Consider the following 72,089-nt stretch of genomic DNA (forward strand, 5'->3'; position numbering starts at 1 on the left):
AGGCGGAATCACCCTCGATGACCACGACCGAATAGCTACACTACATGGTAACATCAGAAGTGCTGATGAGGTCTCACCACCGGCACTCGATAGTAACCCAGTAGTTGAAGGAAATATGCCCTAGAGGCAATAATAAAGTTATTATTTATTTCCTTATATCATGATAAATGTTTATTATTCATGCTAGAATTGTATTAACCGGAAACATAATACTTGTGTGAATACATAGACAAACAGAGTGTCACTAGTATGCCTCTACTTGACTAGCTCGTTGATCAAAGATGGTTATATTTCCTAGGCATAGACATGAGTTGTCATTTGATTAACGGGATCACATCATTAAGAGAATGATGTGATTGACTTGACCCATTCCGTTATCTTAGCACTCGATCATTTAGTATGTTGCTATTGCTTTCTTCATGACTTATACATGTTCCTATGACTATGAGATTATGCAACTTCCGTTTACCGGAGGAACACTTTGTGTGCTACCAAACGTCACAACGTAACTGGGTGATTATAAAGGTGCTCTACAGGTGTCTCCAAAGGTACTTGTTGGGTTGGCGTATTTCGAGATTAGGATTTGTCACTCCGATTGTCGGAGAGGTATCTCTGGGCCCACTCAGTAATACACATCACTATAAGCCTTGCAAGCATTGTGACTAATGAGTTAGTTGTGGGATGATGTATTACGGAACGAGTAAAGAGACTTGCCGGTAACGAGATTGAACTAGGTATCGAGATACCGATGATCGAATCTCGGGCAAGTAACATACCGATGACAAAAGGAACAACGTATGTTGTTATGCGGTCTGACCGATAAAGATCTTCGTAGAATATGAGGGAACCAATATGAGCATCCAGGTTCCGCTATTGATTATTGACCGGAGAGGTGTCTCGGTCATGTCTACATAATTCTCGAACCCGTAGGGTCCGCACGCTTAACGTTACGATGACAGTTATATTATGAGTTTATATCTTTTGATGTACCGAAGGTTGTTCGGAGTCCCGGATGTGATCACGGACATAACGAGGAGTCTCGAAATGGTCGAGACATAAAGATTGATATATTGGAAGCCTATGTTTGGATATCGGAAGTGTTCCGGGTGAAATCGGGATTTTTCGGAGTACCGGGAGGTCACCGGAACCCCTCGGTAACTTAATGGGCCTTAGTGGGCCTAGGTGGAAGAGAGGAGAGGAGGCCAGGACAGGGCCGCACGCCCCTCCCCCAAGTCCGAATACGACAAGGAGAGGGGGGCGGCGCCCCCCCTTTCCTTCCTCCCCTCCACCTCTTCCCCCTCTCTCTCCTAGTCCAACATGGAAAAGGGGGGAGTCCTACTCCCGGTAGGAGTAGGACTCCTCCGAACCCCCCTTGCTCCTTTATATACGGGGGCAGGGGGGCACCTCTAGACACACAATTGATCATTGATCTCTTAGCCGTGTGCGGTGCCCCCCTCCACCATATTACACCTCGATAATATCGTAGCGGTGCTTAGGCGAAGCCCTGCATCGGTAGAACATCATCATTGTCACCATGCCGTCGTGCTGACGAAACTCTCCCTCAACACTCGGCTGGATCGGAGTTCGAGGGACGTCATCGAGCTGAACGTGTGCTGAACTCGGAGGTGCCGTGTGTTCGGTACTTGATCGGTCGGATCGTGAAGACGTACGACTACATCAACCGCGTTGTGTTAAACGCTTCCGCTTTCGGTCTACGAGGGTACGTGGACAACACTCTCCCCTCTCGTTGCTATGCATCACCATGATCTTGCGTGTGCGTAGGAATTTTTTTGAAATTACTACGTTCCCCAATAGTGGTATCAGAGCCTGGTTTTATGCGTTGATGTAATATGCACGAGTAGAACACTAGTGAGTTGTGGGCGATATAAGTCATACTGCTTACCAGCATGTCATATTTTGGTTTAGCGGTATTGTGAGATGAAGCGGCCCGGACCGACATTACACGTACGCTTACGCGAGACTGGTTTCACCGTTGCGAGCACTCGTTGCTTAAAGGTGACCGGCGGGTGTCTGTCTCTCTCACTTTAGTTGAACCGAGTGTGGCTACGCCCGGTCCTTGCGAAGGTTAAAACAGCACCAACTTGATAAACTATCGTTGTGGTTTTGATGCGTAGGTAAGAACGGTTCTTGCTAAGCCCGTAGCAGCCACGTAAAACTTGCAACAATAAAGTAGAGGACGTCTAACTTGTTTTTGCAGGGAATGTTGTGATGTGATATGGTCAAGACATGATGCTGAATTTTATTGTATGAGATGATCATGTTTTGTAACCGAGTTATCGGCAACTGGCATGAGCCATATGGTTGTCGCTTTATTGTATGCAATGCAATCGCCATGTAATTGTTTTACTCTATCACTAAGCGGTAGCGATAGTCGTAGAAGCAATAGTTGGTGAGACGACAACGATGCTACGATGGAGATCAAGGTGTCGTACCGGTGACGATGGTGATCATGACGGTGCTTCGGAGATGGAGATCACAAGCACAAGATGATGATGGCCATTTCATATCACTTATATTGATTGCATGTGATGTTTATCTTTTATGCATCTTATCTTGCTTTGATTGACGGTAGCATTATAAGATGATCTCTCACTAAATTTCAAGATAAAAGTGTTCTCCCTGAGTATGCACCGCTGCCAAAGTTCGTTGTGCCCAAACACCACGTGATGATCGGGTGTGATAAGCTCTACGTCCATCTACAACGGGTGCAAGCCAGTTTTGCACACGCAGAATACTCAGGTTAAACTTGACGAGCCTAGCATATGCAGATATGGCCTCGGAACACTGAGACCGAAAGGTCGAGCGTGAATCATATAGTAGATATGATCAACATAGTGATGTTCACCATTGAAAACTACTCCATTTCACGTGATGATCGGTTAAGGTTTAGTTGATTTGGATCACGTAATCACTTAGATGATTAGAGGGATGTCTATCTAAGTGGGAGTTCTTAAGTAATATGATTAATAGAACTTAAATTTATCATGAACTTAGTACCTGATAGTATCTTGCTTGTCTATGTTAATTGTAGATAGATGGCCCGTGCTGCTGTTTCGTTGCCTTTTAATGCGTTCCTTGAGAAAGCAAAGTTGAAAGATGATGGTAGCAATTATACGGACTGGGTCCGTAACTTGAGGATTATCCTCATTGCTGCATAGAAGAATTACGTCCTGGAAGCACCGCTGGGTGCCAGGCCTGCTGCAAGAGCAACACCAGAGGTTATGAACGTCTAGCAGAGCAAAGCTGATGACTACTCGATAGTTCAGTGTGCCATGCTTTACGGCTTAGAACCGGGTCTTCAACGATGTTTTGAACGTCATGGAGCATATGAGATGTTCCAGGAGTTGAAGTTAATATTTCAAGCAAATGCCCGGATTGAGAGATATGAAGTCTCCAATAAGTTCTTCAGCTGCAAGATGGAAGAGAATAGTTCTGTCAGTGAGCATATACTCAAAATGTCTGGGTATAACAATCACTTGATTCAACTGGGAGTTAATCTTCCGGATGATAGCGTCATTGACAGAATTCTTCAATCACTGCCACCAAGCTACAAGAGCTTCGTGATGAACTAGGGTAGGGTCCTAGGCCTGACCTACATGACCTACCCAAGGACACTGCATATGAGAATCCAAGATTTACATAGTTAGAAAGGAGGTGTCGACTGGAATGATCACAACATGCAAGTCACTTGACACAAGATCCACTCGGTTACTCCTCCACCACTCGACCGTCCTGATTCACTCGGAGTACCTGGTTTCACTCGAAGAACAGAAGACCTAGAGCCGCTCCAGGATGGCAACGGTCAGGCGATCAGTTCGTCGCTATAAAGATCATTAAGGATAGGCATTTCCAGTAACGCTCGCACCTTGATATGTCCATTTTGCATCATGTTTTCTTACTGTTATTTACAATGTTTTATCCATAATAATGCTTTTGGGAGTAATTCTAATGCCTTTTCTCTCATAATTTGCAAGGAATACACCAAGAGGGAGAATTCTGGCAGCTGGAAATCTGGACCTGGAAAAGCTACGTCAGGCCACATATTCTGCACAACTCCAAATGAGCTGAAACTTAACCTAGATTTTTATGGAATATTTAATAAATACTGGAGCCAACAAACACCAGTGGGGGCCACCAGGTGGGCACAACCCACCTGGGCGCGCCACGCCCCCCAGGCGCGCCCTGGTGGGTTGTGGCCTCCTCGGCCCACCTCCGGTGCCCATCTTCTGTTATATAAGTGATTTTGACCTAGAAAAAATAAAGAGGAGACTTTTAGGACGGAACGCTGCCGTCTGGAGGCGGAACTTGGGCAGGAGCACTTTTGCCCTCCGGCGGAGCGATTCCGCCGGAGGAACTTCCCTCCCGGAGGGGGAAATCATCATCATCATCATCACCAACAACTCTCCCATCTTGGGGAGGGAAATCTCCATCGACATCTTCAATAGCACCATCTCCTCTCAAACCCTAGTTCATCTCTTGTGTTCAATCTTGTTACCGAAACTATAGATTGGTGCTTGTGGGTGACTAGTAGTGTTGATTACATCTTGTAGTTGATCACTATATGGTTTATTTGGTGGAAGATTATATGTTCAGATCCATTTTGCTATTTAATACCCCTCGGATCATGAGCATGTGTATCATTTGTGAGTATTTACTTTCGTTCTTAAGGTCACGAGAGAAATCATGTTGCAAGTAATCATGTGAACTTGATATGTGTTCGATATTTTGATAGTATGTATGTTGTTATTCCCTTAGTGGTGTCATGTGAACATCGACTACATGACACTTCACCATATTTGGGCCTAACACTACTGCAGGATGCTGCTAACGCGACACTACTACGATCAGAGACCCTTCGACGAAACTGTGTGCGATGCAATAATCGCAAACAGTGGTGTAAAAATGTCAAAAAAGGTGCAAAATGTTTGCGATGATGGATGCATCACACACGGTTCAGATTTTAGTTGAGTGTGTGATTCAAGGCATACGGTTCAGTTCAATTAACCGTTTTCGATGATTAGGAACAAAAGAAACGGGCAGCCAGATGAAGGTGTGTGTGATGTACAGCATACGGTTCACTCGAATGAACTGTTTGTGATTAGGCAACACAAAAGAAATGGTCAGCCAGATCAAGGTGTGTGCGATGTACAGCATACCGTTCACTCGGATGAACTGTTTGTGATTAGGCAACACAAAAGAAACGGTCGGCCAGATCAAGGTGTGTGCGATGTACGACATGTGCTTCACCCGGATGAACTGTTTGCGTTGAGACAAGAGAACAGAAACGGTTCAATATAACAAATACCATAAATATTGCAAGGTTCAAATTCAAAGATTACAACACCCAAATTCAAACATTGCAAGCTGCATCATTTCTGAAAAGGGATCAGCCGCTGACAAGTCATGTATGGGTTTGTCACAATAACATTCAATTGCTTTGCCATATGTTCTTCCCATATGAAGTTTGGCATTTTTCGAGGCACTTCCATTCCACAGTACCAGCCGGCTCTGATAATCATACCATTGATCTTTCATTAAATGCGCGTTCAACCTCAGTACACTCAGCACCTTTGCTCTGGCAAGAAAGAACCTGGCGAGTGTAATCTCCGGTGGGGTCCCTCGGTAGGAGTTCAAAGTAATATTTGAGAGATGCAGATCCAGGCATTCGATGTGATTGTCGTTATAAACATCATCCGCCGGGACTAATATGCACTGCAAAAGAAGAGAACGTGTTAGTGCCTACATGCAGTTTTGAACACTGCTACACGCCCATTTGCAGGATTTGTAAAATGCACCAACGTGCCATCTTCGATCTGGTATGATTAACATGGGCATTTGATTACAATCTAGAAACATGTAGCCTTCTTCACAAGAGGTTGGATTGGATGAAAAATTCCCTAAGAAAACTAGTATAGATGAATCCAAAGGAGAAATGCTTATGGACAATTGTAACCATATGAATGAAGCAACCAATATGGGGTGGGGGTGTATGTCCTAAAATCCTCCAAAATTCCTTCAGAAATCATAGTACATTGTCAATGTAAACTTGGGAAAAGGTGCAAAAAATTGAACTCCCTTATGGTTAACATTTAACAGGAAAGGAACATCATCTCGATATACAGCTTCTTTAGGCATGGAAAACATCTCAGGCAACTGAAAACTTGGTCCAGGTTGGGGACGACATATTCTAGTGCCAAGACCTTCACTGTGCCCAGAGTCTGGGGGAAGCTTTGCTGGATGACAGACGAGCATACATCTTCAAAACTAGAAATAACGTTGATATCAAGAAGGACAGGTATATAAGGCGACTGTTGTACCTGAAAGTTGTAGTGTTTGACAGACGAGTAGCCCACCACTTTCAATTTCGGCGCAGAAATGACATTGATTCTTATTGGACCTTGTTGATCAACTACAAGTAATCTCTCAAGTGAAGGTGTGTCCTGGATGACCATATTGTGGTCCACCTTTTGTGATCTCTCGTTGCAGCACCAGCAACACACATAAATAGTCCAGAGAGTCCTGGAGATGATGTGCAAGGTACTCGACCCATTCATCGCCTGAAGACGAAGGAACTCGAGTCTGGTACAGCCACGGAGCAGGCGCTCCATGTCATCCTTTGGGATGCGGACGACGACGAGCTCGAGGTGCTTCAGTCGTGGAAGAAAAAGAGCGGGCGCATCATTAAGGGGGGGGGGAATGGCAGTTCATGAACTTGGTGAGGCGCAGCGTGGGCGCGAAGCGGAGCGTGGACATCGGCAGCAAGCGCATATGCCCATCATTATAACTTAGCTTCTCGAGCTGATCTATGGCGAGGGATCGGAACCACTCGTCAAGCTTGGCTCAGTCCTTGCCATTGGAATGGAACTTGCCTGCGTTAAGGCCTTTGATTGGGCCATCGTGACTGCCGAGGATCTGGGAGAATGCATCCAAGCTTTGGCGATAGCCATGGCAGAGCTTGTGGGCGTCGAGGAGGTCGACAGGGGTGCGGAGCCATAGGGTGCGCCACCGCCGGGAAAGGGTGGCTATCCTCGCCCGATATTTGATTGGGAGGAGGGATATGATGACTATCAACATATCATCGGGGAGGTTGTTGATGAAGTCTAGGCCTGCTGGAGTCGCTTGCGGTTCTTTCTCGACCCGCCTCCGCTTGTTGGCAGCCTCGTTCTCCACCTCGTCGGCGGGGACGGAAATCTCTGTCTCCATATTCACGCCGTGCTCCGGTGCTTCAGCAGCCATGGCGTCGCCACTCCCTCCGATGGGGCGCTTCGGCGGCATCCTTGTACACTGGCGGCTTTGAGGACTCAGAGTGGCGTCGAGGATGCGGGCAGAGAGAGAGGAATTGTGTGTGTGGCGAGGATCGGGGGTGAGGCCGCTCGGCGGCGCCATTAATAGAGACCAGTGGGAGCGTGGCGGGCGGCGGTCCAAGGCTGTCTCGCATCCCGGTGAGAACGACTACTTAATCTCTAGTATGAATTAAATCTATGCTTAATTACTGAATTTTAGTTGCAAAAATAGATAGTGCTATTGATTTTTAGTTGCATATTTTGAAAAATCGCAGTGTCTCTTGGCTTAGCGCCGAAGTCTGGCTTTAATTTGCATACCATAATCTGAACCGTTTTCCTTGAAGAGATGCACATATCCTGCATTGAACAGCATGTACGCTTCCCGGTGAGCCTGCGCACCGGACTGCGCTCGCAGGCCTCTCATTCAGTCAAGCAGCTATCCACACGGCACCTCCTATAGCCATTAAAACCAAGACACGTGGCGTCACATGATACGTCTCCAACGTATCTATAATTTTTTATTGTTCCATGCTATTATATTATCTGTTTTGGATGTTTAATGGGCTTTACTAAGCACTTTTATATTATTTTTGGGACTAACCTACTAACCCAAGGCCCAGTGCAAATTGCAGTTTTTTGCCTATTTCAGTGTTTCGCAGATAAGGAATATCAAACGGAGTCCAAACGAAATGAAACCTTTGGGAGAGTTATTTTTGGAACAAACGCGATCCAGAGGACTTGGAGTGGACGTCAAGAAATAAACGAGGAGGCCACGAGGTAGGGAGGCGCGCCTGCCCCCCTGGGCTCGCCCCCACCCTCATGGGCCCTCGCAGCTCCACCGACGTACTTCTTCCTCCTATATATACACATGTACCCCGAAACCAACCAGGAGCACCATGAAACCCTATTTCCACCGCCGCAATCTTCTGTACCCGTTAGATCCCATCTTGGGGCCTTTTCCGGCGCTCCGCCGGAGGGGGAATCGATCACGGAGGGCCTCTACATCAACACCATAGCCTCTCCGATGCTGTGTGAGTAGTTTACCTCAGACCTTCGGGTCCATAGTTATTAGCTAGATGGCTTCTTCTCTCTCTTTGGATGTCAATACAAAGTTCTCCTCGATCTTCTTGGAGATCTATTCGATGTTACTCTTTTTGCAGTGTGTTTGTCGATGTACGATGAATTGTGGGTTTATGATCAAGATTATCTATGAACAATATTTGAATCTCCTCTGAATTCTTTTATGTATGATTGGTTATCTTTGCAAGTCTCTTCAAATTAACAGTTTGGTTTGGCCTACTAGATTGATCTTTCTTGCAATGGGAGAAGTGCTTAGCTTTGGGTTCAATCATGCGGTGCTCGATCCCAGTGACAGAAGGGGAAACGACACGTATTGTATTTGTTGCCATCGAGGATAAAAAGATGGGGTTTATATCATATTGCTTGAGTTTATCCCTCTACATCATGTCATCTTGCCTAATGCGTTACTCCGTTCTTATGAACTTAATACTCTAGATGCATGCTGGATAGCGCTCGATGTGTGGAGTAATAGTAGTAGATGCAGGCAGGAGTCGGTCTACTTGTTGCGGACGTGATGCCTATATACATGATCATGCATAGATATTCTCATAACTATGCACTTTTCTATCAATTGCTCGACAGTAATTTGTTCACCCACCGTAATACTTATGCTATCTTGAGAGAAGCCACTAGTGAACCTATGGCCCCGGGTCTATTCTCCATCATATAAGTTTCCAATCTATTTTTACTTTGCAATCTTTACTTTCAATCTTTATCATAAAAATACCAAAAATATTATCTTATCGTCTCTATCAGATCTCACTTTTGCAAGTGGCCGTGAAGGGATTGACAACCCCTTTATCACATTGGTTGCAAGGTTCTTATTTGTTTGTGTAGGTATGAGGGACTTGAGTGTGGCCTCCTACTGGATTGATACCTTGGTTCTCAAAAACTGAGGGAAATACTTACGCTACTTTGCTGCATCACCATTTCCTCTTCAAGGGAAAACCAACGCATGCTCAAGAGGTAGCAAGAAGGATTTCTGGCGCCGTTGCCGGGGAGTCTACGCACAAGTCAAGACATACCAAGTACCCATCACAAACTCTTATCCCTCGCATTACATTATTTGCCATTTGCCTCTCGTTTTCCTCTCCCCCACTTCACCCTTGCCGTTTTATTCACCCTTCTCCTATTCGTCTTTTCGTTTGCTTTGATGTCTTACTTGGCTCGTTTGCTCATTTGGTTGGAATAGTTGTTTATTTATTACTCCCTCCGTCCCAAAATATAAGAGCGTTTTTTACACTAGTGTAGTGTCAAAAATGCTCTTATATTATGGGACGGAGGGAGTACTAAACAGAGAACCTAAGATCTATGGATCCTCATCCGCTTGCTAATCTTTTTAAGAGATCCAATTATGATGAACCAATTGCTAGTGAGTTTTGTGCACTAGATTGTCTTTATGAAGTTTTGCTTGAAATTCGTGAATCTGAATATTGTGATGAAGTGCTTTATAAAGTGATTCACGATAGATCTTTGAATAAAAAGCATGATTGCAATGATATTACTATAAATTCTCTTGATGTCAATTGTGCTTATAATATGCAAAACCCTAAGCTTGGGGATGCTAGTTTTGCTATGTCTACTACTTGTTGCAATGATCATGATTGGGGTGATTCTTCTTATGATCTTGAAAATTTATTTAAACCCCATGATTAATATGAGATTGATAATAGTGTTTGCAATAATATTGAAAGTGGGTTTGGAAGAGTGTCAACTTTAGATCCCACATATTTGGAGAATGTTCAATCTTGTGATTTTTTTTTTGATAAAAGTGGGTTTGGAGAGGTCATGACTTTAGTTAATGTTAATCCCACTATTTTGGAAGAGTGTCAACTTTACATGCATGTGGATCATGTTGAGAATATTGTATGTTATAGCTATATTGTTGAATTTGATTATGATCCTACATGTAATTATTATGAGAAAGGAAAATATGGTTGTAGAAATTTTCATGTTACAAAATTACCTCTCATTATGTTGAGATTGCTATTGTTCCTTTCTTCTTCCTTGCATATGCTAGTTTTTGTTCGCCTTGATAATTTGTTTGCTTATAAAATACCTATGCGTAGGAAGTATGTTAGGCTTAAGTGTGTTTGTCACATGTTTTATGATGCTCTCTTCGTGCTTCAATTCTTGTCTTTCATGTGAGCATCATTAAAATTATCAATGCCTCCCTAAAAGGCTTTAAAGAAAAGCGCTTGTTGGGGGACAACCCAATATTTTTCCTTGCTGTTATTCAATAAATCTTTGATCTAGCCTCTGGTTAGATGTGGTTTTATGTTTTAATTAGTATTTGTGCCAAGTAAAACCTATAGGATCTTCTTGGATGATAGTTATTTGATCTTGCTGAAAAAAATCAGAAACTTTCTGCTCACGAAAACAATTGTTAAAAATCACCAGAACGTGATAAAATACTGATTCCAATTGCAGTAGATCAATAAACAAATTATCTAGGTCGTCCTATTTTGGTAGAATTTTTGGAGTTCCAGAAGCATATGTTTGATACAGATTACTACAGACTGTTCTGTTTTTGACAGATTCTGTTTTTCGTGTGTTGTTTGCTTATTTTGATGAATCTATGGCTAGTATCGGAGGTTATGAACCATAGAGAAGTTGGAATACAGTAGTTTTAACACCAATATAAATAAGGAATGCGTTCATTACAGTACCTTGAAGTGGTGTTTTGTTTTCTTTAGCTAACGGAGCTCATGAGATTTTCTGTTAAGTTTTGTGTTGTGAAGTTTTCAAGTTTTGGGTAAAGATTTGATGGATTATGGAACAAGGAGTGGCAAGAGCCTAAGCTTGGGGATGCCCAAGTAACCCCAAGGTAAAATCCAAGGACAACAAAAAATCCTAAGCTTGGGTATGCCCTGGAAGGCATCCCCTCTTTCGTCTTCGTCCATCGGTAACTTTACTTGATGCTATATTTTTATTCACCACATGATATGTGTTTTGCTTGGAGCGTCTTGTATGATTTGAGTCTTTGCTTTTTAGTTCACCACAATCATACTTTCTGTAGACACCTTTTGGGAGAGACACACATTAATCAGAATTTATTAGAATACTCTATATGCTTCACTTATATCTTTTGAGCTAGATAATTTTTGCTCTAGTGCTTCACTTATATCTTTTAGAGCACGGTGGTGGTTTTATTTTATAGAAATTATTGATCTCTCATGATTCACTTATATTATTTTGAGAGTCCTTTAGAACAACATGGTAGTTTGCTTTGGCTATAAAATTAGTCCTAATATGATAGGCATCCAAGATGGATATAATAAAAACTTCATATAAAGTGCATTGAATACTAAGAGAAGTTTGATACTTGATGATTGTTTTGAGATATGAAGATGGTGATATAGAGTCATGCTAGTTGAGTAGTTGTGAATTTGAGAAATACTTGTTCTAAAGTTTGTGATTCCCGTAGCATGCACGTATGGTGAACCGTTATGTGATGAAGTCGGAGCATGATTTATTTATTGATTGTCTTCCTTATGAGTGGCGGTCGGGGACGAGCGATGGTATTTTTCTACCAATCTATCCCCGTAGGAGCATGCGCGTAGTACTTCGTTTCGATAACCAATAGATTTTTGCAATAAGTATGTGAGTTCTTTATGACTAATGTTGAGTCCATGGATTATAGGCACTCTCACCCTTCCACCATTGCCAGCCTATCTAATACCGCGCACCTTTCGCCGGTATCATACACCCACCATATACCTTCCTCAAAACAGCCACCATACCTACCTATTATGGCATTTCCATAGCCATTCCGAGATATATTGCCATGCAACTTACCACTGTTCCGTTTATTATGAGACGCTTCATCATTGTCATATTGCTTTGCATGATCATGTTGTTGACATCGTATTTGTGGCAAAGCCACCTTTATAATTCTTTCATACATGTCACTGTTGATTCATTGCATATCCCGGTACACCGCCGGAGGCATTCACATAGAGTCATATTTTGTTGTAAGTATTGAGTTGTAATCTTTGAGTTGTAAGTAAATAAAAGTATGATGATCATCATTATTAGAGCATTGTCCCAAGTAAGGAAAGGATGATGGAGACTATGATTCCCCCACAAGTCGGTATGAGACTCCGGAGGAAAAGAAAAAAAAAGAGAAAGAAAAGAGGCCATAAAAAAAGAAGGCCCAAATAAAAAAACGAGAGAAAAAAAGAGAAGGGACAATGTTACTATCCTTTTTCCACACTTGTGCTTCAAAGTAGCACCATGATCTTCATGATAGAGAGTGTCCTATGTTGTCACTTTCATATACTAGTGGGAATTTTTCATTATAGAACTTGGCTTGTATATTCCGATGATGGGCTTCCTCGAAATGCCCTAGGTCTGCGTGAGCAAGCGAGTTGGATGCACACCCACTTAGTTTCTTATGTTGAGCTTGCATACACTTATAGCTCTAGTGCATCCGTTGCATGACAATCCCTACTCACTCACATTGATATCTATTGATGGGCATCTCCATAGCCCATTGATACGCCTAGTTGATTTGAGACTATCTTCTCCTTTTTTGTCTTCTCCACAACCACCATTCTATTCCACATACAGTGCTATATCCATGGCTCACGCTCATGTATCGCGTGAAGATTGAAAAAGTTTGAGAACATCAAAAGTATGAAACAATTGCTTGGCTTGCCATCGGGGTTGTGCATGATTAAATACATTGTGTGATGAAGATAGAGCATAGCCAGACTATTTGATTTTGTAGGGATAACTTTCTTTGGCCATGTTATTTTGAGAAGACATGATTGCTTTGTTAGTATGCTTGAAGTATTATTATTTTTATGTCAATATTAAACTTTTTCTTGAATCTTTCGGATCTGAACATTCATGCCACAATAAAGAAAATTACATTGAGAAATATACTAGGTAGCATTCCACATCAAAAATTCTGTTTTTATCATTTACCTACTCGAGGACGAGCAGGAATTAAGCTTGGGGATGCTTGATACGTCTCCAATGTATCTATAATTTTTTATTGTTCCATGCTATTATATTATCTGTTTTGGATGTTTAATGGGCTTTACTAATCACTTCTATACTATTTTTGGGACTAACCTACTAACCCAAGGCCCAGTGCAAATTGCTGTTTTGCCTATTTCAGTGTTTCGTAGAAAAGGAATATCAAATGGAGTCCAAACGGAATGAAACCTTCGGGAGAGATATTTTTGGAACAAACGTGATCCAGAGGACTTGAGTGGACGTCAAGAAATCAACAAGGAGGCCACGAGGCAGGGAGGCGCGCCCCCACCCTCGTGGGCCCCTCGCAGCTCCACCGACCTACTTCTTCCTCCTATATATACACATGTACCCCGAAACCAACCAGGAGCACCATGAAACCCTATTTCCACTGCCGCAACCTTCTGTACCCGTGAGATCCCATCTTGGGGCCTTTTTCGGTGCTCCGCCAGAGGGGGAATCAATCATGGAGGGCTTCTACATCAACACCATAGCCTCTCCGATGATGTGTGAGTAGTTTACCTCAGACCTTCTGGTCCATAGTTATTAGCTAGATGGCTTGTTCTCTCTCTTTGGATCTCAATACAAAGTTCTTCTCAATCTTCTGATCTATTCGATGTAACTCTTTTTGCGGTGTGTTTGTCGAGATCCGATGAATTGTGGGTTTATGATCAAGATTATCTATGAACAATATTTGAATCTCCTCTAAATTCTTTTATGTATGATTGGTTATCTTTGCAAGTCTCTTCGAATTATCAGTTTGGTTTGGCCTACTAGATTGATCTTTCTTGCAATGGGAGAAGTGCTTAGCTTTGGGTTCAGTCATGCGGTGCTCGATCCCAGTGACAGAAGGGGAAACGTCACGTATTGTATTGTTGCCATCAAGGATAAAAAGATGGGGTTTATATCATATTGCTTGAGATTATCCCTCTACATCATGTCATCTTGCCTAATGCGTTACTCTTTTCTTATGAACTTAATACTCCAGATGCATGCTGGATAGCGGTCGATGTGTGGAGTAATAGTAGTAGATGCAGGCAGGAGTCGGTCTACTTGTCGTGGACGTGATGCCTATATACATGATCATGCCTAGATATTCTCATAACTATGCACTTTTCTATCAATTGCTCGACAGTAATTTGTTCACCCACCGTAATACTTATGCTATCTTGAGAAAAGCCACTAGTTAAACCTATGCCCCCCCGGGTCTATTCTCCATCATATAAGGTTCCAATCTATTTTTACTTTGCAACCTTTACTTTCAATCTTTATCATAAAAATACCAAAAATATTATCTTATCATCTCTATCAGATCTCACTTTTGGAAGTGGCCGTGAAGGGATTGACAACCCCTTTATCATGTTGGTTTCAAGGTTCTTAGTTGTTTGTGTAGGTACGAGGGACTTGCGCGTGGCCTCCTACTGGATTGATACCTTGGTTCTCAAAAACTGAGGGAAATACTTACACTACTTTGCTGCATCACCCTTTCCTCTTCAAGGAAAACCAACGCATGCTCAAGAGGTAGCATCATGTGAATGGTTAACTGAACGCACACGGTTTGAAATATACAAACGTTTGAGATATTAAAGTGGCAGCTATTTTTTTCAAAATGCCTTTATTGGCTGTCATTACTCGAGTGCGCCTTCTCTCAAAATAGACACGAAAAATACCACAGCATGTCGGGTGCCCTTCCATGATAGCATGCCAAGTTTCATGAATTTCAGACGAGTTTTAGATTTACTAAAATTTGAAAACAAAGTATCTCAACGTTTTGCCGGCAATCAAGGGTGCCCTGGTGTTTGAAATTCATTCCCATTTCTTGCATGCACCCAAGGACACAGGTTTGATTTTTCAACCAATTTATATGCACTGGAGCATGTGCATGTAGTTCAAATTTGAATTGTGCACATAAATGCATTGCCAACTCAGATAATGCATTGAACTGTCCAAACGAACCCTGAAAAATCACAAAAATTCACACAACACTACTATTGTTCTATTTTGACACGAGAAAAAAAATTGAAAGCAAAGGCAATGCATATCGTTTTGTCCCCAAAGGTGGGGCGTTCCCTATCGAAACCATCATGCCTGTTGTGAGAAGCTCCGGTTGGTGAGAAGCATATACCCAAACCTGCCCCAAATGGGACAAATTTTTTACCATGGCATGTTGATGCTGCTCCATGATAGCATGCCAAGTTTCATGAATTTCAAACGAGTTTTGGATTTACTAGAATTTTAAAACAAGGCATCTCAATGTTTTGTCGGCAATCAACGATGCTCTGGTGTTTGAAATTGTAACATCCCAAAATTCTAAATTTTGGAATGTTATAATAAACAGATAGATTGGATTGATTGTTTGATTGATTGACTGAAAGTGAGTGGAATTCGAAATCTTTTGAAAGTTAAATGAGAGGGAATAAAAGGACTTTCCCAAACTTTCATTTTGCTTTTATGATCTCCATGAATTCAAATTCTTTTCATCACAAAACCCTCGAGAGAAGATGACATGGCTTCTTCCATTTATTTAAATGAAAGGGGGTGTTGAAAATATTTGAATTTCATTTGAAAATATTTTCCAATTCTGAAACTTTATGCAACTCAATGATTTTCACGAGAGAAGATAAAATGACTTTTTCAAAACATATGAAATAGGAGTTGGGAGTTTCAAAGGATTAAATTCAAAGTCCCATTGAAATTATTTTCCAATATTGGACTTATTTGAGTTTTATTCAAATTATTTTTCTCCAAAATAAAAATATACAGAAAATAGGGTAACTTGATTCCCTACATCAGAAAATTGGAGAAAAATAAATTTGAAATCATTTTGGTATTTTTAAAATGATTTTTATTGGATTTTATTAAGGCGGTAGCACTTTTTGCTTTATTTAAATTTGTGAGGATTTTATTTGACTTCACAAAAATGTTCACGTTGTAGGAAATCTTTTTCTGAAATTTTTTGATATATTATATGCCTATATAATATTTTCATTTTCTTTTGTTTTTATTATTTCTTTCTCTGTTTATAAAAAAAAACCCTCCGCCGAACTTGGCTACTATGATAATGGAAACTACAATGGTTGAAGACTTCGAAGACTGGGAGAATTTGAAGGCTCTGAAGAATTGCCAGATGTGTATGACCTAGGAAGGTTACCCTTATGGAACTTGGCAGACTATGGAAGCTGTCAATACTCGAGAGCAAGGTGTATCGGAGAAAGACCGAAACATGGAGAGTTAGAAACTCAAAGTTTTTGTTAAGAAACCCAAAGACAGGAGATATCAGTTATGTAATGAAAGCTCATGGCAGTAACATGGGCATAAACACGGCTATCCATGATGTTATCGTCCGCTTATGCTATTGTCACCGTGCGGACTTAAGCATGCAGATGCATGGAAGGATTGGATGGTAGAAAGCTGATGGATCACCTATCAGCAAGATGAAGTTTTAACTTTAGACCGGTGTATCACCAGGATCTGGAGTATTACATCAAGAAGTTTTTGACAAAGAAGTGTTTCGTGAAGAACTCAGAACCCAGAAACTGAAAGTAGCCAAGCTGGGAAAGCGAAACCACGAGATAACGGAGACTCGCCAGGAGGTGAAGGACAGTAGGATCATGGTTCATGTCAAGGATGTTGAAACCCAGAAGTTTGGAACGCAACTCCAGAAATATAAAGGACGTCACGAGAGACTTCGCGTCAACAGAGATGATTTGGCAAAAGAACATGAGAAGGACAAGCATGATTGGAAGAAGCCATCGGAGACATGAACAAGATTTCAAGAGTTTGGCGACTTTGAAGATTTTTTTGACCTTTAGAAGACCAAACCCCTGTTATACCTACGTTAGATGCGACGTTTGTGAGCTGTCATTTGTTTGTTGTTTTTCCGTCAGCCACAATAAAAATCTGTCTTTTCAAAAAAAAATTGTATTGTGTGCATCCCTCTCGACCTCTCTTATCTCACCCCAAACCCTTGGACCCAATAGAGGATGAATGGAGATGAGCTTTTATTTTCTGGACCGATGAGTCAATTGGAGACGGACCGATGGATTCAGAACATGGAGGATCACATGAAGAATAACCCTATAGTCGGAAGGGATATGACCCGACATGCTCTCCAATGTTTTGAAAGAGGTGCTGCTACTTGGTGGAGGATGTACCAAACCATCAATGGATGGCAAGGAGTAACCACTTGGAAAGAATTTAAGTGGACTCTACAAAGATCTCGTCTTGTGTCCCAGAAATTTAAGTCTTATGGAAAGGATATGAAGAAACCTTGTGCATACAAGCCTTGTGGAGAAATAGGCCACAACCATAAGGAACACAAGGAGGAATGCCCTAATTGTGAGGGAAGTCACCCAGCTGAAGAATGCCCAACTAGGCAGATCACTTGTTTCTTGTGTGAAGGGACTACCCACTACCCTGCTCAGTGTCACATCTACCAAATGGTACAAAGGACTATCCAGCAGAAGAAAGAAGCAACGAAAAGAGCCCTCATGGAATGTTTAGAGGAATCTGTGATGAAGGAAGAGGTAGAGGACACACCCAAAGAAGAACCAAATAAACCCTGCACCAAGTCATGCTATTCATGTGGAGAAGAAGGACACATCTCCCAAAATTGTCTGAATGGGGATTTAGTAGAATTTCCGACAGAGGAAGTAGAGTATGACCCACAGGAAATAGAAGCCCTGATTGGAATGGAAAAGTCCAGGAAGAGAAGTAGATTGGATCCCAGGAAAAACCCAATTTCTACAAAGAGAGACCTGAGTCATATCACATGTTTCAGGTGCAAAAATTCAGGACACTACCACAATGATTGCCCAAAAGGGAAGATGAGGACCCCAGGAGGTTATATAATCACAAGGAAACCTCGAGATATGTCAGAAGTAATATGTTTCCATTGTGATGAAGCAGGGCACTTTGCCAGAGAATGCCCCAAGGAGACGGAGACTTGTGACAAATAGTTGAGTGCAACGAGAAATATAGTAGTAGAAGTGTGGACATTTCTTTTATTAGTGAGGTGTCGGATTGAGGCACGTAATGGAATGCAGGAGATTGTAATAATTTGAGAATCAATAAAGTTAGCATCATTGGTATTGATTTGGATTTTATGAGTTGTTACTCTATGAAGAAAAGATTTTGACCATTTTCGAGGATATGAGAAATATGGTCTATGGATGATTGTGCATTTTAAGGGTGGTAGTACCCTGTGAGGAAAATTGACCCTTGGAAAAAGGTAATGATATTCCACGAAGTGGATTTCGAACAAAATAAGTATGAGTTTTATCTCGACATGTTGGATACCCCAAGAATATGAGGGTATGGAGTATCATTGGATGTAAAGGAGGTAGTCTATGAAATTGGAGACGGAGCATGTCTTCGTGTGTTCCCTCTGCGAGGAGTTAAACTATTGGAGTTAAGGGAAAGCTAGCCCCGAGATTTGTAGGACCATACCGAGTTTTGGAGCGTATGGGAGAAGTGGCCAACAAGCTGGAGTCACCCGAAGGACTGTCAGGAGTTCATGATGTGTTTCACGTTTCCCAGTTGAAGAAGTGCCATGCAGAGATGGCCAATAGTCCCCTGTAAGGACGCTTGACCTTGGATAGGATAATGATGTTCCACGAAGTGGACTATGGACTTCATAAGTATAAGTTTTTTTTATCTCGGTATGTGGGATACTTCCCCGAGGATGAAGAGATGAATTACTATTGGATATAAAGGAGGTATGATGTTGGAAATATGGATCAATGGAATTCGATGATGAGTCTGAGAAATCATGTCCTAGTGGTGCCAATAGAAGGAAGGAAGACAGTACAATTGGATGGATTTAAGAATACTAGGAAGTTGGATGTTGGAGTAATGATCAGTTGCTCGATGATAAGTTCAAGGAACTACAAGTGATGAGATGGGCCATAACCCACAGGCCCCAGGACCTGCCAAGAAGCAAGCACATTCTTGCTGAAGGAAAGACCCCGGAAGAAGTTACGATTTTATCGACAGACGATTTTATAGGAGTAACGCAAAAACATGAGAGTTGTGAAGGAACGATAGATGTTTGTTTGGCTTGCAGACTCCATGGATTTATCCGAACTTGGTTCGTCGACAAGAGAAATTCTGCAATACTTGCGAGGTTGACCGAGTGTTAGAATGCGAGATTCGCTAAACCATATACAAGGTAATGATTTGGGTGCGGGATGGATTGATCACCATACCGACTTACTCTTATTATTCGCTTTGCTATATGGGATGGTAAATCTGAGTGACTTACCTATAGTAGAGAGACGACGATCAAACCTTGTTTGAACCTTAGAATGGTATAAGAATGTTTCCCTTGTACAAGGCAGTTGTTGCCAATCGTAGGTTATACGGCGAGGATCAACCCAGACCCATTTTCCTGCAGGAGAAACCATAAATTGTTGACCACCAGGAGATGTCGATAGTTGTTTAGTATTGGTGCCTGACCCGACAGCTAAGAAGACCCAGTAATGGAATAACCTTACCAAGATGGAATGGACAGAAGGATTGAGGAAAAGGTTATGCCACCACCGGAAGAGCCAGAGAAGGAATTTTTTCGAGAATCTGAGAAGACTGACACTGTCAACAACAAGGATGGAGTATACGAATTTTGGTGGAACCGTAACAATGTTTCTAAGGGTGGAAGCACCCCAGACCCCCTGTGATGATCGATGGATTTTGAGAAGACCCCAAATCCTAACCTATTTCTTTCTAGCCTCTCCGAATCTCGAGGACGAGATTCATTTTAAGGGTGGTAGGTTTGTAACATCCCAAAATTCTAAATTTTGGAATGTTATAATAAACAGATAGATTGGATTGATTGCTTGATTGATTGACTGAAAGTGAGTGGAATTCGAAATCTTTTGAAAGTTAAATGAGAGGGAATAAAAGGACTTTCCCAAACTTTCATTTTGCTTTTATGATCTCCATGAATTCAAATTCTTTTCATCACAAAACCCTCGAGAGAAGATGACATGGCTTCTTCCATTTATTTAAATGAAAGGGGGTGTTGAAAATATTTGAATTTCATTTGAAAATATTTTCCAATTCTGAAACTTTATGCAACTCAATGATTTTCACGAGAGAAGATAAAATGACTTCTTCAAAACATATGAAATAGGAGTTGGGAGTTTCGAAGGATTAAATTCAAAGTCCCATTGAAATTATTTTCCAATATTGGACTTACTTGAGTTTTATTCAAATTATTTTTCTCCAAAATAAAAATATACAGAAAATAGGGTAACATGATTCCCTACATCAGAAAATTGGAGAAAAATAAATATGAAATCATTTTGGTATTTTTAAAATGATTTTTATTGGATTTTATTAAGGCAGTAGCACTTTTTGCTTTATTTAAATTTGTGAGGATTTTATTTGACTTCACAAAAATGTTCACGTTGTAGGAAATCTTTTTCTGAAATTTTTTGATATATTATATGCCTATATAATATTTTCATTTTCTTTTGTTTTTATTATTTCTTTCTCTGTTTATAAAAAAAAACCTCCGCCGAACTGGGCCGGCCCCGCACCCAGCCAGGCCACGGCCCAGCCCGACGCCCGCGCGTCCCCGACCTCCCGGGCGGGACTCCGCCTCCCGCACGCCGCCGCGCCTCCATGGCCGCCGTCCCCGCCTCGGACTCCTCTGCCCCCTTCCCCACGCCTCCTCCTCGCCCCCCCTCTTAAATAGGTCCGCCCCGACCCCTCTCTCTCTCCTCCTCCCCGCCGCAACCGCCGCCCTCGCCGGAGCCTGCCCCGATGAGATCCGCCGCCGCCGCCGCGCTTCGTCCCGTCGCCGAGGATCGCCGCGACGCGCCGCCCCTCCCCGACCTCTCCGTTGCCCTCCTCGACGACCGGAGCCACCTCGCCGCCCTCGCCGGAGCCCTGCGCCATCTCGCCAGAACCGCCGCCGCCGCCGGACCGCCGCGAACCGGTATAAACCGCGAACCGCCCCGGTTTATTTTTTTTATTCGTTTTGGTTTTGTTAAAAAAAACCCTGGATTAGATCTGTTTTTTTAGGTCTTTCTAAACAACGAACATCCACTGTTTAGAACTAGTTAACGCACGTTCGCTATTTAGTTTTTTTCTTTTTCTGTTATTTTTGGCCAGGGACCTAGTAGCAATTTGTGTTTCTTACATAATAGCCCCTGGTTTTCAAACACTCATAACTTTTTACTCGTTTGTCCAAATCCAACGAAACTAACGCCCATGTCTTCTTTATGATCCCCTCTACCCAGTTAAACAACTTAAACATGTATTTGAAAATTTAATTTTTTTCAAACAGATTTGAATTGAATCTTCTTTTGATCATAACTTGAGTTCCGTAACTCCGTTTGAGTTGATTCTTTTTGCAAATCGAAGCTCTTGACCTAAACTTTCTGATAAGGCCAAATTCACATAATTTTGGTACTGTTAGAAATTGTTTTATGTTGCAAGAGTTATTCGCTTGGTTTTGATGTTTACCGAACTCGTCTTCTTCGTTCTTCTCGATCCTTTGAGTGATTGCTTATGTGTGGTTACTATTGCTTGCTCTCGATAGATTGACCGGAGTGAGACGAATAGATCTATCCAGAGTTTTGAGTGCGAATCATCTTCATCAACATTCCAGGCAAGTTCACACTTTGATCATATCCCTTTCATACCCAGTTTTTATGCATTAGATTCAACCCTCAAACATTGCATGAGTAGGATTGATAACATGTGGGTATTGGGAAGTAGTTGATGAGGTAGTACCTATTGCCCTATTTATTATCAAACCCTTGGGAGTTACTTCTACGTTGCTATTATATTGCCATGCTATGCTCGTAGACGTGGATTGGTTTTGAGAGATATTCATGACAGATGTGAGATTGTTATTAATGGTTTAACTAAGGTGGCAACTAAAACTCACATCTGGGTGGATTGAGGCACCTGGAGAACCCAGTGTTGTCTGTATGTATAAGGACCGCCACCCAGGCCCAAAGGGATCATAAGATTATTCATGCTAGAAACTTCCGTGTGCAGCCACAAGCTATTATGGGCTCTAGCATAGTTGAGTAGGTTACAGGATCTCTTGAAGAGGCGGGCTAGCAGATGTAGGGGAAAGTAGGTGTACCGGTCCACCCAGAGTAAAGAGTGATTGTTTCTGAAAGACTGTGTCTCGGTCATCCGTTTCTCAAACATCATGCAGTGCGAGAATCAAGCGGAGGCGATCGAGTCTTGTGGGGAAAAGTGCGCAAACCTCTGCAGGGTGTACAAACTAATCATGATTAGCCGTGTCCCCGGTTATGGACAACTTAAGTATCTAGTTCTTGGATTATCCCGTTGATCTCATCATGTTACTTTAATTAATCTTGTTGGGTTAATGATGATACTTAATTGGGATTGAGATGCTGCCAACCATCTCAATGTTTCACAACCACCATGATAGTTAAATAAAATTTACTCCTTTGAAGTAGGGAAAAATTGGCTTTTCGCAAAAACATTATAACCATAGAGCTTTTCCACCAGCCATATATGCATGTAGTGATAGCCTTTGTTCATCATTTCTCTATGGTGTGAATTTGCCAGTACATTCCATGTGCTGACCCGTTTTCGGGCTGCAACGTTTCATGTTGCAGGATATCTTACGACGAGTAAGTGATACGTTAGGGTTACGATTTCTACACTCAACTTTGCCGTTGGTGTTGATGGGAATCCACAACCTTGTTACTTCCGCTATTTGGATTGAGGTAATAGTATTTACGATACTTTATACATGTGATTTACCTCTGTTATAAATCCTCGAGTACTGTGTGTGTCAGCATACCGATCCAGGGATGACACTTAAGCACAGAGACTTGATCCATTCGGGTCGGGTCGCTACAGAAATTCATTCCCAATTCTTGCATGGGACCTAAGCATGCACCCAAGGACACAGATTTGATTTTTCAACCAATTTATATGCACTGGAGCATGTGCATGTAGTTCAAATTTGAATTATGCACATAAATGCATTGAAAACTCACTTAATGCATAAAAATGTCCAAACGAACCCCGAAAAATCACAAAAATTCACACAACACTCCTGTTGTTCTCTGTTAACACGAGAAATTTTTTTGAAAGACTTAAGAGGCAATGGATATCGTTTCGTCCCCAAAGGTGGGACGTTCCCTACCAATAACCATCATGCTTGTTGTGAGAAGCTCCGGTTTGTGAGAAGCATATAGCCAAACCTGCCCCAAATGGGACAAAACTTTTACCATGACATGTTGATGCTGATCCATGATTGCATGCCAAGTTTCATGAATTTCAGACGAGTTTTGGATTTACTAGAATTTAAAAACCAGGCATCTCAATGTTTTGCCGGCAATCAACGGTGCCCTGGTGTTTGAAATTCATTCCCATTTCTTGTATGGGACCTAAGAATGCACCCAAGGACACATAATTGATTTTTCAACCAATTTATATGCACTAGAGCATGTGCATCTAGTTCAAATTTGAATTATGGACATAAATGCATTGAAAACTCAGTTAATGCATAAAAATGTCCAAACGAACCCCAAAAAATCACAAAAATTCACACAACACTCCTGTTGTTCTATGTTGACCGAGAAAAAAAATTGAATGCAATAAGAGGCAATGGATATCGTTTCGTCCCCAAAGGTGGGACGTTCCCTACCGAAAACCATCATGCTTGTTGTGAGAAGTTCCGGTTTAACTGCTTGGTTCATTTGTTGTGGCTTGGTTCACTTGTTGTGGTGTTTAGTTAACCGCTTGGTTCATTTGTTGTGGCTTGGTTCACTTGTTGTGGTGTTTAGTTAACTGCTTCGTTCAATTCTGCAATGCGATGTTCAATTGTTGTGGCTGCATTCTGTTATTGTATACCATGTGAGGAATAAATCGAATTTGGATGTACTAAATACATGAGAAACAAATACAATTGCTACATTTCCAAGTTGTTAAGCATGCTTGGTTTGGATAACTATCTGATCGTCTATTAGGAGTATGTTATATTGTGCAATGTGGTGCTTAGTTAACGTTTGGTTCATTTGTTGTGGTGTTTAGTTAACTACTTGGTTCAATTCTGCAATGCGATGTTTAATTGTTTTGGCTGCATTCTGTTATTGTATACCATGCGAGGAATAAATTGAATTTGGCTGTACTAAATAAATGAGAAACAAATACAATTGCTATATTTCCAAGTTGTTAAGCATGCTTGGTTTGGTTAACTGTCTGATCTTCTATTAGGAGTATGTTATATTGTGCAATGTGGTGCTCAGTTAACGTTTGGTTCATTTGTTGTGGTGTTTAGTTAACTGCTTGGTTCAATTCTGCAATGCGATGTTCAATTGCTGTGGCTGCATTCTGTTATTGTATACCATGTGAGGAATAAATAAAATTTGGTTGCACTTAATACATGAGAAACATATACAAGTGCTATATTTCCTAGTTCTTAATCATGCTTGGTTTGGATAAATGAGTTTTCCATGTGGCTTGAATTAATCTGATGAATCTGCAATGTGCTTATTTTTCATCAACATATTTTACTGATAGCATGCGAACCCTTACTTAACCTGATGACTAACTACCTTATATGTGTTGCAGGGAAATAATGGGAAGCACCGAGGTTTACAAGATGGTACTAACTATTATACCTTGCCTTTTTTTATTCCTTTGCCCCGTTTCCAATATAGAGAAGATATTTATGCACATCCTTGTTTTCAGGGTTCACTGATGATTACCTCTCCAACCACCTTTGTGGTCAGGAGGTGTCGGATTTCGGGTTCCGGCAAAACCCTTGAGGTTCGGACACTGGGGTGCGCACGAAGATCTCACCCTACCTAATCACGCCCTCACCCTCACCGTGATCTCAAAGCCTAGCTCGACGAACTCACAACACAAGGGACACGAGGTTTATACTGGTTCGGGCCACCGTTGTGGTGTAATACCCTACTCCAGTGTGGTGGTGGTGGATTGCCTCTTGGGCTGAGGATGAACAGTACAAGGGAAGAACAACCTCCTGAGGAGAGGTGTTCTTGTGCTTGGTGGGTGTGAGGATGGCCTAGTCCTAGATGACTTGCCTCCTATGGTGGTGGCTAGTCCTATTTATAGAGGCCTTGGTCCTCTTCCCAAATATTGAGCGGGAAGGGATTCCACAATGGCCAGTTTGAAGGGAGACAACTAGTACAAGCTATCCTAACAAAAGTAGTCTTCGCCTGCCAAAGGTTCTGGCGGTGACGCCGTCTTGGTCTCCACAGTGACCTCCGTCTTGCCATCCTGCTGGTCTTGGTCTCGTTGCACCGATATGGAAACATTTGCCTGATGCTTCGGTACTCCTCGCCTGCGCTTTCCCCCTTAGCACCAAAGAGGAAACAAGGACACTACGCGCGCTGGCGCCCGCCTGGCCTTGGTCGTCATGGCTTACGTCATTGGGACCTCGTGAGGTTCGCCTTGCCTTGATCTCTCTGCCCCTCGCGAGCCAGCCTGGTGAGGCCCCTCCCGAGGAGGTCTTGTGTCGTCCTCCTCGCGAGGCTTGGCCCCTCGCGATGGTCTTGAGGGTTGGTTGGTGAAGATGGGCCGTACAGGGCCGTTGGGAGAGCCACGTCGTGGGCCGCAGGCAGGCAAGTCTGGGGACCCTCGTTCCCAGAATGCCGATAGTATCCCTCGGGCCCAAGGCGCGCTCGGACTTGGCTTCGAGGGGAAGCCAAAGGGCAAGTGCGGAGCGCTGCGGGCCCCAACAACCTACGACCTTGGTCGACGCGTGGCGATTGATTGGACATAGGCGTCTTCGCTCCCCCATGCTGCCTTGGCAACTGCCCGTCTGACAAAAGGCTGGCACAGGCTACGCTTGCCTTCATTGCTTTCTTCCGCCTTGCTCCAGATCCCCTTTCTCGCCCCTTGCTTACGAAGTCTCCAGATCTGCTTCCATCCCCTTCCGAATCAGCGACCAATGGCGCCCTGGAAGGTTAAGGCTTCTTCGTCGCCCGCCTGGTTCGAGCTGGCTCTGGATGCGCCCAATGTCTCAGAGAAGAACCTCGCCGTCACGCGGCTACTGACGGTGGGAGAGAGCAACGAGAGGGGGAAGACCGAGCTTCGGGCTAGCTCTGCCGTGCCGGAGCCTGCGGGGAGCACCTTCTTCCCCTTCTTCATATGCAGCGTCGTCGCGGGGCTGGTTCCCCCTTTCTACGATTTCTTCTATGAGGTCCTCGACCATTACGGGCTGCAGGCGCTGCATCTTCATCCCAACTCTGTTCTCCTTTTGTCGATCTTTGCCTTCTACTGCGAGGCGTATGTCGGCGTGATGCCGTCCGTGGCTCTGCTGCGCCACTTCTTCTTCCTTCGCATCAATGATGGTCGTACCTCCGGGTGCGCCAACATCATCGTGGCCGGCAAGGCCAACTCGATCTCGAAGGCTGGGAAGGAGGCCGACAGCTTCAGGAGCAAGTGGGTTGTGATTGACACCAAGTGCGTCCACCCACGCTTGGTGCTGCCAATGGAGATGCCCCAGTCCGACGCGGGGTGGTCTCGTGCGAAGCTCACTGATGAACGGGCGACATCGTTGCTGGAGAAGATGACAGGAGCCATGCTCCTGAGGGACTTCTTGATGCTGCGCATGGCCCCGCTTCAGGCGCACACGCACCAATTATGGAGGCATGGGGACGAAGTGGACAAGCTTCGCTTGAGCCCGGAAGCCTTGCCTGACGAAGAGCTTGTTGTGGCTCTCCGCCTCCTGGTCGGGGACGACCAAGAATACCCACTGAGTGCCTTTGTTTCCTTGTTCCGCCACAAGGAGGGGGCGCAGATCGTGGCTGCCAGGCCCACATTTGATGGGCGCGGGCTGGTGCTGCCAGCGCTTCCTGCAGCCCCGACCGCGCCGGCGCCGGTGGAAGTGTCTTATGACGAATCTTGCAAGGAGGAGGAAGAGGAGGAAGACGAGGAGCGTGACTCGGAGGCGACCCCCAAGGGGATGGGGGAGACCTCCCCTTTGCGCAAGGCTGACCTCCTCCGCACCATGCCTGACATGATGAGATCGATGACCTCCAGAGGGGGGAACCGCCCATGATCCCGACGAGGGGCAGGTCGGCGTTGGTTTCTCAAGATGGCGCTCCTGTTCTGACGCCGCCCGAGGCTGCTTCTAGTCCATCTGCTGCTCCTTCTTCCATCCCCGGAGCCCGCGCGCCCGCGCCCCAGGCTGGGAGGCTCTCGGGCTTCAAGCTTAGTAAGAGGAGGGTGGACTACACCGCGGTGGACCAGTAAGTGCTCTCGCCTTGTTTCGTTCCTCCTTCTGCTGCTTGACCTTGACGCTTCTCTGCTATGCGATCAGGCCGACGCCTGCGGCGAAGAAAAGGAAGGAGGAGGCGGTGGTGCCGCTCGTGACCAACCTGCCTGCTCAGGCTGCATCTCCCTCGTGGAGAAGGGCAGCGTTGGCGCTCATGTTTCTCCGGCTCGGTCGTCCTCATGAAGCCTGGGGGAGAATCCTCGAGAGGAGTCGGCCCCGCTGGCTCCAGAGGCTCCAGCGTCCGGCTCGGCTGCTGGGGTCCCCAAGACGCAGGAGCCCCCAGTCTCCCAGGCTGTGGTGACGATACCTTCTCCTCCTCCTCCCACTGCACCGCTGATTCTAGGTCCTTCCGCCTCCCCTGACGTCTTGAAGCACGCTCTTTCTGAGATGGCCCGGCTGCAAGAAGATCTTCAGGGCGCCGACCATCACGTGGTGGCTGGGCGCCTGGAGCTGGTCTCTGGCTGGCTTCATTCTGACATGTCCGTTTGGGCGGCGCGGAGCCAGGCCGCGGCAACCTCCGAGGGGGAGAAGCGGGCTGCCGCCCAGGCAGCAGCTACTCGCGAGGCGGCGATGAAGGATGTCGAGGCCGCCCAGGATTGCTGCTGGGCGCTGGAGGACGAGCTGAAGACCCTGCGCAACGAGCGTGCAGAAGAAGCCCGTAGCCACAAGGTGGAGGAGGAGGAGATGAAAGCCCGGGAAGACGCCATCCAGGGTCGCGACGCCGAGCTGGAGCAGGCGGCGAGGGTGCAGGCCGCTGAGCGCAGCCGGCTGGAGGAGCTGGAGCGGAAGGTGAAGGCGGAGAAGGCCGAACTTGACGCCAAGGCGAAGGTTCTGGCCGAGGACCGCGCAGCCTTTGCGCTCCTCGAGGAGAGGTCTCGCATGGCGCTGAAGACACTCTATGAGAAGGGCTTGGAGAAGCCGCTGACCACCGACGAGGACGGCCCCGCCCAGCTGCTTCCCTACTTGGTCGAGGCGCTCGAGGAAGTCATGAGTGGCATCGGCCCCATGGCAGAGGAAGAGGCTCGCATCCTTTCTTCAGCTGCGCTGACACACGTCTTCATCCACCTTCATCTTCGCAACCCTGCCGCCCACCTTGACGAGCTGCTGGAGCCTGTGGACGACGAGCACTGTGCCGCTGCTGCCGCAGCCGTGAAGGGTCAGGTGGAGGCCCTGCTGAAGAAGTTCCGTGCCTTCGCTCCTGCAGCCCCGGCCGGTGGTACAGGTGAAGGCGACGCCACCAAGGAAGGAGCGCCTCTTGCGGGTGCCGGCGGTGTCCAGGGATGACTTGCTCGGCTCCTTTCCTGTTTGAACTCTTGCAACATGTACCGTGCCTCGTGGAGGCGTTTTAACTTGTGTTTGATATTCAGAGAACAACATGTCTTGTAATATTTGCTTTTGAGATTTTGCGATTTCCTTCCCATTTGCTTTACGTTCTATGTCGGCAGAGCCCGACTCCGCGCATACCTCTGCCGCCGTTGGGTCGTCCGGATCACTAGGACGAGACCAAGGAGCGAGGGGCTACGTGGCCAGTTAGGCTCCCGAGTCACGATGCTCAGGAGTCCCCCTTGACGCGCAAACATATTATGAGAAGGGTACGCAAGAATAGGTCTAGTGTTCTACGTCGGCAGGGCCCGGCCGCGCGCATACCTCAGCCGCCATTGGGTCGTCCGGAGACCAGGACGAGACAAAGGAGTGAGGGGCTACGTGACCAGTTAGGCTCCTGAGTCGCGATGCTCAGGAGTCCCCATTGACATGAAAAGAACCTTCATACCTTTGTCCTCGCCGAGGCTCGACTTAGGAGGGGCGCGCGGCGACCAGGTTCGGGAGACCTGGCTGGGTGGCGTACGCTTGGGCGTGGCCCGAGCGCAGTCCCCCGTGCCCAGCCCCCTCACACGACTCTCCCGAGGGGAGGTGTTGCGGTGAGGCCGGACACTGAGCTCAAGGGCTCCCTGAGGTTGATACGGTCGTGGGGCCACCCTCAGTTGTTTATCACCAGTGCGGAGCATAGCGCTTCCGTACTTGCACGGGCATAGCCGCTCCTCGGCAGTGTCGATGGCCAGCGCGGAGCATGGTGCTTCCATTGGTACGTGGGAGGGGACTCCCTACTGCGGAGAGCCCCCGGGGCGTGTACAGGCCCGCCCTGACACGTGGCTTGCACGGCAGGGCTGGATGAGGTGTGTTTGGGTACTCGTGAGCCAGCGCGGGACTCACGAGGCCCTACCTGAAGGCGGGTTGCGCCTGGTCTTGGTTCTTGTCTGCTGTGGTGGTCGGTTAGGCAACCTGCGCCGAACGAATCTCCTGAGGTTATCGCGTGAGAAGGCCAAGCACCAACGACCCCAGGAGGTGAAGTGAACGGGGCCAGCCTGCCAGACAGAGCTCAGCCGTTGGATTTGTCGACGCTGCAGGGATGGGCTGGAGCACAGATGCCGTGCCTAACCCTCTCACGCGAAGGGTCCTGAAGAAAGACGATCGGCGCGCGGCTCCCATGGTGGGTGACAGCCAGGCAGGTGATAACCATAGATAGATTATGCATGGGAAGCGAACTAGCTCAGATAAATGCAAGAACGATACACGCTACTGGGTTGGACCCGAGCGGCTTGGGGATGATGCAGCCCGAGGGGCGCCCCCAGCAAGGTAAGCTAAAGATGTAAAAGGGTACATGCCTAAGGGACAGGCCCATGCAGCCTGGGAATAATGCAGCCCGAGGGGCGCTCCCAGCTAAACGAACTTGGAAAATGTCACCTGGGTCTGTCGTTGAAGGAATGTTGGGGCAGCTGAACACGCGCGACGAAGGGGTTGCTCCTCACGAGCCACCGAGGCCCTGATCCTCGGGAGGCTCTAGAGGTCTGGGCGGCTCTTTGAGGACCGTCTCCATCTCCGCCAGGACTGCGGTGTGCCTGGCCTCCTGAGCAGCTAGGATGCTCCGCAGGTTGCGCTGGAAGGCGGACGCCACGCTCGGCAAGCCAAAAGGCATGCGAACGTAGCTGTGAGGTGGGCCCTTGCAGTGTCCCACGCATGAAGGCCAGAAGAGCTCCTGAGATGCGGCTTTGTTGAGCCCTGGGATGTCGATGCAGACACGCAACCCGCCATCCTCGCGTGGATGGGGAGCCGCGCCGGGTGAGCGGCGGTCGCCGCGCATGGCTTTTGCGTCCTGCAGTTCCTGAGTGGTCTTGGCAATGAACTCCTGAGGGCTGGGCGCTCCTCACCCCGTGTCCTCTTGAGGGAAACGTGCTGTGAAGCACGCCTCCACATGGTGCCCGAGCGCCTCCCTCGTGACATTGGCAAGGTCGGAGGCCCTCCAGAAGAGAGCCCCCGAGCTCTACCCGAGGAGGGCGCCGGGCGTGCCTTCCTATGCGAGGGAGGGAGGCGCCCCAGGCGTGGGCGCCGATCCTGAAGAGGCACCACTTGTGGCGCCGCTCTCCTAAGGCCCTGTGCAGAGTAGATGCTTCTGCTTCTTGGGGATGACCTCAGGAGGGTACTGCGCTGCACTGTTGTCGGGGTCTTCGATTGACACTGCTTGGAAGGCGCGCTCGAGGGAGCACACCACATCTCTTTCTTCGCAGGGGACTGTGATGATCCCGCCGCTTCCTGGCATCTTGAGGACGTTGTAGCCGTGGTGTGTCACTGCCATGAACTTGGCTAGGGCCGGATACCCGAGGATGGCATTGTATGGCAGACGAATGTGGGCGACGTCAAAGTCGATGAGCTCGGTGCGGTAGTTGTCGCGCTGTCCGAAGGTGACAGGGAGGCGGACCTGCCCTATCGGCGTGGTGGAACCGTCGGTTACTCCTGAGAAGGGCTTGGTAGGCTGAAGCTGATCATAGGGCACTTGAAGGCTGTCGAATGTCTCGACGGACAGGATGTTAAGCCCTGCGCTGCCGTCGATGAGGGTCTTGGTGACCTGCACGTTGCTGATGACGGGTGAGCAAAGCGCGCTAGCGGTGGCCGCACACTTGAGCTGATCTGCCGGATTGAAGGTGATGGCGCACTTGGACCACCTAAGCGGGCGCGTGGCCTCAAGCCTGGGGAGGACTATGTTCACCTCGCGAGCAAACTGCTTGAAGACTTCGCTGAGAGGCATGGGCTTGAGCTCTGCCCTGGATGCAGGCGATAGCCCGCGGCTCCTGGAAGCCCCCAGCCCCCTCGTCCTAATGGTGGTCGTCGTTCCTCCTTGGCGGTGGCGGAAACGGTGGAAGCCCGGCATTGCCCTGAGGACGGTCCTCATGAGGTTGATCCCTCCAGGCCCCTTGGCGAGGCTGATCTTGCTAGTGGTCCTCCAGGGGCCAGTCGCGCCACTCCTGGCGTGGGCCACGATCGTCCCAACGTCCTCCGCCGCGTCCTCCTCCTCGGCCATAGCCCCGATCGTTGCGCTCAGTGCGTCGACCGAAGCGTCCATCACGAATGGCCCTGAGCTCCTGACAGTCATTTGTGTTGTGGTTGTGAACGTTGTGGAAGGCGCATAATGGTCGGCCGCTCTTGGATGACTCGGGCTGGTCCCGACCGCGTTTCGTGTCCGGCTCTGCGGCGAGCACGGCCACTCCCTTGCGCTTCACGTCCTTGGCCTTGGCTTTCTTCTCCTCGGGGTCAGCAGCTAGGAGCTCAAGGAGGGAAATGCACCCTTCCTCAACTCTTGCGCACTTGGTCGCCAGGTTGAACAACTCCAGGGTCATGCACATCTCCTCGTGGATGGCATGCTCCTCCTTCATCTTAACGTCGCGGACGCCATCAGAGAATGCGGAGATGATGGCCTCGTCCGTCACCTTGGGGATCTTGAGGCGACCGTTGTTGAAGCACTGGATGTATTTCTGGAGGGTCTCCCCTGGCTGCTGCTTGATGCGGCGCAGGTCACCCGCGGCTGCAGGACGGTCGCGAGTGCCCTGGAAGTTGGCGACGAAGCGGTCGCGCATCTCGTCCTAGGAGGAGATCGAGCCTGGAGGCAGGTTCAGTTGCCATGAGCGGGCCCCGTCCTTGAGAGCCACGGGGAACCAGTTCGCCATGACTTTCTCGTCGCCGTTAGCCGCCTCGATGCTCAGCTCGTGGAGCTGCAGGAACTCTGTGGGGTCGAGGGTGCCATCGTAGCGAGGAGGCAGGTCTGGCTTGAACTTGCCCGGCCACGCGACGGTACGCAGCTCAGGAGTGAAGGCGCGGCAGCCCGCTGTGGCCACCGGGACCCTTTGCTGGTGTGGAGCCTGCCCTTGATGCCCGCGCACCGCCACTGCAGGCAGCGCACGGTCCTGCCGTGGTGGTGCGGGGAGCATGGGTACGTTCTCTCGCGGCCGAGGGATTCTTGGCACCTTCGTTCCTCTTGTGCAGGCGCCGGACGCGGTGGGTCACGCCGAGGAGCCGTGCGCCTTGGCGCCAGGACACCGTCTTGGGGCAGAGGTGGTGGAGGCGCTCTGTGGGCCACGTCGCCCACGGCTGGCGGATGGCGTGGCAGCGAGAGAGATGGCGTAGGGGAGCCCCCTGCGGCGCTGATGAGCTCGGCGATGCGGTCCAGCCAGTCCTCGTAGAGGTCGTCGACGGGGCGGTAGCGTCGGAGCTCGCATGCCATGAGCAGCGGGGCCTGCGCGTCCGTGGGAGCGCGACGAGCGTGAGACGACTAGCCGGCCGAAGTCAGCGACGGGGTGGCGGTGCGGCCGTCCTGCCGCACCGAGGGGTGTAGCGAGGATGCTTGCTGCTCGTTCCCCGCCGGGCCGGTGGCGACGTTGGCGGCAGGCGAGGAGGAACGACGGGGAGGCCCGCCGACAGGAGCCGTCTGAGGGACGTGGGCGGCGAGGGCGGCCCTGCGCTCAGCGCGGGCTCGACGGGTATCCGACATGGAGGCGATGAAGCGATGGGACGCGGATCGAGCGGAAGGAAAACTCCGGCGCACCCCTACCTGGTGCACCAAATGTCGGATTTTGGGTTCCGGCAAAACCCTTGAGGTTCGAACACTGGGGTGCGCTCGAAGATCTCCCCCTACCTAATCACGCCCTCACCCTCACCGAGATCTCAAATCCAAGCTCGACGAACTCACAACACAAGGGACACAAGGTTTATACTGGTTCGGGCCACCGTTGTGGTGTAATACCCTACTCCAGTGTGGTGGTGGTGGATTGCCTCATGGGCTGATGATGAACAGTACAAGGGAAGAACAGCCTCCTGAGGAGAGGTGTTCTTGTGCTTGGTGGGTGTGAGGATGGCCTAGTCCTAGATGACTTGCCTCCTATCGTGGTGGCTAGACCTATTTATAGAGGCCTTGGTCCTCTTCCCAAATATTTAGTGAGAAGGGATTCCACAACGGCCAGTTTGAAGGGAGACAAGTAGTACAAGCTATCCTGACAAAAGTAGTCTTCGCCTGCCAAAGGTTTTGGCGGTGACGCCGTCTTGGGCTCCACGGTGACCTCCGTCCTGCTAGTCTTTATCTCGTTCCACCAATATGGAAACCTTTGCCTGATGCCTCGGTAATCCTCGCCTGCACCTGCCCCCTTAGCACCAAAGAGGAAACGAGGACACTGCGCGCGCTGGCGCCCGCCTAGCCTTGGTCATCATGGCTTACGTCATTGGGACCTCGTGAGGTTCGCCTCTCCGTCCCTCGCAAGCCAGCCTGGTGAGGCCGCTCCGGAGGAGGTCTTGTGTCATCCGCCTCGCGAGGCTTGGCCCCTCGCGAGGGTCTTGAGGGTTGGTTGGTGAAGATGGGCCGTACAGGGCCGCTGGGAGAGCCACGTCGTGGGCCGCAAGCAGGCAAGTCTGGGGACCCCCGTTCCCAGAACTCCGACAGGAGGTGAGGAAAGTTTTCATAGAACACCCACGGTTCAATATTGAAGTGTTGCTGAAGAGGTCGAAGGATGGGTGGTCAATCATCCACAAGCACTGGGCTAAAGTTGCAAAGACCTTCAACATGAATGAAGGCTCAATCTTCGCCTTCCGCTTCAGCTGTTTTGCAGATGAGATGCATCTTTCTATGTACCGTCTATGATGCTAATTTTGAAAGGTTCTAGATGTTGCATGTGAAACTTGTTGCTGGTGCAGTTGTGTAATGGGGTAGCTGAGTGCTAAAGCTATATCATGTTGTGCTCCGATGTATTTCAATTATGAATCTTGCTTCCTTAATATGGAAATGGAATATATTATGTGCTTAATATGAATGTCAATTAGATTAGTAAATGGATTATTAATAATAGGGCAATTAGCCCGCTAATTGGCCAATTAGCTTTCTAATTGGATTTTCCTGTTGCAAACGGTTAATGAGAAAACACCATGGGCGATGACCTCAGGCAACGCACACAGTTTCTAGGAATAAACCGTGTTGGATCAATGAACAATCACACACGACATTCTCTTCAAAACTGTTTGCGTTGCGCCACCTTGCGCAAACGTTTTCCTTGTAGTGACTATGTGGGATGTATATACGAATGGAAACGTTTAGTGGTAATTGACTGTGTGGGATGTACTTATGACCGGAAATGATTTCTCCAGTATAATTGTATTTTTTGAGCACTATTGTACGTATTTCTGTATTTGAGTGCTCGCCGGTCGCACACGACCTCATTTTGCCGAGCGTGTGTGCCAAGTGGGCATATCCCTAATGGTTTCTGGGTCATGTGGGAAGGACCCCCCTATCGCCCACACTCACTTGGCGACCGTTCTGAATGCCGTCGCGGAAAGGGGTTAAAAACCGTTTGTTTAGGACCGACGCGTACCAGTGTAAGGGAATGCATTGTGGAGTAGAAAATAGATGGTGGGTTGCAAGAGTGACAGAAGCTTAAACCCCAGTATATGCGCTACTTCGTAAGAGACCATTGGATCCAAAAGTTTAATGCTATGGTTAGAATTTATTCTTAATACTTTTCTCGTAGTTGCGGATGCTTGCGGGAGGGTTAATCATAAGTAGGATGTTTGTTCAAGTAAGAACATCACCTAAGCACCGGTCCACCCACATATCAAATTATCAAAGTAGTGAACACAAATTGAACCAACACTAAAAAAAGACACATCCCTGACAATTTGGGCCGAACGAAAATCTTTTCTGTCATACTTATGACACTTCTATGACGATAATTGTGACAAAACCTGGTATCATCATAGATGTGGTGGGGTCCTACTTCTATGACAAAAAATCATGACAGAAAATGGACTTTTCGTCCTGGGCGGGCCGGAGACACAGCTGCATGACATTCTTTGGGCCGTCCATGACGGAGAAAACCGTGGTAGAAGCGAGGGCGAGGAAAATATCGGGGTGTTCCCGGTTACGGTGGGTAGTCGGGGCCGAGCGATGCGCGTTTCTCTCGTACATGCACGCGCGTGGGTGCGAGGCGTTGGTCTCTAACCGAACCCGAGCGAGGCGTTGAGCTCTAACTGAACCCGAGCGATTGCACTGCAGGCTACGCGTTACTGAACCCGAGCGATCGATCGATGGCTGTTAACTGAACCCGATCAAGCGATTCCATCGCTACTACTGCTAACTGAAGCCGATCGATGCTGCCTCTGGATGAGCAGTGAGCGTTGCCGGGGGGTTTGGATGAACAGTTCCCGGTGGGGGTGGATGAACAGGACCCCGTGGCGTTGCCTCTGGATGAACAGTGAGCGTTGCTGGGGGGTTTGGATCAATAGTTCCCGGTGGGGGTGAATGAACAGGACCCCGATCGTTCGAGCCGGTTGGGGCTGGATGAACAGGACCCCGTGGAGGGCAGGATGAACAGGACCACCGCGTGGACGGCAGGACGAACAGTAGACGGTGGAGGGCAGGATGAACAGTAGACGGTGGAGGGCAGGATGAACAGTAGCCCGTGGAGAGGGCTGGTTGAACTGTAGCCGGTGGAGTAGCGCGCGGTGGAGGCTGGATGAACAGGAGCCCGTGGATGAACAGTCGCAGGTGGAGGCTGGAGGAGGTCGACGGTGGATGAACAGTAGCCCGTGGAGGCTGGAGGGGGTGGACGGTGGAGATGAACAGTATCCCGTGGAGTCCCGTTTTGCGGTACGCCACACCCCTCCCGATGAACAGGACCCCCGTTTCGACCGTAGCCCTCCAACACAAGTCCATTTCCTCCGTTTTGCCGTACGCCACACCCCTCCCGATCAACAGGACCCCCATTTCGACCGTAGGAGGTCCGTTTCCTCCTTTTTGCGGTACGCCAGACCCTCCCGATGAACAGGGTCCCGTTTCGAACGTGGCCGGTCGAACACAAGGCCGTTTCCTCCGTTCTGCGGTACGCTAGGCCTCGTTCCATCGGCTGTTCCGTCTAAGCCGGTTGGCTCCCACGCATTCCGTTTCCTCCCGATGAACACGACGCATTCCGTTGCCTCCCCATGAACACGACGACGACGCTGTTTCTCCATTCCGACCCAGCCATGTACACGAGCCCTTGCCGTACGTACACGCGAGTAGGCGTTCGAGACCCCGCCCGTATGTACGTATGTGGCCGTATTTACTTTCTTGCACCCTGGCCACTGTACGTACGTGTACATGCTACGTGCGCGCCACTACTACGACACGTGCGCACCTCTACATCGACCAGTATGTACGTACACGTTCGCGACCAGAATGACAACGCTACGTACGCTTCGACCAGGTGGGTCCCGACTGTCAAGCACTTCCTTGTGTGCGAAGATGTAGCTGGTGGGTCCCAGCAGTCAGGGGGAAACGTTTTTTCACGAAATACGGTGGCCCATCCGGTGGGTCCCCGCTGTCAGGTGGAGGAATCATTATTTTGCGCGTAATAAGGAGGCACTTCCTTGCTGCGGCCGTGGACCCAGCTGTCAGCCTCTCCACGTACAGTCCACGTCCGATGGAAGCCGTTCCTTGACTATGTTGACCACGCCGCGCCGAGAGCACCAGGGCAGTGGACGACGATGAGGCCTAGGAAGGGGATGACGCGGAGCCGGGGAAGACGCGGCAGTGGATGCCCACGCGTAGAGGAGTACGAGGGTTCACTGGTTCACTGCGGTGTGAGGCTGCCATCGCCGCAGAATAATATGGGGTGTGGGTGACTAGAGGGATGACCTGGCTAACGGTGGGAGTAGTAGGGGCGGTGAGGCCTCCGCCGCATCACAGCCGGCCATGGGAGGCAGGAGCACGAGGCACGACCGGCGCTGGTTTGGGCGCGTGGAGCAAGAAGACCAGAGGTTGAAGAAGCACTACGGCAGTTGGACGGACATCGTATGGTCACTAGAGCTAGAATCGTGCATATTGACTAAGTTGACAAAGCCCTACGTCCCCGTCAACTTAGTACGCCCAAAAGTCAGCCTGCCACTATACTGGGTCCCAGCTAACAGGGGGAGTATTCATTTTTTTGTGCGTAATAAGGAGGCACTTCCTTGCGTGCGAAGATATAGCTGGTGGGTCCGAGTTGTTAGCGGCGGTAACGTTTTTTTCGCGAAATACAGAGGCCCTTTCAGTGGGTCCCTGATGTCAGGTGGAGGAATCATTATTTTGCGCGTAATAAGGAGGGATTCCTTGCGTGCGGCCGTGGACCCAGCTGTCGGCCTCTCCACGTACAGTCCACTTCAGATGCATGTCGGTCGTTGACCACGTTGACCAGGCCGCCGCGGAGAGCACCAGGGCGGTGGACGATGGCGAGGCCTAGGAAGGGAACGACACGGAGGCAGGGAAGACTCGGTAGTTGTTTCCCACGCGGAGGGGAGTACGACTGTACGAGGGTTTGCTGGTTCGTCTGCCATCGCAAGAGAATAACAACAGGTGTGGGTGAGTAGAGGGATGGCTAGGCCAGCGATGGGAGTACGGTGGGGTGGTGAGGCCTGCGCGGCAGCACAGCCAGCCGCGGGGAGGAGGGAGCAGGCAGTCCGGCCGGCGCTTGTTTGAGCGGCTGGAGCAGGAAGAGCAGAGATTGAAGAAGCACGACGGCCGTTGGATGGACATCCAACAGTCACTGCTTGTGCGTCAACCTTTTTTTAGGAAAGCCTCAAATATGTGGAAAACAACATACAACCCATCTGCCATTATTTCTAATAATTTACAACCCATTTGCTAATTCTTAAGGTTTTTTTGGAGCCCATATTCTTTTTGTTAGCATTACAGCCCATATTGTGGCCACGGTTCAAAAATTATACGAAATTTTGCATATTTCGGTGTGGTCCGAACTGTTTTTAATCCCGAAATTTCGAATCACATTCAAACTGATTTTAAAAATAAATGTATATCAATATAAAATCCAACAAATTGTCCACGCATAAAAATTAATGTAATTTAAAATCCCAAAATAAAAAATTGAATCTAATTGCCGGTTTGATGTGTTTTAAAAATGTACAGCCCATTTCTCATTACTGATAGGCCATTTTATCGGCCAGCCGAATGAAAGCTCTCCTCGTCTTAAAAGATTTGCAGACCAATAGGCCTGACAAAGCGACTTACTTGGCAAATCACAAAAAACTGGGCTGTTGCCGTGGACCCAGCTGTCAGCCTCTCCACGTACAGTAGTCTTTCGAAGGAAGTTGGTCGTTGACCACATTGACCACGCCGCGCCGAGAGCACCAAGGCGGTGGACGACGACGAGGCCTAGGAAGGGGACGACGCGGAGCCGGGGAAGACGTGGCAGTGGATGCCCACTCGGAGAGGAGTCCGAGGGTTCACTGGTTCGGCTGCGGTGTGAGGTTGCCGTCGCCGCAGGCCCTGGCTAGCGGTGGGAGTAGTAGGGGGCGATGAGGCCTCAATGGCAGCACTGCCGGCCACTGGAGGCAGGAGCAGGCGGTCTCGTCGGCACTGGTTTGTGCGGCTGGTGCAAGAAGAGCAGCGATTGAAGAAGCAGTAGGACCGTTCGATTCAAATCCAACGGTTACTGCTGCTAGAATCGTTTGTTGACTAAGTTGACAAGCCCTGCATACGCGTCAACTTAGTAGGCCCACAGGTCAGCCTCCCAACCGGTGCGCCCCAGATGTCATTTTTTCGCGTAATAAGGAGGCAGTTGATTGCATGGGGCCAGGCCAGCGGAGGGAGTAGGGTGGGCCGGGGAAGCCTGCGCGGCATCACAGCGGGCCACAAGAGGAGGGAGCAGGCAGTCACGCCGGTGCTAGTTTAGGCGGCTGGAGTAGGAAGATCGGAGATTGAAGAAGCACGTCGGCCGTTGGATGGACATCCAACAGCCAATGCTGCTAGAATCGTGTGTTGACTGACAAAGCCTTGCGTAAACAAGTCATCCTCGAAATCTATGGCGTGTACAGCCCATTTGCTATTATTTTTATAATTTTTACTCATTTTCTAATTCATATGGAATTTATTGGAGCCCGTTTTCCATTTTTAGAATTGCTGCCCATTTTCTGGTCAGTACCAGGGTCAAAAAATTAACTAAATATGTGGGAAATTTTGAAAATTCGCAAATTTTTGCTGGGGAACAAAATATTCTTAATCCCAAAATTAGTGGCCATACTAAAACAAATTTAAAAATAAATTAGTACTATGTCATGTTAAATCCAATGAAATATGTATAAGATATCAGTGAAGAACAAAAACAAAAAAAGAAACTAATATCCCATTTGCAATATTTTTTTTGGAATTTTCAACCCCTTTTGATATTACTTTTAACAGACACTGGCCATACTCTTTGGCCAGGCCGGAATGCATCCCTCCTCGTCTTGAAAGATTTGCAGCCAAGTAAGTCGGAGAAAACAAATAGGCCTAGCTTGGGTATTCTTCAAAAAGAAATACTGGGCTACTTATTTTCCGAAAGAAAAAACTGCTGGGCTGGTCATGTTGTTAGACGGGCCACAGAGACCGCATAACTCAGTTTATAGCCTGCTCCTCCGAATTACTACTAAAAAAGTTGTGCAATTCTATCGCTAATTGGCTATACGTTGAAAATGATGTGGGTCCCAGATATCAGCAGGGTGGATTAGAGTAAAAAATGAGGGGTTCATCTGAGTAGTAAAAGAGGCGCTTGCTTGTGTTCGGGAGTGGACCTGGTGGGTCTGTACTGTCATTCTCACAACTACAGTCCTCTCCCGATTCACTATGTTGACAGGGACCGTTTCAAAAAAAACTATGTTGACAGGGAGGGACGGCAGCGCCGCGGCGAGCGCACCAAGGCGGAGGATAAAGTGTTGTCGCCAATGTGCTGGGCTGGGTTGGACATTCTTATTGAAAAATAAAAATGGACCGGATCTATTTACGATGTTGACTACGATTTGCATGGGTCCGCTGGTTGCAGGAAGAAAATGCTGGGAGAAAGAAGACTGGTCACTATCTTTGCCGAAGAATAATATCGACTGAATGTAACGACACTATCATAGGAAATAAGATCCTCCTGTTAAATTGTGAATTTAAAGAACTGGTGCATGAGAATTTAGCTTTATTTATTTATTTATTTACTTATTTATGTTTAGGGGACCATGAGCATGTACCTGGGCCGGATTCATGTGAGAGCCTCCCTTCGAGTTAATTATGGGCTTCTCTATTGGGCCTTCATCAGTGGGCAGCATGTTATCAACAAGTGGAAAATGTGTTCTGTACGAAAAATAGTATGCGCTACGTACGGTACGGGGCACTAAAGGATCAAACCGTGCAACAACTTCCAAAACATTGTGTTTGTCGTTCTAACAACACATTTATTCAACCAACAGACGAAATATACTACTGATTGTACATTGAAAACAGCAGCAGCAGCAACCAGGGCTGGGGGTGCAACAGAAGCAGTAAGCAGGCCAGAAGAGTGAAGACGCTACTCTCTCTTCCAAACCAAACATCAGCCATCATTACAAAACGGCTACCAAAAAAGAACAAGTGTATGCATCAAACTAAATAAAGATCCTACTACACCAAGTGTACGCATCTAACTAACTGGCTCAGTTAGACGTTACTATTTATTAAGCTATGGAGATTGGCTGACGGCTTGAACCAGATGGGTGCCTGACGGGGGAAACTCCAGCTAGCAGGTCCAAGTCTGATACTTGCGACCCTCTCTCCAACTTTGGGCTGCAGAGCGTGGCGGCACATATCAGGGTATGGTGCATGCAGAGACGCATGGTACGTTGTGTACACATAGTTTTGCCTGATGAACGAAACCGCACTGCCATCATGATCCTTGCCGTCGGTTATCTCCTGGTTAATCGGATAATTCAGTCCGACAAACAAAGAGCGTGTACCAAGGCTACTTACCAACCTCCAGTAAAAAATTCCTGAAGGCCCAGAGAAGCTGGGATCCTGCTCAAAGACCTTGCAGTGACTGTGATTGTATTCCGTGAAACAACACGTCCGGTACGTGCGAACGATCATCAATCATTCGCCGTTGTCTGATCGAGCCAGGAACCACCTGCAACTGCCATGCCACTTTTCTTTGAAAGGTTCTGGGATTAGGAAGGGTAGGGACACCAGGCGGCCTACAACATCATATCAAGTTGGAGTCAAATAACCCTAAAAAAAGTTGGAGTCAAATAAAAAAGGGCTCTGGATGTAGTCAATCTTAAGAACAACATGTTATGAGCCTGAATATTTTTTCAGTAAATGTTGACAGTAATATAAGCAAGCCATCATGATATCATAGGAAAGTAACATACTGTTGTGACAGCCGTTTGTAGCAATGACTGGAGTAGGCCAGCAATACGTCCAGCCATAGAAGGAGTCGACAGTGTAAATGAAGCCCTTGTGTTCAATGGCATCAGAGAACCATGGAGGATGTATGATCCTGCGATGGACGTGCAGATTTATCCACTAACCGCAGTGACCTGTCAGATAGGCGAGACCGCGGTTGAAGAACGCAATTAGCCTAAAGTCTTTATATTTCGCAGATCTTGTGGGCACTTGGCAAATTACAACCTTGAGCAAATCAAACTTGGTATCATGTTGGCTACTGTAAGATTTCGAGTATTCTGGGCCGCGGTGCCAAAGCAGTGCAGTGTTAATCGAAGGAAGGGGGATCAATCACCGGGTGTAGACCTCCACGAGCATCCAGCTGCCGTGACCGTCGACGAGCACCATCCAAGACGTGTTCATGCCGATCCAGTACATACCGTTAATGTAGTTGAGGGTGACGGGGATCGGATCACAGTCAAGGGGGTTGATGCTCGCCACCCTATGATCGTTATGCTGCATGACACGTCGTTTCTAAAGATCAGGCGGCATCAGCAAGCAAGGAGCTGGCTTAAAAAGCTCCGGCCTGAGGGCTTTGAGTAAACGGTACAGCCCCGACGAGCATGCGACGAGCGGCATGGTACTGAGATTGTCCACACGCGAAACAATGATCTTGATTACCTCTGTGGGGAGCGAATTCCAGCCACTCTTTCGGCGGACGCTGCTCGATTCTGCCATTGTTAGTGCTTGGGTTTCGGACAAGGGGGGAGGTGCCTTAGCGGGGATGGAAGAGCGGACAAAGATGGAGAAGCGAATATGTGCTCCGGGAAGTGGACAGGTGATGATGACTACAGCATGCCGCTTGACTTACGAGACAGATACAAGCAGCATAGGGTCATATCAAAGTCAGACAACTTGCTTGAGTGATCACAGTACTGGTACTCCCTACAGTACCTGCTACTATGCCCTAACTTGCTTGAGTAGAGTAGTAGTGGAGTAGGACTCTGCTCTACTACTAGCACCGGAGGAGTAGTATGTTCTAATCTAAAATAGTTACAAACTTCAATGCCCGAGCGTGGAACGACTACGAACCGCCATCGGTGCTAACTCCAATCCTGCAAGTCATGGATTTGTTTCTTTTTAACTTTCTGTACGAATATGTAGCCAGCCTGCAAGTCATGTACATTGTACTGACAGTGGAACCCACAGAGTACTTAGAATACAAGATTAAGGATGCAATTAACTTTTTATAGAGGGATAATCATACACGCAATTAACTCAAATGGATTGGACGTGACTCTATTATTCTCCAACGGCAACCGGCAAATTTCCTCCCGCGGGCCGGAGTAGGTTTCTCGGTTTGCATGCGGGTTTAACGGAGGGGTTTGATGGAGGCGAGGAGGCGTGTTCAGCCAGGCGTGCAGTGGACGGCGCAGTACTATTCGATTTGACAACTACAACTAGTATATTTGTCGGAGTAAATGGCCACGGGTAGCCTAACCTACTCCCCCTGGCTCTTTGAAAAATTATCGGGCCATTCAAGCCTTCACGCATACAAAGCATATAGCCTACTTCCCCCGGCCGGCTATCCCCAGGGCCGCCTTCCAGAAGCCGGCCATGAAGAAAGACGACTCCCAGAAGCCGGCCATGAAGAAAGCCGGTTGCCGGAAGCCGGCCAAGACTGCACCCACTAAAGACTGTACCCACATAACGGCGATAGGATGGGGCGTGGCCGCAGTACAGCCCACTGCCCCTGAATCCCGGAACAGGCATGGCTACAGGGCGCCGTACGGGCCAGCCATCCCCCGTTCGGCGTGGCACTGTAGCCGTGTTGACCTCGATGTCACCCACGACAGGCGCTAGTACAGCCCGTAGGTGGCGGGCCCCTTTTGCCAGAGAGACATCCGAAGGCGGCCTGGCCTCCTCTAGTCGGCCAGGGGTGTGGCCGGCTCCTAACAGCCGGCTACCTCCCTCCCTCGAAACATGTGCCTCATTAAGTAGACAAGACGAGGTAAGGCTACGGTGAGAGCCCGCAAGGCGGCGGCACTGTAGCCACGCTTACCTCAACAAAGCTCTCGTCATCAGAGGTGAGGCAACAGTAACCAGCCGCCGACAAAGCCCCCAAGCGGTGGGGCCGGCCTGTCGGCGGGACCCACCAGTCGGCGGGCCCCAATGACCGGCGGAGAAGCCGGCGTCCATAGACGCTGACGGCCTGGACCCGCGCCCAGCCGGATTACCATTGTACCCCTGGGGGTAGGCCTATATAAACCCCCCGGGACACCCATGCAAAGGGTTGATCAAAGAGAATTCCACACATCACATAGAGGGAAAAGGAGAGCTAGCCTTGCCCTTCTTCTTCCTCTAGCCAAAAAGCTCAAGGAGCGCTTGTAGCTACTTGTATTGGTCTAGTGATCATGCGGAGACCCCGCAGAGCAGGACTAGGGGTGTTATCTCCACGGAGAGCCCCGAACCTGGGTAAGATTCGATGGCGTGCATGTCTTCGCCTCATCCCGTTTCCAGGCACCGGCGACGTTTTACTGGCTCCCACTATGATAAGCCATCCATTGGCATATGTCGCACCTACCACCCGACATTTGGCGCCCACCGTGGGGCCAGGTGCACCGTCGTCCGGAGACCTGTTCTGGACGGGAACCATTTTTCTCCCCCGCGAGCGCAGCCAGCCTGCTACGCTCGACGGCGCTTGCCCCGACGCGCTGCAAGGCGTCGACGACGCCTGCGCGGCAAGCTGCCTCGCCGATCTTCTTGGCGAGACTCGGATCTCCGACGAGCCCGCGTCCGACGCGGGCACGGACTACCCCGAGGGCCGCCTCGTCAGCCTCCTCGACCAGCTTCACGACTCCAGCGAGCTTGCTGTAGACTTGGAGTCGGTCGGCTCCACCGACCCGATTCTTGTCGACTCCAACACGGCATCGTTCGACGCCTACCTCTCCGACATGGTAGTCTTCGACAACCCTCTCCCTCGAGCTGACAGCGGCAGCAGCACTGTCACTAAGGTGCTAGTCGTCAGCCACGTCGCCGACTCTGGCAAGAGCGCCCACGACGCCTTACAGGCGGCGATGCATGACTTGTCCGTCCCCATCCCGGCCGATGCCGACGCCGAGACCCTGGAGGCACGTCGTCTCGCCCTCATTGCGGAGGGCCAGAAGATAGCCTCCATGAGACGCCTCACTGAGGCCCACCAGCGCGAAGTCGACCGCGCCGCTTTTGGTACGCCGCCTCACGGCGGGCCGAGCCGAGTCGGCCTCGTCAAGAAGCGCGGCGCGGCCATCGCCAGCATGCTGGGGGCGGACTGCCCCGTTTACGCCACACCTCTCGAGAATCTGCGAGCCGCTCAGGCGGCCGCAGAAGAGCTGAATGGGCTGGGGGCCGATGAGCTCCCCTACATGACAAGGCGCATCCAGCAGCTGATCGACGCGGCCGCAGAATGGCATGAAGCCGACGCCCGCGGTGAGAATCCTCCCCCACGCCGAGAGCACGCCGTGACATCCCGGTCGCCGACCGCGAGCGGCGCCCGCGCAAGGAAAGACAAGGAGCCGGCTGCTAGCCGCAGCCGAACTCGAATCACCATCGAGCGCGACGCGGAAGGCCGCCCTCGGGCAGTGGAGCGCCAAGGCAATCCGCCTCCTCCCCCGCCTCGTGGGGAGAGACATCCCACCCCGCCGCCTGTCACACATCCGACTCTCGGTGGCCGACTGGGCCACCGCGAAGGACTCGGCGAGAACGATGCCCGCCACCGGATCGACCGCCTAGCTCGATCCCTGGCGCTAGAAGAAGAAGACGATGTCGGCCCGCCATGCTTTGGCCCCCGCATCCGCGACGAGCCCTTCCCCAAAGGGTTATCGCTCCCCAGAGACACGCCCAAGTACAACGGCTCTGTGAAGCCGGAAGATTGGTCATCGACTACTCTAGCGCTGTCAGCATAGCGAACGGCAACAGGCGCATAGCCGTGAAGTACGTCCCTCTCATGCTGCAAGGCGCGACGCGCACCTGGCTCAACAGCCTCAAGCCCTTCAGCGTCAACAGCTGGCTAGACTTCACGGAAGTCTTCGTCCGCATCTTCACCAGCACGTACAAGCGGCCTCCCAAGCCCCGCCAGCTCTCCTTATGCGTCCAAGGGCCCAGCGAATTGACCCGTGACTACCTCACGCGGTGGGCCAAGCTCCGCAACTCCTGCGAGGGGGTGCACAAGGTGCAGGCCATCGAATACTTCACCGCCGGGTGCCGAGAGGGCACCCTCCTCAAGCACCGACTCCTTTGCGATGAGCCGGCTACCCTCGACGAGCTACTGGTCATTGCAGACAAGTACGCCACAGCCGACTCCTTGATGAAGACCGAGCTCTGAGTGGACGCCTCTGGGAAGGTGCTCGCTCCGGCTCCTAAGACGCCGGCTGGCGACTCCAATCGGCGCCCCTACCAGAACGACCACAAGCGCAAGGCCCCTATGCCGCCTTCCACCAGTCGGCAGGTGGCCACAGTCGAAGACGAGCAGCCTGAAGAGCGGCCCGCTCCCAAGAAGAAGGGCGGCAGGCTGGCTTGGCAGCCGGCCTTCTCCTACGAGCAGAATCTCGATGCCCCCTGCAAGTTCCACAGCGGTGCGAAGCCATCCAACCACATGACCCGAAAGTGCCACTGGCTTACCCGGATCTCCAAGGGCGAGGGGCTGGTGCCGCCTCCGCCTCCCGGCCCGCCGCCTCCAGCCCCCCAGCAGCCAGCTGCTCGACCAGTAGTCGGAGCCATTCAAGATGAGTTCCCTGATGAGCACGCCGCCTATGTCGTCTTCACGAGCCAGGTTGAAGACAAGCGCAGCCGGCGCCGACAGCACCAAGAGGTCAACGCAGTCGCCTCCAGCAGCCCCGAGTTCATGCATTGTTCCGAAAGGCCTATCAATTGGAGCCGGGCCGATCACCCAGAGGTGATGCCGTCCGCTGGCTCCTACGCATTGGTGTTGGATGTCACCCTCGCAATAGAGAGGCGGGCTGCCCGATTCTCCCGCGTTCTGATTGATGGCGGAAGCAGTATCAACATACTGTACCGCGACACCATGGAGAAGTTGAACCTCAAGGCGAAGCAGCTCATGCCAAGCTGGACTGTTTTCCATGGCATCGTACCCGGCCTGTCCTGTTCCCCGATCGGCAAGATCAAGATGGATGTTCTCTTCGGAGACAAGGATCACTTTCGCCGAGAAGCAATCTGGTTCAAGGTAGTGGATCTGGAAAGCCCTTACCACACCTTGCTTGGCCGACCTTCTCTGGCCAAGTTCATGGCTGTGCCCCACTATGCCTACCTGAAGATGAAGATGCCGAGCTCGAAGGGGATCATCACTGTAACCGGCGACTACAAAAAGTCCATCGAGTGCGCTGCAGCCAGCAGCCGGCTGGCCGAGTCCCTCGTAGTGGCAGAAGAGAAGAGGATGCTGGAGAGAGTTGTGGTCATGGCCGGCAAACAGCCGGCTTTGTCCCCCAACCCCAAGGAATATGATGCGCAGGGCTCCTTCCAGCCGGCCAAGGAGACGAAGAAAATACCTCTGGACCCGGAGAACCCGGAGAGGTTTGCAGTCATTGGTGCAAACCTGGACAGTAAATAGGAAGGCGAGCTCGTCGACTTCCTCCGTGAGAATCGAGACATCTTTGCATGGTCCCCAAAGGACATGCCGGGTGTTCCGAAGGATTTCGCCGAGCACAAGTTACACGTCCGAGCAGACGCAAAGCCGGTCAAGCAGCCTCTCCGCCGACTGTCCGAAGAGAAGAGAAGAATCGTAGGAGAAGAGATAGCCAGGCTCCTTGCCGCCGGCTTTATTATGGAATTGTTTTTGCCAGAGTGGCTTGCCAACCCAGTCTTGGTGTTGAAGAAGAACAACAAATGGCGTATGTGTATAGACTACACTAGCCTCAACAAGGCCTGCCCCAAAGATCCGTTTGCTCTGCCACGGATTGATCAAGTAATAGACTCCACAGCGGGATGTGAGCTGTTGAGTTTCTTGGATGCCTGCTCAGGATACCACCAGATTAAGTTGGACCCAGCAGACCGCCTGAAGACCGCCTTCATCACACCATTCAGAGCTTTCTGTTACCTGACTATGACATTCGGCTTGAGGAATGCCGGTGCCACTTTTCAGCGTTGCATGCAGAAATGCCTCCTCAAGCAACTCGGCAGAAATTCCCACGTCTACGTAGCCGATATTGTGGTGAAGACAGAAAAGCGCGGCACCCTGCTGGAAGACGTCAAAGAAACATTTGCCAACTTGCGTCGATTCCAGATCAAGCTCAACCCCGAGAAATGCGTGTTCGGAGTACCAGCCGGCCAGCTTCTAGGCTTTCCGGTCTCCGAACGCGGCATTGAGTGCAACCCTGCGAAGATCAAGGCCATTGAGAGAATGGAGATTCCCACCAAGTTGCAAGACGTAAAGAAGTTCACCGGGTGCCTGGCCTCCCTAAATCGCTTTATCAGCCGGCTAGGAGAGAAGGCTCTCCCCCTGTACCGACTCATGAAGTAATCCACTCATTTCGAGTGGAATGACCAAGCAGACCAAGCCTTCCATGAGTTGAAGAAGATGCAGACCACTCCACCTGTCCTGGCGGCGCCGACTGAGAAGGAGCCCATGCTCCTCTACATTGCCGCAACTAGCCGAGTGGTCAGTACAGTCGTCGTGGTCCAGCGCCCAGAAGAAGGCTGAGCCCAGCTAGTCCAGAGGCCGGTATATTATCTAAGCCAAGTACTATCCAGCGCAAAGCAAAACTAGCCACACTACCAGAAGATGTGCTATGGAGTGTACTTCGCCGCCAAGAAGCTGAAGCCCTACTTTCAAGAGCATCCCATCACGGTCGTATGCACCGCCCCGCTTGCCGAGATCATAGGCAGCCGGGATGCATCCGGCCGGGTGGCTAAATGGGCCATTGCGCTTGCACCTTACACAATCTTCTACCAGCCCCGCACCACCATCAAGTCCCAAGCATTGGCCGACTTCCTCGTCGACTGGGCCGAGACCCAGTACCTACCGCCGGCTCCCGACTCTACTCATTGGCGGATGCACTTCGATGGGTCCAAGATGCGCACCGGCTTTGGAGCCGGCATCGTCCTCACCTCTCCCAAAGGCAACAAGCTCAGATACACGCTGCAAATCCACTTTGCCGCCTCCAACAACGTGGCTGAGTACGAGGCGCTCATACACGGGCTCCGGCTAGCCAAAGAGCTCGCCATACGCCGGATCCTGTGTTATGGCGACTCCGACTTTGTGGTCCAGCAGTCATCTGGGGACTGGGACGCCAAGGATGCAAACATGGCGAGCTATCGATTCCTCGTCCAGCAGATCAATGGGTACTTCGAAGGGTGCGAGTTCCTTCACGTGCCACGGGCCGACAACGCCAAGCAGATGCCCTGGCACGGATCGGCTCCACCCGACAGGCTATACCAACCAGTGTCTCTCTCTAGCGCCTCCTCAAACCATCTATCAACCCATCTCCAGAATCAGACTCTATCTTCGTACCGCCCGCCCCCAATGCAGCCGGATCCGACTGGAGGAACCCAGCAGGCGGCTCGGGGACTTCGACAAGCGGCCCGGGGACTGCCGTAGTCGCACCCGGCTCGGGGACTTCAGAACCCGGCCCGGGGACTGCAACAGTCGGCACGGGGACTGCAGCGACACAAGAAGCGGTGGCCGACTCCAACTCTCCACCACCCAACCCACCCACCCGAGTCAAAGTGGCCGTACTAACAGTAGAAGAAGTCATAGCTCCATCATGGGCCCAGCCCATCCTCAACTTCCTAGTCAACAGAGAGCTGCCGACTGATGAGATCTCGGCAAGACCAGTGCAACGCCGAGCCGGAGCATATGCTATAATAAACAGAGAACTTGTCAAGCGCAGCGTCACTGGAGTCTTTCAGCGCAGCGTCGAGCCAGAGAAGGGTGTAGCAATCCTCAAGGATATCCACCAAGGCGAATGCGGCCACCACGCAGCCTCAAGATCACTTGTGGCCAAAGCTTTCTGCCATGGTTTCTTCTGGCCGACTGCTTTGGAAGACGCCAAAGAGATAGTCAAATGCTGCAAAGGATGCCAAGTCTTCAGTTCCAAGAACCACCTGCCGCCTTTTTCCCTCAAGACCATCCCCCTCACCTGGCCCTTTGCCGTCTGGGGGCTGGACATGGTGGGCCCATTCAAGACAGCCCGCAGCGGCTTGACACATCTGCTTGTCGCCGTGGACAAATTTACCAAGTGGATCGAAGCGAAGCCAATCAAGAAGCTGAACGGGCCGACTGCCGTGACATTCATTGCCGACATCACTACTCGGTATGGTGTGCCGCACAGCATCATCACCGACAACGGCACAAATTTTGCCAAGGGAGCCCTGGCACGTTTCTGCGCGACACAGGGCATCCGACTGGACTTAGCGTCCGTTGCCCACCCGCAGTCAAACGGCCAGGTCGAGCGAGCAAACGGCCTCATCCTTTCCGGCATCAAGCCCCGACTGGTCGTACCACTGGAGCGCTCGGCCGGCTGCTGGCTCGACGAGCTGCCGGCTGTCCTCTGGAGTCTGCGTACTACCCCAAACAAGTCAACCGACTTCACTCCGTTCTTCCTTGTGTATGGTGCCGAGGTTGTCATCCCAACTGACATCGAGTTCGACTCCCCTCAGGTCACCATGTACACGGAGGCGGAGGCCAAGGAAGCACGAGAAGACGGCGTCGACCTGCTGGAAGAAGGCCAGCTGTTAGCACTCAGCCGGTCAGCCATCTACCAGCAGGGTTTGCGCCGTTACCACAACCGAAAGGTCAGGCAAAGATCCTTCCAAGAGGGCGACCTTGTGGTCCGGCTGATCCAGCGAACAGCCGGCCAGCACAAGCTCTCGGCCCCTTGGGAAGGTCCTTTCGTCGTCAGCAAAGCACTAGGCAACGACTCCTACTACCTGATCGACGCACAGAAGCCAAGAGCACACAAGAGGGATGATTCCGGCAAGGAGTCGGAACGACCATGGAACGCAAACCTCCTGAGAAGATTTTATAGTTGAAAGCAGTATGTATCATGCCACCGTTTTTACATTAAATATGAGACAAACAGGCCCCTCGAGGCACACTCGGGAACTGCCCTCCTTTATCTATGAATGACGAGTGTCATACTCATGAATGTATTATTACATTTGATTTTTTGTCTGGCACCGGGTTCGACTAGTCGGCCCGGGGACTGGCCGCCTTAAGTTATATTAAAAGTTCTACCCGAAGTCAGACAAGTAGTGTGCCGGCACCGGAGCCCTCTCTTGTCGAAAGTCGCAGCTCGAAGAACCGACTGTCCGACTGGCAAGAGCTAAAGGCAGAAAGGATGCCCACACGAAAAACGGCTAAGGACCAACGAACTTATATAATGCAAAGACGGCCTCCAACCACGCCTACCGGCTGTCAAAACAGCCGGCTGGCCGGCCTCCCAATCACTTCACTCTAATCCAACAAAGCTAGAGTACTTGCCCTCCCAAGCACCCCCCAGCCACAGATTGCAGAGCAGCTGTCCGGCTGGGAAGGCGGCAACAAAGGGAGGGCGACAAAGGAAACAGTCGAAGGATGAAAAGCAAAGAACAAGGGAAAGCCTAACGCATGCATAATTATATTTACACATAAGGCCCCCAATAGGCCGGCAGTCAATATAGTTCGAATACACCCCCAGTGGGTGGAATTGCACAAACTTGACAAAATACTGTTCCAAGAATGGTGAAACAGGAAAGTAGAGGCAGCAGACTAGACTAAGGGCGCAGCAGGGGAGACGGGCTGGTCAGTGGAGACGGCGCCGCCGGCTGGAGGAGTGGCAAGCTGGCGGGTCTCGGCTTGATCATCGCCGGCTGCAGGCGGTGCACCCGCGCGTGCCTTGTTGCTGGAGGCACGGTCAAGCTGAGGCTGACCGGCCGCTCCACCATCTGGCACGGCGTCTCCACCCTCCTCCTCCTCCTCCTCGCCCTCGTCACTGGAGTCGATCTCCTCCGTCGAGTCCTCGCCGTCTGCCGGGTTCAGCCCGAACCACTCCTCCGGCTGGGCAACGCTGTTGTCGTCCACCTCAGGAGCGAAGGCGCTGGTGTCGGTGTAGTCGGCAATCGCCGAAGCCCGTTGGATGATAGCCGGCCACACCGGCTCCAGCTCCGTGTCGGCCTTCTGCCGCCAGGTGGCCAGCTGGTCCAGACTCAGCTCGGGATACCAGGCCTTGGCGACCTCCAGCGCCCGCCTGGCGCCGGACCGAGCCGCAGAAGCCTTCCAGGCCTCGAAGCGGCCGACCGCCACCTCCAGCCAGTCGGCAGTCCGACTGGGGGTGCGGGGAACCACCTCACCAGGCCAAAGAGCGGCCAACACCTGCACCCCAACACGCTGAAGCCGGCGGAGCATGCGATGAGCCGGCTGGAGGCGGGCCTGAATCGCCAAGAGCTGCTCCTCCAGCGACCGGCGAGCGTTCGGCGTGATCTCGGCGCCAGCCTGCCTTCCTGCCTCGTGGTGGGCCTCGACGACCTGGTTGGCGGCGGTAGAGTAGCCAGGGAAGTACTCTGCGCAAGAAAGAAAGAGAAAGAAGATAAAAACACCAAGTCAGAAAATGAGCCAAACGGCAAGCGGCAAGCAAGGACGAAGAACAAGGCGGCCTACCGTCAACTAAGTCTTCAATCTGGCCATAGCCTTTGATCAGCGTCTGCTTCGCTTCGGCCCAGCTGGCCGCCTCTGTCTCATACTCGGCTTGGAGGGCGGCCTCGCTGTCCTGCACCGCCTTCAGGGCCGCCTTGTGGCTCTTCTCCTGGTCGGCCAACCTCTTGGCCAGGCGGTCACGCTCCTGTGCCAAGGCACCAAACTCGGCCTCCTTAACACGGAGGGCGGCCTGAGCCCCGCCCAGCTGCTCCCTCAGACTGGCGTTGGCCGCTACAGGGATGGCAGAAAAGAAAGAAGCAATAAGGAAGAAGTCGTCAAGGAAGATCCGACCCGACTGCTCAGCAGTCGGCCCGAATCTCGGCGACTACACCCAGTGGGTGCGCTGACGCGCCCCCACGTAAGATAAAAGACGAAGCACTTACCCCGGCTGTCAGATAGGTCAGCATTCTTCTGGGTCAGCTCCCGAGCCTGGGAGTTGAAGGCAGCCGCGCGGAGGTTGTGGTAGTCCTGCAAAGTCAGGCAGAGGAGCGAATGAGAATAAGATAGCAAAACAAAGCCCGCTAAGAAGTTCCAAGCCGACTGCTCAGCAGCCGACTCGGAACTCGGGGACTACACCCAGTGGGTGCGCTGACGCGCCCCCATGGAAGAAACCAAGATCAAAAAAGCAAAAATAGGAAGACTAACCCGAATGGCCGCTCGCGTCGCAAGGAACTCATCGTTGTATTTCCTCAGCGCCGCAGCCTGGGACTGAAGCCGGTTCCGGACGTCCTGCGCCGCCATGTTCACCACGGCCGTCCCTCCACCCGGCGTCCACCCCGAGCTGGCAATGGCCGCCTCCACGTCCCGGGCCGACAAGCCGGAGCCCACGGCTTTCTGCGGGTCCGAGCGGCCTTCACCGCGCGCTGGCGCGATGGAGACTAGACCACCAGGTTCGTCCTCATGGCCGGCTCGCCCCCGGCCGATTGCGCAGGCGGCACATTAGGCCGGCTGCCTTGAGCCGCCCCAGTCGGCGGGGCCGGTGCCGCCTCCCTCTTCGGGACGACGACGTCGTCCTCCCTCTCCAACCCCGGCTGGTCGCGGCCGGCTTCCTCCGGCGGGGTCTCCGGGACCTCGGGCGCCGCGACACACAGAGGGGTGACGAGCAAGGCCCCCTCCGCTGTTGCCACAGCCGCAGCCTCCGCTTGGGCCTTGGCCGCTGCGTCGGCGCGCGCCTTCGCCGCCTCCTCCTCCTGTGCCGCCTTGGCGGCAGCCGCCCTCAACTCCTCCGCCTCCCGCTCCTCCCGCACCCCCCGCGAGTTTCGCTCCGTCGCCGCCTGAAGCTCGGCGCGGGGGTCCACGCGGTGGGTGCTCCCAGATCCTCCCGGCGATCCAACGACGGAGGCGGCAGCAACCCGCTCGAGCGAAAGTGGAGCCCTGATTTTCAAGAAAGGACAAGGATTCAGAAATCACCAAGAAAAGAAGAAAGAATATACAAAGGAATATAAACTTACGCCAACACCGTCTGTGGCTGCTTCACCACCTTGCGGATGCGGGCCGCCTTCGCGGCCGCCTCATCCCGCCTGGTCGCTGCCGCCCCGCCCTTAGGCTTCTTCGGCCGACTGCCGAACAAGCCCGATGTGGCCCGGCGCTTTTGCCCACCGCCCTGGGCAGGCGGCGCGGCGGAGGAACCCGCGCTGTGGCCGGGCGCCGGCTGGCGGCGTGGGACGATTTCCGCCTCGTCGTCATCCGGCCAGTCGTCGAAGCTGGCTCCGAGCCCGGAGCCGCCTGCCTCGCCGTCGACTTTGCCGCCATCCACCTCGGTGTTTTCATCCATGGCGGCCGCCCCCAAGTCATGGTCTTCCAGGTCATGCTCCGCCCAGTCGGGGAGGAATCGGCGCCCTGTCTCCGACCCGGTTGCCGGTCGAAGGAGAGGGCTCTGCCAAGGCGTGCCGACTGGTCGGAGTCGGCGAAGAGGAACTCGGCGACAAAACTAAGAGAAGAAAGGGAAAAAGAGAACATACCGTGGGCGGCGGATGTGCACGGGAATATGGCTCCTTGCTAAACCACCACTCCGCGGAGAGCTTGCAGTTCACAAGATAATTCACCATACGGGCCACCTCTCCATGCGGCATGTCCTTGGTGCACATCCGACTCGGATCGAGTTGGCCGCTCATCTGACAGATCAAGTGAGGGCACTCTGAAGCGGAAGCACCCGGCGCGCGACGAAGGTGGCCAGCAAGTCGGATCCAACCAGGCCCTTTGACTGGATCATCACCCGCAGTCGGGCGAGGGCAGCGGCTCCAGCCTGCGACGGCGTCACGGCCTGATAGGACCACTGGGGCCGCCTCCCAGTCGGCGGGCCGGCTACGTAAGCCGGCAAGTTGACATAGTCGCCTTGTGGGGCGACGTTCTTCACGTAGAAATATGACTTCTGCCAGAGCTTCACCGACTGGATTAACGTGATGACGGGGAAGGGGTTGTCGGCCGCCGGCCTCCGCATCACGATGAAGGCGCCGCTCTGGGCCGGCACGCCCTGCATGCGGGTGCCCAGCTTCGATTGGAAGAACTCCTCCCAGAGCTCGGGGGTGGGGAGAACGCTAAGAAAGCCTTCACACAAGGTGACGAAGGCGGACAGCAGCACCACCGTGTTCGGAGTGAGGTGGTGCGGCTGGAGTTGATAGAATTCGAGGAAGGAGCGGAAGAAAGCGCTCGCCGGCAAGCCGATGCCGCACAGGAAGTGCGAGCGGAAGACTACCCGCTCGCCTTCCTCCGGCACCGGCGTGATCTCCTTCGTAGGTGTGAGACGGACCTGCGGCGGCAAAGCTGCAGGGTGGAGTGAAGATTGATGGGACGGCGTGGCGGCGAGGCGCTGCTACGAGAGAAAGAAGAAGGAAGAAGATGGTGGAGAGGATAGGAGTGTGCGAGCGTCTGCCGCTTCCCCTCCTCCCCCTACTTATGGCCTCGTGCGGCGAAGCCGAGGAGGTGAGGCGTGGGGAGGAACATGGGATTAACTACGCCCACTCCCCCATTCCCCGCGATTACTGCGCCCTAACGGCGTGCGGAAACTGCCGCCGGAAGACGTGCGGACAGCTTTGGGCCACAAAGAATCCGCGCCTGGGCCCAGGCGTTGGAGTGGTGGGCCATCGGCATGCGGCGACGTCTTGTCGCGCGCATGGGTTAGCAGGCTCTTTTCAGCCAAGGGACGCCACGTGGTTCGCAGGCGGCGAGTGACCGGCCGGTGGCCCGGTGCACGCGCCAACAGACTCCCGCCTTCCGACTTTAAAATTTTTGCCAAGACGGCGCGCCCAACCGAAACCGGCTCCCAGCTGATGGCTCGTCAAGTTAAGAAGGCGACCGAGCTTCTCGACCTCCTCTCAGCCTCGAAGCCCAACCAGCTTCGGGGACTACTGTTGGAGTAAATGGCCACGGGTAGCCTAACCTACTCCCCCTAGATTTTTGAAAAAATTTCGGGCCATTCAAGCCTTCACACATACAAAGCATATGGTCGCCTTCCCCCGGCCGGCTATCCCCAGGGCCGACTTCTAGAAGCCGGCCATGAAGAAAGCCGACTCCCAAAAGCCGGCCATGAAGCAAGCCGACTCCCAGAAGCCGGCCATGAAGAAAGCCGGTTCTCAGAAACCGGCCAAGACTGCACCCACTAAAGACTGTACCCACATAACGGCGATAGGATGGGGCGTAGCCGCAGTACAGCCCACTGCCCCTGAATCCCAGAACAGGCATGGCTACAGGGTGCCGTACAGGCCAGCCATCCCCCGTCCGGCGTGGCACGGTAGCCGTGCTGACCTCGATGTCACCCACGACAGGCGCCAGTACAGCCCGTAGCCGGCGGGCCCCTTTTGCCAGAGAGACATCCGAAGGCGGCCTGGCCTCCTCTAGTCGGCCAGGGGTGTGGCCGGCTCCTAACAGCCGGCTACCTCCCTCCCTCGAAACATGTGCCTCATTAAGGAGAGAAGACGAGGTAAGGCTACGGTGAGAGCCCGCAAGGCGGCGGCACTGTAGCCACGCTTACCTCAACAAAGCTCTCGTCATCAGAGGCGAGGCAACAGTAACCAGCCGCCAACAAAGCCCCCAAGCGGTGGGGCCGGCCTGTCAGCCAAGAGGCCGACAGCCGGCGGGACCCACCAGTCGGCGGGCCCCAATGACCGGCGGAGAAGCCGGCGTGCATAGACGCTGACGGCTGGGACCCGCGCCCAGCCGGATTACCATTGTACCCCTGGGGGGTAGGCCTATATAACCCCCCCGGGACACCCATGCAAAGGGTTGATCGAAGAGAATTCCACACACCACATAGAGGGAAAAGGAGAGCTAGCCTTGCCCTTATTCTTCCTCTAGCCAAACAGCTCAAGGAGCGCTTGTAGCTACTTGTATTGGTCTAGTGATCATGCGGAGACCCCGCAGAGCAGGACTAGGGGTGTTATCTCCACGGAGAGCCCCGAACCTGGGTAAGATTCGCCGGCGTGCATGTCTTCGCCTCATCCCGTTTCCAGGCACCGGCGACGTTTTACTGGCTCCCACTATGATAAGCCATCCGTTGGCATATGTCGCACCTACCACCCGACAATATTATAAAAAACAAAGAAGAGTGGTAGAGATAGAGATAAGAATAGAGACTAGGGAGGAGCCCCATCTACTACTTCGTGGGCTACTCCTGCGCTCCATTCGGCGGCCGCAACGTCCCCTACAGCCACTCCCTCCTGCGCTCCATTCGGCGGGCGCTGTTGAAATTTGGGGAACGCACTCTCGCGACTACTAGCAGCGACGACTTCACCGACGACGACTTCTTCCCCGACCTTGGCAACCTCTTCCTCAACGACATGGGCGACAACCTCAACGCCAATGGTGCTGCTCCCGTTGCACCGTATGTGTTTCTGTCCTTCCTGTTTGAAATCGTGGTAGAATTCATGTTTCTAGTCTGTGTCCTAGATTTGATCTGTTCATCTACTATGCTAGTCCGCAAGATTTGTTTAATCTCTGTTATAGCCGTCATGATTTATTTTGTGCTTATTCAGACTAAATCTCATAGTAACTTGCTCATATATTCAACTAGCAGAACGTCGCCTACAGCCACTCCCGTTTCATGGACGGCCTGGTGGATGCCTCCAAGGAGCTCTTCGTCTATTGCTATGAGTGCCCGGTGCCGTTTTGGGGCTCGCCGGCGGACATCGTGCATCACCTGACGCAGGCGTGCGGCAATCACTACTGGCCCTTGGCGAAGAACATCATGTACGAGACGTGCTACCCGTTCATCGTGCCGGGGTCATTGGAGGATCAGCGCCGCCTGCTAGTCTCGGAGGACGACGGCAGCGTCTTCCTCTTGATCGTGGCCACCGGCAAGGCCCGCGCAGGCCGCCGCCACATCTCTGTAGTGTGCGTCAATGGCGACGCCGCTGATGCTGACACTGACACGAGGCCAATGTACTGGTGCGTGCTCATTATTACTACCCCTCGGAGGTCCGTGGGCGGCGACACTGGCTACGGCAAGCATACTTGGACTCTGCCGAGCTAGGACTTTCCCGCCGATGTGGACATGGAAGACGCACGGTGTTATTTGACCCCCAACAATGTGCACGAGGACTCCAAGGAGGTTCACCTGGACATCTGCATATTCAAGTTAAATGTTGATCATTAGTCTTCGCTCAATGTAATCCGCTGTCTAAGCATGTGGAGACTTCCATGCATGATCTTGCTCTATTGGAGTATCGCACATGAATAAAAGTGTATCCATTTATGGTTTAGTCTAGAATCTTCCATGTATGAATGTTTACTACAGTACTGGTGAAAGACTTATGATGAACCATTTCTTACATATCCTCTGCCCCCTTCCAAGTCATCCTGATTTAATCCCTCCGTCTAGGTGTATAAGGGCATGGTTAATACTTAAATAGTATAGCCAACTGTTGACTATAAGAAAGTGCCATGTCATCTGTAGCCAACATTTATAACAATGGATACTCAAAAACTAATTCTTGAAGATCATTTCCTGCAAAGCATAGTAAGAGTTATTTCTTCACAAGTTTTGGATGCAGGTTGAATAGTTGAACGCTTTTGTTTGCAAAAGATACTTTTTATCTATTTCACCCGGATGTTTGTGAGCTCTAGAGATGAAATAATATCCGAACAAACCTATCGATACCCGTTACACATGAAATGACCCCCACATCCTTTGTCAAAATAAACAACTCCCCGATCAATGCATTTCACTCTTTCGTGCAATGCACGGGCACCTTACTATAGATTAGTATGACCAAAAATTGAACTAACATTATATATAGTATGATAAATGATGATGCATGTCACCTAAAATTATATCATTGAAAACTATGTTCAAATACGAATCCAACGATATTGTTTTTGTTGACATGCACTAACATTTTGTCAGTTAAATCTTCAGTCAAATTCAATGGGGGATAAACCACGACCGATGTAGTAGTACTAGTGTATAGGGCGGCGCTGCATGGGAGTCTCACCTCTCACCCCGCTCGTGGCGCGGCAGTAAAGCCGTCATATCACAAAACCCAACCACTCCCAGTAATAAGTGGCCTGGTAAACTAAATGGACAAGCAACCATCATTTGCATTTCATCTCTCTGCATTTACTTTCTCCAGCTCATCTCGCACACTCGATCCCTAGCTAATACTCCTAGTATCCCTAGCTACTACTGCTAGGGCCAGTTCTTTTGGTGGCTTCCCCAGCTTTTCTTATAATACTAGTCACAGTGGAGAGTAACATTAAGGCGCCTCACTCATTTATTTGGGCTTCTAAACTACTACAAGTAGTACCTCCGTCCTGGTTTATTCCTCACCATTGTAATTTGTGCTAAATTTTGACCAAAGATTTAACTGATAAAATGTTAGTGCATGTGACATGCACTGACATTTCATTAGTTAAATTTATGATCAAAATTTGACACAGATTACAATGGGGACCAATAAACCAGGACGGAGGTAGTAGTTATGGGATTACTAATCTAGAAGCCTAAAAGAACTGGCCCCTGGTACTCCTACTAGTAGTACTCAAGTTGGAATTCCAATTGCACGGCACAACTTGTTAGGCAAAAAATTTGATACAGGGTGTAGGAAGAGGTTTGGGAATTTGCATGCCTTTCCAACCAGTGAGATACTCCGTACAAAGTACGACAGAGAAATAACCACAGAGAAGGAAGCTAAAAGTAAACAATCAAACGAGCATCTTTGCATTTGTTTTGCATTGAATCGTTTCACAAGCTTGACTAGTGTTGTTTTTCTACTTTTACAAAAACCGCATCTTAATGTTAAAACGTGCATTTGCACATACATAAGTAATAGTAGTACTCCCTCCGTCTAGGTGTATAAGTCTTCCCTCCTTCTTGCTCACGGTGCACAACCAAAGATGACTTATTGATCTGGATGGAGGGAGTAGCCCAGTCTACAAGCATAAATCGAGAGAGACGTGTAGTGCGATAGTATATAGTAAAGTTTGTGCTATATGCATGTACTTGCAAAATGCGTACGAATACACAAGGTTTCCAAACTTTCCCTTTTACATACTTAATTAAGGACGCTAAAAATTCCTGAACGTTCGGGATTTATCATTTGCGTCCCAAAACTAATGAGATCGCCTTACGAAACAAAAATTATACTCCTCCTAAAAGCCACGACGCTCGCAGGAGCGCTTGCGGCGTACCACGAGTGCCCTGGTGCGCGGCCGTTTCCCAGTGCGCCGACACAACGCCTCTTCCTCAGCCTCGCAACTCGCGAGGTGCTGATTGGCAGCTTGCCGGCGGGCGAGCGCGATCTCACCAATGTGGTGATCCGGCGCCAACAGGTACTCCTCCTTGCTGGAAGCGTGCACCCGGTCCATGTACCGCCAACCGTAGATGAGGCACTTGGGCCCGACTGCACTCAGGGCGTCGGCACGGGCGTCCTCCACCACCCTCACGACCCTCGCACGAGCCTTCTGCCAAACTGCCAATTGCCTGACTCTCTCGGGCGCGACATAGGCCTCCCAGGCAGCTTGTTTCGCGGTGCGCTTCTCGTCCTCGGCCTTCTTCTCCGCCTCTATTTTGGCACGCTCTGCTAGAGGCAAAGCCTCCCACAAGGCGACATCCATTTCTTTCCAAAGCTCCTCAAGGCTGGGGGGGCCCGGCGGGCGGCGCGGCGTTCTCCTCATAGCGGGGAGCCGACGTGTCCTCCGACGCGCGTGCTGGCGAGATTGGGAACACCGACGCGTCCACCTTGACGCGTCGCGACGAGGAGCGGAACGCCGACGCGTCCTCCTCGACTAGTGGCGGCGAGGAACGGAACGGCGACGCGTGACCGTCCGCGCGGTGCAGCGAGGGGCGCCTAGGGCTTGGGAGGGGCGATGCCATGGTGGTCGACGTGAGAGGGAGGGGGAGGAGATAGCGATGAACGTGAACGTGAGGGGGAGGAGATAGCGATGTCGTGGGAGGCGCAGTATTTATAGCGAGCAATTGCACACCTATGTAAGAGATGGACTGAGCTGCACTGACTTAACTGCAGGTCCAGTTGCGTCACTGACATGTGGGCCAGACCCCTGCTGGGCCCATATGTCAGTGAACCAATGCACCTGCAGTTAAGTAACAGCTACGTGGGCATATTTGTTGGAGTAAATTACGGGGTAGGGAAGGGGTGGAAATATTGCTAGTCACAACGGATTGGACGAGTGCGGGGGGAGGAGAGTCATGCATGCAGATTTTTTCCACACTGGGTGGTGTGTTGGGACCGCCGGAGGGAGAAGGAGAGTCTGGCAGGCATATTGTTTCGACACATGGAGAGGAAAAGATTTGGAGACGAACGGGCTTCCTGCAGGTATGGGGAACGGTGCATAATAAATCTCATCTTGCATGCCGGGCTAGGTATAGTCTCAAGTCATTAAAAACATACACGCCCCACACATGTTTATATTTCAAGGTGCACTAAATTATTGCATGTGATGATCAAGGTTGGCCATAATGGTGGTATCTTAGCTGGTATCATGCACACGGGAATAGCAAACATGCTGATGTGGCAAAGAATTAAAGAAGAGAGGGGGGTTAGAGTAACTAGTGTTCATGCATGCATTGGTAAACACATTTTTTTGTGAAGAACTACAAAAACTATTCCACCGCCTCTATCTTGCTAAGAGTAGGTCAAAGTTTTGAATCGAGCCCTTTAAACTAGAAGGGAGGTAGTAGTACTCTAATAGCTAACCTTGGCCCTGTTTGGATCCATGTGTTAGAGTTAGTTTGGGTAAGTTTGAACTCAAGTAACCCAAAAAAATCTAACCCACCCAAGAGGTGCTTTATACTGCTCATTATTATCAGTATTGTAGATATTGATATTTTCAGTATAAACGGTTGATAGAAGTAAAAAAGGACCAGAGGGAGTCTCATGCATGCGGAGTATGCAAAAAAATTGCTCATTTATAGCCGGTCGAAGTCTCAAAGGGCGCGACCGCACGAGGGAGGCGAAGGTCGTGGGAGGCGCGACGGTTGACGGAATTAATTGAAGTTACACACAAGCAGGCATGCCGTGCGAACAGGCAGAAGCTATACCGTCAGGCCTACGATATGGGTCTAGTAGACATGACATCTAGTGGGTCCCGCATAGTTCTCAAGAAATCTTTGGGGGCTTGCATCCGTTTATCCATCGGGCAAGCCAGCAACCCCACGCCGTTCGCACGCCCTACTCGTCCCCATCTTCTACTCGTACAGTACCTTACAACAGTTCACTCCCAGTCGTCCCGTCCTTCCACATTACGACAGTTCCACTAATCCTAACCCTCCTCCCAAATCCATGGCGTCCCAAATCTCCATGATCGGCGGTGAGTACAATGCTAGAACCATCACCGGCGATGAGTTCAACGTCATCTACACCCGTTCTTCCGCAATGGTGAAAGAATGCCTTGCTCGGTTCAAACGCATGCTCGAAAACTCAAATGATGAGTGGGTCGCTGGGCTAGATGTTGAGTACACCACAGTCCTGGGAAGCGAGAAGAAACTAAAGGAGGCAGAGAAGAAGAAGCCCGCCGTGATCCAGGTTTGCATGCATGACTTATGCTTGGTCTACCACATATGCCATGCCGATGTTGAGTGCGAGGAATTTAAGAAGTTCCTCAAGGGCGGCCGAGTCAAATTCGTTATTGTAGACTTCAGGAACGACAAGGAAATCTTGGGTCGGATAGGCCTCATTGTAGGCGACCCCTTCGACCTCTAGAAGGAAGGGCTGGTGTCCTCCTCTCAGCCTTCAATGCTGACCCTAGCAGCAGCCATGATTGATCGTTGATACGTCTCCAACGTATCTATAATTTTTGATTGCTCCATGCTATATTATCTTCTGTTTTGGACATTATTGGCCTTTATTATTCACTTTTATATTATCTTTGGGACTAACCTATTAACCGGAGGCCCAGCCCAGAATTGCTGTTTTTTGCCTATTTCAGAGTTTCGCAGGAAAAGAATATCAAACGGAGTCCAAACGGAATGAAACCTTCGGGAACGTGATTTTTGGAACGAACATGATCCAGGAGACTTGGACCCTACGTCAAGCAACCAACAGGGAAGCCACGAGGTAGGGGGGGCGCCCTCCACCATCGTGGGCCTCCTGTTGCTCCACCGATGTACTTCTTCCTCCTATATATACCTACGTACCCCCAAACGATCAGATACGGAGCCAAAAACCTAATTCCACCGCCGCAACCTTCTGTACCCACGAGATCCCATCTTGGGGCCTGTTCCGGAGCTCCGCCGGAGGGGGCATCGATCACGGAGGGCTTCTACATCAACATCCTAGCCTCTCTGATGAAGTGTGAGTAGTTTACCTCAGACCTTCGAATCCATAGTTAGTAGCTAGATGGCTTCTTCTCTCTTTTTGGATCTCAATACAATGTTCTCCCCCTCTCTCGTGGAGATCTATTCGATGTAATCTTATTTTGCAGTGTGTTTGTTGAGACCGATGAATTGTGGGTTTATGATCAAGTTTATCTATGAACAATATTTGAATCTTCTCTGAATTCTTTTATGTATGATTGGTTATCTTTGCAAGTCTCTTCGAATTATCAGTTTGGTTTGGCCTACTAGATTGATCTTTCTTGCAATGGGAGAAGTGCTTAGCTTTGGGTTCAATCTTGCGGTGTCCTTTCCCAATGATAGTAGGGGCAGCAAGGCACGTATTGTATTGTTGCCACCGAGGATAACAAGATGGTTTTTTTTATCATATTGCATGAATTTATCCCTCTACATCATGTCATCTTGCTTAAGGCGTTACTCTGTTCTTATGAACTTAATACTCTAGATGCATGCTGGATAGCGGTCGATGTGTGGAGTAATAGTAGTAGATGCAGGCAGGACTCGGTCTACTTGTCTCGGACGTGATGCCTATATACATGATCATGCCTAGATATTCTCATAACTATGCTCAATTCTGTCAATTGCTCAACAGTAATTTGTTCACCCACCGTAAAATACTTATGCTCTTGAGAGAAGCCACTAGTGAAACCTATGGCCCCCGGGTCTATCTTCATCATATTAATCTTCCAACACTTAGTTATTTCCGTTGTTTTTTGTACTTTGCTTTTATTTTACTTTGCATCTTTATCACAAAAAATACCAAATAATATTATCCTATCATATCTATCAGATCTTACTCTCGTAAGTGACCGTGTAGAGATTGACAACCCCTTATCGCGTTGGTTGCGAGGATTTTGTTTGTTTTGTGTAGGTGCGAGGGACTCGCGCGTAGCCTCCTACTGGATTGATACCTTGGTTCTCAAAAACTGAGGGAAATACTTACGCTACTTTACTGCATCACCCTTTCCTCTTCAAGGAAAACCAACGCAGTGCTCAAGGGGTAGAAAGAAGGATTTCTGGCGCCGTTGCCGGGGAGGTCTACGCAAAAGTCAACATACCAAGTACCCATCACAAACCCTTATCTCCCGCATTACATTATTTGCCATTTGCCTCTCGTTTTCCTCTCCCGCACTTGACCCTTGCCGTTTTATTCGCCCTCTCTTTTCCGTTTGCCTCTTTTTTTCCCGTCTCTTGTTTGCTCGTGTGTTGGATCGCTTGTTTGTCACGATGGCTCTACATAGATTTGGTGATCTTCACCTTAAAATGTTAGAAGAGATCGAAAGCAATGTCAGGAGTTTTATGGTTTTGCAATTTGAGCATAATAATTTCTTCAGAAACGAGCTTAAGGAACAAAAGGGTTTTATGAGTTATATGAATAAAGAGCTCGATGATATGTCTAAAGAATTTGATGGTTTGAGATCCCAAATTGCTCGACTTGAAAAGTTGATAGCTGAAATATCGGATAAGTAGGCTACCTTAGTTAATAAGATGGCCGCTAAACCAGATTTCTATGAAAATAAAGATGAAGATCTAAAAGTTATTGATGTGTCCCCTATTAAAGATTTTTTTCTCAATATGAATCTTGATAATGATGGTACTGAATATGATCCACCTTTACCTAGAAGGCGTTCCAAAAATTTGGAGTTTTTAGATCTTGATGCTAAAATTGATAAAAGTGGGATTGAAGAAATCAAAACCCTAGATATTAATAAACCCACTATTTTCGATTTCAAGGAATTTAATTATGATAATTGCTCTTTGATAGATTGTATTTCCTTGTTGCAATCTGTGCTAAGTTCTCCTGATGCAATCTTATGAAGAAAAACTTTTACCAAACATATCGTTGATGCTTTGATGCAATCTTATGAAGAAAAACTTGAGTTGGAAGTTTCTATCCCTAGAAAACTTTATGATGAGTGGGAACGTACTATTAAACTTAAGATTAAAGATCATGAATGCTATGCTTTGTGTGATTTGGGTGCTAGTGTTTCCACGATTCCAAAAACTTTGTGCGATTTGCTAGGTTTCCGTGATTTTGATGATTGCTCTTTAAACTTGCACCTTGCGGATTCCACTATTAAAAAACCTATGGGAAGAATTCATGATGTTCTTATTGTTGCAAATAGGAACTATGTGCCCGTAGATTTTATCGTTCTTGACATAGATTGCAATCCTTCATGTCCTATTATTCTTGGTAGACCTTTCCTTAGAACGATTGGTGCAATTATTAATATGAAGGAAGGGAATATTAGATTCCAATTTCCATTAAAGAAAGGCATGGAACACTTCCCTAGGAAGAGAATAAAATTACCATATGAATCTATCATGAGAGCCACTTATGGATTGCCTACCAAAGATGGCAATACCTAGATCTATCCTTGCTATTATGCCTAGCTAGGGGCGTTAAACGATAGCGCTTGTTGGGAGGCAACCCAATTTTATTTTTAGTTTTTTGCTTTTTCCTTCTGTTTAGGAATAAATATTTGTTCTAGCCTCTGGTTAGATGTGTTTTTATGTTTTAATTAGTGTTGGTGCCAAGTTAAACCTATAGGATCTTCTTGGATGATAGTTATTTGATCTTGCAGAAAATTCCAGAAACTTTCTGTTCATGAAAACAATTGTTAAAAATCACCAGAACGTGATAAAATAATGATTCAAATTGCTGCTGATCAATAAAATAATTGCCTAGGTCGTCTTATTTGGCTGATTTTTTGGAGTTCCAGAAGTTTGCGTTAGTTACAGATTACTACAGACTATTCTGTTTTTGACAGATTCTGTTTTTCGCGTGTTGTTTGCTTATTTTGATGAATCTATGGCTAGTAAAAGAGTTTATAAACCATAGAGAAGTTGGAATACAGTAGGTTTAAGACCAATATAAATAAAGAATGAGTTCATTACAGTACCTTGAAGTGGTCTTTTGTTTTCTTTCGCTAACGGAGCTCACGAGATTTTCTGCTGAGTTTTGTGTTGTGAAGTTTTCAAGGTTTGGGTGAAAGATTTGATGGATTATGGAACAAGGAGTGGCAAGAGCCTAAGCTTGGGGATGCCCATGTCACCCCCAAGATAATCTAAGGACACCAAAAAGCCAAAGCTTGGGGATGCCCCGGAAGGCATCCCCTCTTTCGTCTACTTCCATCGGTAACTTTACTTGGAGTTATATTTTTATTCACTACATGATATGTGTTTTGGTTGGAGCGTCTTGTATGATTTGAGTCTTTGCTTTTTAGTTTACCACAATCATCCTTGATGTACACACCTTTTGAGAGAGACACACATGATTCGGAAATTATTAGAATATTCTATGTGCTTCACTTATATCTTTTGAGTTATATAATTTTTGCTCTAGTACTTCACTTATATCTTTTAGAGCACAGTGGTGGATTTGTTTTATAGAAACTATTGATCTCTCATGCTTCACTTAGATTATTTTGAGAGTCTTAAATAGCATGGTAATTTTCTTATATAATCCTAATATGCTAGGTATTCAAGAATAGTAAAAATTCTTATGAGTGTGTTGAATACTATGAGAAGTTTGATGCTTGATAATTGTTTTGAGATATGAAGATGGTGATATTAGAGTTATGCTAGTTGAGTAGTTGTAAATTTGAGAAATACCTGTGTTAAAGTTTGTTATTCCCGTAGAATGCACGTATGGTGAACCGTTATGTGATGAAGTCGGAGCATGATCTATTTATTGATTGTCTTCCTTATGAGTGGCGGTCGGGGACGAGCGATGGTCTTTTCCAACCAATCTATCCCCCTAGGAGCATGCGTGTAATACTTTGCTTTGATAACTTGTAGATTTTTGCAATAAATATATGAGTTCTTTATGACTAATGTTGAGTCCATCGATTATACGCACTTTTCCTCCTTCCACCATTGCTAGCCTCTCTAATACCACGCACTTTTCGCCGGTATCATACACCCACCATATACCTTCCTCAAAACAGCCACCATACCTACCTATCATGGCATTTCCATAGCCATTCCGAGATATATTGCCATGCAACTTACCACCGTTCTGTTTACTATGACACCCTTCATCATTGTCATATTGGTTTGCATGATCATGTAGTTGACATTGTATTTGTGGCAAAGCCACCATTCATAATTCATTCATACATGTCACTCTTGATTCATTGCATATCCCGGTACACCGCCGGAGGCATTCATATAGAGTCATATTTTGTTCTAAATATCGAGTTGTAATTGTTGAGTTGTAAGAAAATAAAAGTGTGATGGTCATCATTTTTAGAGCATTGTCCCAAGTGAGGAAAGGATGATGGAGACTATTATTCCCCCACAAGTCGGGATGAGACTCCGGACGAAAAAAAAGAGGCCATAAAAAAGGAGAAAAAGGCCCAAATAAAAAAATGATGAGAGAAAAAGACAGAAGGGACAATGTTACTATCCTTTTACCCACTTGTGCTTCAAAGTAGCACCATGATCTTCATGATAAAGAGTCTCCTATGATATCACTTTCATATACTAGTGGGTATTTTTCATTATAGAACTTGGCTTGTATATTCCAATGATGGGCTTCCTCAAAATGCCCTAGGTCTTTGTGAGCAAGCGAGTTGGATGCACACCCACTTCGTTTCTTTTGTTGAGCTTTCATATACTTATAGCTCTAGTGCATCCATTGCATGGCAATCCCTACTCACTCACATTGATATCTATTGATGGGCATCTCCATAGCCCGTTGATACGCCTAGTTGATGTGAGACTATCTTCTCCTTTTTGTCTTCTCCAACCACCATTCTATTCCATATATAGTGCTATGTCCATGGCTCACCCTCATGTATTGCGTGAAGATTGAAAAAAATTTGAGAATGTGAAAAGTATGAAACAATTGCTTGGCTTGTCATCGGGGTTGTGCATGATTTAAATATTTTGTGTGGTGAAGATAGAGCATAACCAGACTATATGATTTTGTAGGGATAACTTTCTTTGGCCATGTTATTTTGAGAAGACATAATTGCTTAGTTAGTATGCTTGAAGTATTATTATTTTTATGTCAATCTGAACTTTTGTTTTGAATCTTTCGGATATGAATATTCATACCACAATTAAGAAGAATTACATTGAAATTATGCCAAGTAGCACTCCGCATCAAAAATTCTATTTTTATCATTTACCTACTCGAGGACGAGCAGGAATTAAGCTTGGGGATGCTTGATATGTCTCCAATGTATCTATATTTTTTTATTGCTCCATGCTATATTATCTTCTGTTTTGGACATTCTTGGGCTTTATTATTCACTTCTATATTATTTTTGGGACTAACCTATTAACCGAAGGCCCAGCCCAGAATTGCTGTTTTTTTGCCTATTTCAGAGTTTCGCAGAAAAAGAATATCAAACAGAGTCCAAACGGAATTAAACCTTCGGGAACGTGATTTTTGGAACGAACATGATCCAGGAGACTTGGACCCTATGTCAAGCAACCAACAGGGAAGCCACGAGGTAGGGGGGCACGCCTACCCCCAGGGCGCGCCCTCCACCCTCGTGGGCCCCCTGTTGCTCCACCGACGTACTTCTTCCTCCTATATATACCTACGTACCCCCAAACGATCAGATACGGAGCCAAAAACCTAATTCCACCGCCGCAACCTTTTGTACCCACGAGATCCCATCTTGGGGCCTGTTCCGGAGCTCCGCCGGAGGGGGCATCGATCACGGAGGGCTTCTACATCAACACCATAGGCTCTCCGATGAAGTGTGAGTAGTTTACCTCAGACCTTCGGGTCCATAGTTAGTAGCAAGATGGCTTCTTCTCTCTTTTTGGATCTCAATACAATGTTCTCCCCCTCTCTCGTGGAGATCTATTCGATGTAATCTTCTTTTGCGGTATGTTTGTTGAGACCGATGAATTGTGGGTTTATGATCAAGTTTATCTATGAACAATATTTGAATCTTCTCTGAGTTCTTTTATGTATGATTGGTTATCTTTGCAAGTCTCTTCGAATTATCAGTTTGGTTTGGCCTACTAGATTGATCTTTCTTGCAATGCGAGAAGTGCTTAGCTTTGGGTTCAATCTTGCGGTGTCCTTTCCCAGTGACAGTAGGGGCAGCAAGGCACGTATTGTATTGTTGCCATCGAGGATAACAAGATGGGTTTTTTAATCATATTCCTGGAATTTATCCCTCTACATCATATCATCTTGCTTAAGGCGTTACTCTGTTCTTATGAACTTAATACTCTAGATGCATGCCGGATAGCGGTCGATGTGTGGACTAATAGTAGTAGATGCAGGCAGGAGTCGGTCTACTTGTCTCGGACATGATGCCTATATACATGATCATACCTAGATATTCTCATAACTATGCTCAATTCTGTCAATTGCTCAACGGTAATTTATTCACCCACCGTAAAATACTTATGCTCTTGAGAGAAGCCACTAGTGAAACCTATGGCCCCCGGGTCTATCTTCATCATATTAATCTTCCAACACTTAGTTATTTCCGTTGTTTTTTTTACTTCGCTTTTATTTTACTTTGCATCTTTATCACAAAAAATACCAAAAATATTATCCTATCATATCGATCAAATCTCACTCTCGTAAGTGACCGTGTAGGGATTGACAACCCCTTATCGCGTTGGTTGCAAGGATTTATTTGTTTTGTGTAGGTGCGAGGGACTCGCGCGTAGCCTCCTACTGGATTGATACCTTGGTTCTCAAAAACCGAGGGAAATACTTACGCTACGTTGCTGCATCACCCTTTCCTCTTCAAGGGAAAACCAACGCAGTGCTCAAGAGGTAGCAATCGTTCGTACGCTAAACTAAAGAAAACTCATCACGAGTTTCATCATGCATGGGAGTCGAAGACATTAGATGAAGATCACATCCTGTACGCAGCAATGGATGCCTACATTTGTTTAAATATCTACAAGGGTTGGATGAAGAAGCAGAGCCCAGTGCCCGGTTCAAGCAAAGAAGCGTCGGCGAAGAGGAAGAGGGACGAGGATGAAGTCGAGGACGTGGACTCGGACTCCGAGTAGGTGGCAGTGCCGTCGCTCATGCTCGTTCTACTGCAGTGTCAAGCGTACTAGTTGCTTAGTTTATTTTCAAGGGTGTGTTGTGCTGAGGCCCCAGCAGAACTATGTTTATGTTCTTTCTCGTTATTTGAACTCTTTAGTACGTACAGTAGTACTAGTACTATCTGCTACCTCTTGAGCACTGCGTTGGTTTTCCCTTGAGGAGGAAAGGGTGATGCAGCAAAGTAGCGTAAGTATTTCCCTCAGTTTTTGAGAACCAAGGTATCAATCCAGTAGGAGGCTACGCCTGAGTCCCTCGCACCTACACAAAACAAATAAATCCTTGCAACCAACGCGATAAGGGGTTGTCAATCCCTACACGGCCACTTACGAGAGTGAGATCTGATATATATGATAGGATAATATTTTGGTATTTTTATGATAAAGATGCAAAGTAAAATACAACGGAAATAACTAAGTATTAGAAGATTAATATGATGAAGATAGACCCGGGGGACATAGGTTTCACTAGTGGCTTCTCTCAAGAGCATAAGTATTTTACGGTGGGTGAACAAATTACTGTTGAGCAATTGACGGAATTGATCATAGTTATGAGAATATCTTGGTATGATCATGTATATAGGCATCACGTCCGAGACAAGTAGACCGACTCCTGCCTGCATTTACTACTATTACTCCACACATCGACCGCTATCCAGCATGCATCTAGAGTATTAAGTTCATAAGAACAGAGTAACGCCTTAAGCAAGATGACATGATGTAGAGGGATAAATTCATGCAATATGATAAAAAACCCAACTTGTTATCCTCGATGGCAACAATACAATACGTGCCTTGCTGCCCCTACTGTCACTGGGAAAGGACACCGCAAGATTGAACCCAAAGCTAAGCACTTCTCCCATTGCAAGAAAGATCAATCTAGTAGGCCAAACCAAACTGATAATTCGAAGAGACTTGCAAAGAAAACCAATCATACATAAAGAATTCAAAAGATTCGAATATTGTTCATAGATAAACTTGATCATAAACCCACAATTCATCGGTCTCAACAAACACACCGCAAAAGAAGATTACATCGAATCGATCTCCACGAGAGAGGGGGAGAACATTCTATTGAGATCCACAAAGAGAGAAGAAGCCATCTAGCTACTAACTATGGACCCGAAGGTCTGAGGTAAACTACTCACACTTCATCGGAGAGGCTATGGTGTTGATGTAGAAGCCCTCCGTGATGGATGCCCCCTCCGGCGGAGCTCCGGAACAGGCCCCAAGATGGGATCTCGTGGGTACAGAAAGTTGCGGCGGTGGAATTGGGTTTTTGGCTCCGTATCTGATCGTTTGGGGGTATGTAGGTATATATAGGAGGAAGAAGTACGTCGGTGGAGCAACAGGGGCCCACGAGGGTGGAGGGCGCGCCCTGGGGGGTAGGCGCGCCCCCCTACCTCGTGGCTTCGCTGTTGGTTGCTTGATGTAGGGTCCAAGTCTTCTGGATCATGTTCGTTCCGAAAATCATGTTCCCGAAGGTTTCA

This window comes from Triticum aestivum, chromosome 2D (genome assembly GCF_018294505.1).
Source record: "Triticum aestivum cultivar Chinese Spring chromosome 2D, IWGSC CS RefSeq v2.1, whole genome shotgun sequence".
Lineage (NCBI taxonomy): Eukaryota > Viridiplantae > Streptophyta > Magnoliopsida > Poales > Poaceae > Triticum > Triticum aestivum.